Here is a 56,864-nt window from a genome sequence, read left to right as displayed (position 1 = left end):
CAATGTCAAACATGGTTTTCTCAGTGAAAGTTGAGGGAAAGTAAGAACACACATAAAGGAGAGATGCATGGGTTTCATTTGGTGCAACATGTCAATGGCTATTTTTCAGGAATGCTGGTGGACACAAAACCATGATTAAAATGTTCATCAATGACTCTATTCATAAAATTGAGATATTAAATAATCTGATAATATGTTCAAATTCAGACAATTGGACTCTATATAATGATGTTTGCATAATCAAATTAGTGTCAGTTGACTTCATGAAAGGAGAACTGGCAGAAGTCTTCCTGGTGCTCTCACTGAAGAGCCCACCCTGTGACACCAGTAGTTGCTGAAAGTGACTCAGACACTTGGAAAACTATTGTGGGGAGGACTCGTTAGCTACAAATGACAAAAGAAGGTCACGATAGGCCTAAATGTCACAGCGGCCATGATTGATGTCAGGGTTCAAGGCCTGAACAAATGGAGGTCATGAGCTGTTGGGTGGAGACTGGATCCTCCTCTTGATCACTCAAGGGCTTCAGGATTGAATCAGCTCTTATTCTCCTTTCAATCTCTCCACAATGACTGGCCTGCTTCAGATTGCTCTGGCACATCTATTCCAACCACTTCTACATCAGCTTCTAAAGAAAATACTGATAATCTTGCGCAGCCAGTGTCCCAATGTCTGTCAGTCCATTCTCTCTAGACAGAAGCCTACAGCTATGTGAGGGCACCTAACCTCAGACAGAGTTGTGCATGAGTTTACAAGTCCAAGTAAGGAGTTCAAACCCGTTCTTATCATGTGTGGTCCTGAGTTGTAGCCGTGAACTAGGAGCCAGGAGACGGATCCTCCCTGCCCACATTCACTATGGTGAACTCTGGTGTTCCAAAGCAGGCATGCCGGCTCTCTGCACACCGCTATGATGAACAGCAGTGATCCCAAGCAGGCACATAGGTGGTCTACATACCACGGGAAGTAACTATGTCAGCCTGGAGGTTTAGTGCACCCTGAAAGATCTCATTAGCAACAGTGAATGTTAGCACAAGAAGTTATTTATGTTCATAGTTATTTTTACATAAATATTATGATTAGACAGCTAATAATTTAAGAGTTTAAATATATTCCTACAAAGTACCTTTTTGTATTTGGGAGTTATTATGTTAAATATAATAATATTTTTACCAATTTTCTTGTCAATTGGAAGAAGCACTGCTGGCTATTTACAGACTACTAGATGAGGTGAAAATAAGGCTTAACATCTTTACATTTCAGAGAAAAGTAAGAAAAAGTGAAACACCCTAAAATATGGAAAGCATAGACGACATCCACATATATTAATAAATGAATTGGCATACACTTAACTTTTATTTAATTATTTTAATTTTCTTCCTGTAGCTCAAAATTGCTGTGTTCCCTAATCCTTACGATAATAATAATAAAAAATATACTCCCTTTGTTTACACAGATCAGTATCAGAAGAAAGCAGTGGCAGCAGTTTTAGTCATGGAGACAAAGTTAAATTTAAGGGATAAAGCTATGGGTAAATCATATATCACATAGAGTGCTTTTACATCACCAGCTACAGCTCGTTTCGGAAACTATTCTCCCATGCAATCATCCCAATTGTTACATGTGCATCTCACATGACGAAGCAAATGACAAGACAAGGATTCAAGCATTGATTTTCTTATATATGATTGCAGATATTGAATGCCAATTAATATCACAACCTTAGATCTGCAAAAAAAAATCATTTCTTTGTAACAAGAAATTAGCACATAGAAATTTCAGATGTTATTCTGAAACACTTCCAAAAATTCATATTTCTTGCTCCATTAGTTAAGTTACTGATAAGTGAACTCATGTATATTTTCTTCCATTATTCATTTCTTCCTTTCTAAGACTCACTTGTTATTATTATGCTTCCTTAAAAAATAAGCAAGTGGTCATGGGAAACTTAAGTCACTTTATGTTTTGTAAGATTTGGATTTGGGGTTGAAGGCAATCAGACTGCTCATTCCTTGCTAACATACCTGAGAGAACATGCGAAGTATGGAAGACTCAAAGTTGTAAGCTCCCAACTGTGGCCCTCGTGGCCATCTAGGGGGTGAACCACAATATGGAAAATCTACTTTTTTACCCCTTCCTTCTAACTCTCTGTAACTCCTCTTTTTAAAGAATTCAAAATACATATGATTGTATGGCTCTCACTGTGGAGATATTTATATCCCATGGTGCTCACTGTCAAGCTGTTTGACTTCCATGGTTCTCACAGTGGAGGTGTTTTAAAAGTATTCAACATTTTCAAAGATAAAGACAGAACTTTCTGATTTCAAAAGTAAAATAACTCCATCTTGCACAACTAAATGACACACAGAATTATCCACACATATTTCTGGATTAAAAAAATGACCCAAGTGTGTGATGAATCCCAATATATTCCATTTATTAGAAAGTAAATTTTGTAAGAGGGCTGTAAGTGTGCGTAATTCAGAGAAGGTTGCTAGGGTAGGATTGTGGAGTCCTTGGAGGCCTTCTGACCATTTAATGAGAGTGACAGATAAGACTCCAAGTAGCTGACTTACACTTCAATAGAGGATGTTGCCTTGGTGATTGTTTTTTTATAAAAGTAGCCTGTCTGTATGACAAGTGAAAACAAAAGGGTTCAATATTGCAGCAGAGAAGGAAAGTTAGCCTTCTTGAGGTGACATGCAGGAGCTTTGTCATAACACGTTGTGTGTTTTACAAATTGACCTGAATAAAGCAAGGGAAAGTGGATTCAAGAGAAGATAGTGGAGAAACAGCTGAGAAACTCCTGAACAGATGGCTGAGAGAAGACTGCATTTGTAGGAAAGATATGGGGAGGGCAGGATCAGATGGGAAGGCAAACCCAGACAAGTTTTAGAAAAATGAGGGAAGTAGAATCTGGGTGTGGACTGGGTGAGTCTATTTGGGTTAGAATTAAAGTGACAGCTAGAAACCTCAGCCTTTCTGCCAAATGGACGGTGACATCTTTTGCTAGAGGGACATGATAGAGTACAGTACACCTCGGGTTGATGTGCAGGGGCTACAGTGGTAGAAAGAGAGGAATGGGTTTGGATTCAGTAATCATGATAGGAGGGACAAGTTAGAAATGTGCAGAACGTTTTTGGAATTATGGTGTATCTACAGCAAAATTAATAGACAAATAGTAACTTCTTTTCCTCACATATTTACATTTGTAAATGTACATCATTGTTTCTTTCTCTCTCCTAAGCGGTGATCTTCTACTCAACTAGTTTAAAGACTCTATAATCAAAAACCCTGAGTTTCCACTTACAATGTTTCCTTTTCATGTGGCTATTGCAAGCTATTCATGAAAAGGAAACAATACTTCACAAATGTCCTGGAAAATAAGCATGGATCTAAGTATAACCATTTTTTAAACTAATTAACTACTACACCTATAGTTGAAGAGTAGACAACTGTTATTAAGTTTGAAGTTTGAACATTTGTAACTTTCTGTTTCCCTCACAGCCACTGAGATGTAACATCAAAAGCTACAGACAGGAGCCATGATATGACCAATAAATTCACTGCTAACAGCCTTGACTCAAGAACGGAAAATCATGCCTGTCTTGTCTTTTGTGGCTTTAATCTTTCACTTTCACCAAAACAAATAAATCCTGTGACTGAACATGAGCAAAACTATGACTGTTGATTTTTCTGTCTTAAACATTCAGTGGGAAAAAAAAAAAAGAAACGATTTGCCCCGTAAGCTGTTAAAATCACAGTAAGAACCTCAGATGTCCATGGCCATGCTAATTTCACCTGCGTTTCATGGATAGATCATAAGTCCCCCATCCTTGTATCACAGACTTTAGAACATGCAGTGGAAGTAACACAGGGTAAAGACTTTTCCAGAGCTCCCAGGGGGTTCTTGCTATCAATTCCATCTTGCAGGAATTGCTCCAAGTGTGTTCTTGGTCAAGGACATGTCCTGTATTGAGGAGGTGCATCCTCTGTCCAATGCAAACTGAGGGCTGAGGCTCTTGTGTGTCCTTTGGGCAACCCACACTTGGTGCTCCATCTCCACCAAAGCTGGGCTTTTCTGGGTAGGCTTTCCTTACTGTAATGCTTCATCTCCCACCCCTCTTGTTGAGGTGGCTGCACCTCAGTGTGCTTCACAGCATTGTACCTGGAGTCTGGCCAGGTCCTGCAGAGTCCCCATCAAAAAGGTGAGAAACTCCTGGGGCAGAGGTGGGAGGACCTCATTGCTACAGCCCATTTCTAAGAATGAGCCTTGGAAACATCCTAAGTGAAATATGTCAGTAACCAAATATCTAAAAATAGAAGTAAAAATGAATAGGTCAGACACAGTCTGATTCCCCTTTGTGTAAAGTTCCTACCCTAATTACATCACAGAGATAGAAGGAATAGAAAAATTTACAGCATTAAGTTAAACAACATGCTATTAAATGACCAATGTGTCACTGAATAAATGAAAAATAAAATTAAAAACCTTCTTGAAACAAATGATGCTACTGTGTAACCTATGTGTCCGTGAGATTAATAAAAAAATTTTTTTGAAGAAATGAAAATTAAAACAAAAATATCAAAAATCATGAGATGTAGCAAAAACAGTATTAAAATGGCTATTGTTCTTCCATTTTTCATGAAGGTTAACTTATATCAGAGAGAACATATATATTAGCATTCACTTATTTCACTGAGCATAATGTAAATTGAAGAATATCTAGAATCAACATATGGTATCTGAGCAGAGCCTGCACACATGGATATTAGGACATCATACTGAGGTTGTAGCACAGCCCTATTGATAACATCACAAGCTTCTTTACTGCCTCACAATTATGAAACAACAAAAGTTGCCATATGAAACAATGGTTTTTATGACACTGCATTGGATTACCATGTTGCAATGATCACATGAGACTTCACTAGAAATTTCAGCATCGTAATTGCTTTTCAGATCTTGTATTGACTATTGTCACAATGCTGGTTAATCTTACAATGCAGTGTGACATCAAATAGTACTTTAAAATATCACAATGGCTATTTTGTTAGATTGTAATATTATGGCATCACAGTATTTATTCACCACATCAGAATGATTTTTAAGCTATCACAAATACATCAAAATGCTTGCTTGTGACAAAACAATTGATGACGATCTCACAATGGGGTTCATGACATGACATTCTATTATGATGACAGAGTAGGTCATGACTTTCATTTATGAGTCACAATAGATAATGTAGGATGCATTTTAATGTACTCAGCTTACCTATTTTAATAGCAGATTCAGAGACTGGAGCTAGCCTGTTTTTTTTTTTTTTTTCAATTACACATGGCTGAAAGCATGGGTATGAATAGTGCACTTACTTGCTTGGCTGCACATTATCAAATTTATGCTGCTATTATTTGTTGTGAGAATGGCTCAAATATTGCCTCTGAGATTGATGAGACAATGTCATTTTGAACTCGGTGCCAACTCGAGCACTGGCTTCCCTTTCCTTGGGCTCCCAAATTTTGCACCATTCTGGTTGCCTACCATTCTGCTATAACCTCGTGAGCCCTTCCCCCACCAAATACACTGTAACGTCAGGATGCTACCTGACAATCCCACCCACCAATCCCCTGTGGCGCCTTTCCCTAGTCTCCGCCCACCTACAAACTGCGGTGACCCCAACAATCTTAGCTACCCATCCCTTGGGGTCCTCCCACACAGCCCCTACACCAAGCAATCCCACACAATCCCCCACCCCAGGCATCCTCAAGACGCACCTGGAAGGCAGAAAGTGTGCCTTCACATGTGTCCCTGCACCCTCTCTCTTGTTCCGCCTCCTCTCCTGTCCCTATCCTCCAGGAATGAAGGACCTCCTAGGTGTCTCCCTGCATCAGGGATCTTGGCTTTTTGTGGCAAACTTATCCCAAAAAAGAAAACTTAGCTGCACTTCAGGACTAACATCTGTGAAGATGACACTTGAAAAAGAACTTTTGGAAAAACGACTGGTGAAGATGTTTTCAGTAAGATCTATGTAGCAGACCCACTATCCGTTTTTCAAACAATGCACAGAAAGGGAAGCAAAGCCAGTGTGCAAAGGCAAAGATGAGAGGAGCAGTCGTTACCCTACCCAGGATGAAGCCAGCAACCACCAAGATTCTTCCTCTGCCCTCAAACTGCCACCGTGCCCATGTGTTCAACAGAAAAAAAAAAGATTATTCTAAAAATCACTACAATTTTCACGTTAAAATATTGTCAGGAAACAAGAAACATCTTTGAAAATTAGCTGTGATCTATGGATATGAATATATGAATTGGATTAACAGAAGACAACTGTTTACCAAAATTTAGTTTTTCTAAGTGCACCACAGGAGTGTAATTTAGGTCACTCTCAGTGTTTCTCATGTCATCTTGTCACCTTAATTTGTCCATGAACAGCTTTTATGTTGCTTATTTATGTTTAATAAGTATTCATGAACTCAACACTGTAAGTAGAACATTAATAATCTATATTTATCAAATTTTTCTCCATCACATTATTTTATCTTCCCCAAACTTTAAATTATGTTCTTTGTGTAAAATTAAACCAAACTAGGGGCCCAGCACGATAGGGTAGTGGTTAAAGTCCTCCCCTTGCAAGCGTCGGGATCCCATATCTGTGCCGGTTGTAATCCTGGTGACCCCACTGCCCTTCCAGCTCCCTGCATGTGGCCTGGGAAAGCAGTCGAGGACGGCCCAAAGCCTTGGGACCCTGCACCCATGTGGGAGACCCAGAAGAGCTCCTGGCTCCTGGCTCCTGGCTTCGGATTGGCTCAGCTCCAGCCGTTGCGGTTACTTGGGGAGTGAACCATCGGATGGGAGATCTTCCTCTCCGTCTCTCCTGCTCTCTGCAAGCCTGCCTTTCCAATAAAAATAAATAGATCTTTTAAAAAAAGTTAAAACGAATTAAAGAAACATATGAATATATATCTTCAAAACCAGAGTTTGATTGTAGTTGTTACAAGTCTTTATAAAACTTTTCTATGCCATATAAGAGCTTCTGAGCACTTGCTTTCCTCACTCAATGTTTCTACTGAGAATCTTTCAAGTAGTTATCATTTATTTTCACCATGATATCACATTTCATTTTGTGACCATCTCAAAATTTGCTCATTCTCCTCTGGATGTGGATTTTGAGGTAAAATTATTGCAGTTACAAACTTTTTATACCTATCACTTAGAGTCCATGATCAAGATTTTCTTTTGGATATCCACCCAAAGGTATAAAAGTGTTTAACTGAAAAAATAATGCCAAATTGTTTTTAGAAATGACTGTATTAATTTATTCCAACACAACCAGCAATACTTTGTACAAGGTGGCTTATTGCGTTTTGCCAAGTCAGTGGTTGCAGCATGAGATAGTTATTTTTTAAAAAATATTTATCTTGTTTTAAAGGCAATGATGGCAAAGAGATGGAAAGACAGAGTGGGAGATATTAAAGAAGAGAAAATTCCAATCTCTGGCTTACTCTCCAAAGGGCCGCTGTAGCCAGGACTGAGTCAGGCAAAATCTAGGAGCCAGAAACTTTACCCAGGTCTCCCAGACACGTCTTGGGCTCCAAGAACTTGGGCCAGCCTCCTCCTGTTAGCACCAGGACATGATTAAGCATCCATATGAGAACCACGCCTGGTATTTTCACCCCTGTTGCATTAATGCAGGCTCTGCAACCTGCCATCTTGGTTCTGGTTTATTTATCTGACTACTAGCTACTAATTAAACATAAGTTTATATTTACCGGGAATAAATGCTCAGGAATACAGTTACTGGGTCATAAGGTGATCACATATTAAGTTTTTAGAGAAATTGCTACAAGTATTTCAGAGTGATTCCAGCCATAGACATAAATGAATGATACATGAGTGACAGATCGCTTCTTCACCTCCCTGACACATTTGTATACTATCCCATTTAATTTCAGCCATGATGATAAGTATGTGAATGAAAGAATAAAAACTGAGTGGAAAAATAGTGCATGAATAGAGATTAGACCATTGGGACTACAAAACAAACAAACAAGAGCTTTTGTCAGTTGCTTCAAGGAAAGGGGTAAGGTAACAACAAGATATAGCATAGAGTAAAACTTTTGCTAAGGTCCACTTGTCAGTTTTATTTTTTTTTTAGATTATGTTTTCGATGTCAAAGATTCTTAGCCCCAGATTATGAATATATTTTCTAAAATTCTGTGATTTCACATCTTATAGTCCATGACTCATTTTTAAATTACTTTTTTTTGTGTATGATGTGAGTTTATGTTAACATGCAATTTTTTAATTTGGAAAGTCAGATATACAGAGAGGAGAGACAGAGAGGAGAATCTCCACCCATTGACTTACTCCCCAAACTACACAAAGACCAGAGCTGGGCTGATCTGAAGCCAGGAGCCAGGAGCCTCTTCTGGGGTGTCCCATGTGAGTGCAAGGTTCCAAGGCTTTGGGCTGTCCTCCACTGCTTTCCCGGGCCACAGCCTAGGAGCTGGACAGGAAGTGGACTGCCAGGATAAGAACCAGCACTCATATGGGATCTGGGCTCATGCAAGGTGAGGACTTTAGCCACTAGGCTACCATGCCAGGCTCCCAAGACGTACTTTTGAATCTAGTGTATGTGCAATTGTTCCACCCCTGTTTGTGAAAAAAAGAAAGAAAAGAAAAAGAAAAGGAAAAGAAAGAAAAAGGAAAGCATCACCCTTCCATTAAAGGACTATTTCTGAGCTCTGTAAACCTTTTCACCGACACCTCTGTCCATCTGCCTGCCAACATCGCAAAGCCTTCATGTTGCTGTGTAATAAGACTTGGAATTGGACCCAATGTTTTTTTCTCATGTCTCTTTCTTTTTAATTGAACTGTTTTATTTTTTAACATTTTGTGTATAACTTAGGCCAGTTTTGCATGGATATAAAACATCTTGCTGGCATTTTGATTGGCTCACGGATGTGCTGAGGGACACAGTTGGGAGGAGTCCATGTTTTTGGAGTACTTTCCTAGTCCTATCACCTACTCCTTCTTTCCTCGAAGCAAACTACAAAAGCTGTAGTTGTTCGTTTGTTTATTTTGTAGTCCCAATGGTCTAATCTCTATTCACGTACTTTTTTTCGGCTCCGTTTTTATTCTTTTGTTCAGATTGGGAAATGCGTTATTTAAACTTCAATGTTATAAATTCTTTATTTTCTTCTACTCTGCTGTAGAACATACTTACTACATTTTATATTTTGGGTACTGGAAGGTTCTAAAATATTTATTAGCTCTTATATTTCTTGAAACTTAATAGTCGCAAGGCTAATTTCAAGGCTGATTTTTTTCAAGCACTGGTATAATTGTCTGTGAAGGCGTTTTCATAATGGCTGCTTTTAACTTCTCCTTGAGCAATGTCAACACTTCTGTCAGCTCAGCGGTAGCATTGGTTATGATCATTCCTGGCCCTTGGTACAGTAAGTTATTTCTACTTGAAACCTGGGCATTCGGGCTTTATAAAACCCCGGGCACTGTGGTACCTTTGACTTTTCTGAGTCTGCTCTCACAGCTCAAGGAGGGGAAGCACTTTGTTACTTTAGAGGTAGGACAACTACGCAGGCAGTTTTCATTGAGGTTTTGCCAGTGGTGCTCTTTGTAACCACTGGGTGGAGACTGGTGTCTGCCTCCCCAGCAGGCCTGCTCTGACACATCGCAGCAGGAGTGTTACCCTATTGCTGCCAGGTGGACATGAAGTCCAATCTCTCCATATGTTCCCCACTGACATCAGTGTAGGGAATGCTGTCATCACCTAGAAAGACTGAAAGAAGTCCTTGAATTCAACCTTCTCTGACACCACTTAGAGAGATCACTGGGGAGCCCGGCTTCAGACTGAAAAGTAGGAACCTAGACTCCCTTTCAGTCTTTGCTGGGGTGCGTTGTGTTACGTTGACATGTTTTTTTTATTTATTTATTTTTCCTCTGGTTTTGGCTAAAGTAGAGAAATAGAACAGCCTTTGTCTGAATGTTTTGGGGCTTGGTAAATTGCATCTTTCCTGCTCTTTCAGTTAGAAAGATCAGGCTTTTGTTGAGGGTATTTTGGCTCTGTCCATTGGCATTTCTAGATATCCTACTGTTTGGTTCTAAATATAGGAGTTACGCAGCAAAAAGAAAACTTAGGGAACCCAACACTGTGTACTTCTGTGGTCAATCTGCACCAGAATTTTATTATACTTGTTCTATGTGTAATATTCAAGGATTCTAATTACATTTAGAAGAAAATTACATCAGCTACCACATTTTAAATAATTTCTACTTTTCAAAAAAATATAATATAGAACCTGTCTCAACTCATTCTGTGAAACCTGTATTCCCTAGGTGCTAAAACCAGGCAAAACCATTGAAGAAGAGAAACTTAGAGGCAAGTAGCTCCCGTGTTCTTAATAAAGCCCTGGAAGACCTAAGCAATGCATGGAAGTGATGACGCACTACGACCAAATGAAATTTCTCCTAGCAATGTAAAGTTGCTTGAACATCTGAACGTTCTCACAATAATACAGTGTTTCAATATAAAAAGGACAAAAGCTGCACACTCAACAGACACAGAAAAGGCATTTGACAAAATCCAACACTTTCATATAAAAAATGCCAGGAATACAAGGAACCATAAGGAGCATTGTCGCGATGGATTGAACAAATAATGAGAATATGCTTAACAGAGAAATGATTCTGGTAATCTACACTGTGGCCACCATCCACATGTGCAGGATGACATGCTTTGTCTCAAAACACACTGAGTTTTATATCCCAAAAGCATGACTTTCAAAGCTCTCCGTAAATTACTAACTTGGGTGAAATAGTCTTACAGTATTTGTGATGTCATAAAACCCATTATTTCATAAAGCAACCTTTATTATGTCGTAATTGTGAGACAATAAAAAGTCTTGTGGATCTTTGCTGAACCCCTCCACCCCAAATGGATCACTGGACTCAGAAATCACAGGGAGAAATCTCAGGATATATGGTCTGACTGCAGAGTGCATGCGTCAGAGCTGGTAAAAGAACCAGATCTGGGGGCTTGCTTCTGTGAGACTGTAACACTTGATAGTTGACATGGAGATGGGCTGCTCATGTCGGGGCCTTTCCTCTCTTGAGTAGCAACTTTCTGTCTTCTCGGTTAGGAGTTTTCTATCTTTAATAAACAGGATTCATTACAGATGAATCATCCATCAGTTGGGTGATCTTCCACCTCCTGGCATCAGCATCCCATATGGGCACCAGTTAGTGTCCCAGTTGCTTCACTCCCCCATCCAGCTCCCTGCTTGTGGCCTGGGAAAGCGGCAGAGGACGGCCCAAAGCCTTGGGACCCTGCACTCATGTGGGAGACTCAGAGGTACCTGTTGGCACCTGGCTTCAGATCAGCTCAGCTCGGGGCATTGTAGCCAATTTAGGAAGGAACCAGTATATAGAAGTTCTTTCTCTTTTTCTCTCCTTCTCTCTGCTAAATCTATCTTTCCAATAAAAATACATAAATTTTAAAAAATGCCGCTTTTGCTCACATGGGAATTCTTTCAGGCATGACAAGCACTGAGGAAATCTGTGTGTCTGTAACACCAGTTTCCCATGAGGGCTTTGCTAGTGCAATACAGGTTCAACTCCAAGACAACAATGCAACGCAGGTCAAAGTTACATTCATCCTCAGCCAGCACCAGATTACCTTGCCAATTGCGTGAACAAGCAGACTGTTCTGACTTCTGTGCCTTCAGAAATGCTTGCTTTCCCTCATTAGCAATTCTTATCTCAGGGACATCAGCTCCTGTCAGCTAGTTTATAGTGGTTAACATGGAGGTAAGCCTGGCTGTTGCATCTGCTGCCAAATGCCAAGACTGGGGGCCACAGCAGCTGCAAATACGTACAAGACCCAGGACTTGGAGCAGGCCTGGTATGGGGAACTTTGGGGACTCCCTTGCTGGGTTGCAACTTCCACTGATGAGCATGAGAGTTGGCATTGTTGGAGGTCCAGTCTGGACGTAAGCCAGGCTGGACCAGGCTGGTGCACTCACTGGTGTGCTCAAGAGCCAGAATGGATGCAGGCCAGCTGAGTTTGACATCAGCACCAGCTGACAAGTGTAGGAACTGGGTGATAGTCATGTCAGGTTGGACCACAGTATTCCCCTGGAAGGTACAATATCTGGGTCTGAGAACATGCCTGGCATGGGGAACTGGGGGTACTTCCCTGCTAGGCTGTATCTATTTACGGTGAGCATAAGAACCAGGACTGGGAATGAGCCAGGCTGGATAATGTGGCTGCACATGTCACCATACATGAAGACGGGTCTGGGGGAGGGGTGGGCTGAGCTTAGCCACAGCACCCATGGATGTGCAAAAGAGCTGGATGGGATATAGGCTGGGCCAGGCCTGGCCGCAGCTGAGGTTGTCATGTGCAACAACTGGGGCTAGATGCAAGCCTGGTGGGAGTTATTGGGGGTCACCCCAACTAGGCTGCAGGACTTACTGGCATGCATAAAGGACTAGGTCTGTGGCAGGCTGGCTGGACTGGGTCACAACAACCAAAGGTTCATGCGATATTTGAGGCTGAGTTGGAACGGATCAAGCTGCATCCACCAATACGTGCATTGGCTGCTGCAGGTGACAGAATGATTGTGATCCTGCACTGGCTGGCGTGTGCAAGAGTTAGGTCAGAAATACTCTCAGGTGAGGTTTCTAGCCGGACTCCCCAACTGGGCTGCTGGATTCAGACCTTGGCCTGGCCACAGGGAAATACACAGGATGTGTGTTCTAACCTGGCAGTGCATATATTGGGACTGAGCCTCCTAAGTTGGTGATGCCAGTGCAGTGGACAATACGTCCAGATGCACAAGAGGGACGTGACGTCCAGTTCATCTAGGTCAGCAGGGGATGCCAATTTCCTCATCAGAGGATGAAAAGCAAAGCAGGGTGGATAATTCCCCCGCCAAGCTTTGCCGCTTGTTCCTAGGTCTGTGGATGCATTAAGGCGAACTTGGTAAACCAATAGACTTTGCAGGGATTTTCTCAACCCTGAAACAACAAAACCAACAATGTCTCAGAACTATCAAAAATATTTAGAAGGGCCTGGCTCAGTGGGCTAGCTGTTAAAGTCCTAGTTTTGAACATACCAGGATACCATATGGATGCTGGTTCTAATCCCAGCAGCCCCACTCTTCACCCAGCTCCCTGCTTGTGGCCTGGGAAAGCAGTCAAAGATGGCCCAAAGCCTTGGGATCCTGCACCTGCGTGGGAGACCTGGAGGAAGTTCCTGGCTGCAGGCTTCAGATTGGCACAGCTCTGGCCATTGTGGTCACTTGGGGAGTGAATCATCAGATGGAAGATCTTCCCCCATATCTCTCCTCTTCTCTGTATATCTGACTTTCCAATAAAAACTAAATAAATCTTTTAAAAAGATACCCAGGTAACACGCTCAGAACACTCTTCCCAACCTCAGGTCTCTAAGGCTCATCAAAGGTCTCTCCCCCATCCCCAGGTGCTGCTGTAGTTTGACAGCAAGGAGCAACTCTCTCTCCTGCAAACACAGAAAAAAACCCCTGAAACCTGTGTGCCACTCACCTTCCTCTGTACCTGATTCCCCCTACCCTAATCAGAGGCCCACATGTGCAGGCGTCCCTCTCAACTATGTAAACACTATTCAAAATAATATTTTTTAAAAAAGAAAATACCCTGATGTACACGAAAGAACCTGGCTCCTCTAATCCAACAGAAGACCCCAAGTATCTCTGCAAAGCACACAAAGAAAAGCAAGTGGCACAACACTTCAGGCCAAATTCTATAGAAAGCGCCTGGGCCTGTGGACACTCCAAGGTGGACATGGACAACCAATAGGCCTCAGAACTTCACACAGAGAGAAGAATGAAGAGCCTGTGTGATAACAGGCGGAGTAAGCCACCACTTGTAAAATGAAGCCAGCAACGTCTTAGAGAAATCAACGCGATGCAGGGGACACAGCAAGCTTAGGGCCATAGACTGGAGGTCACACCTCCACTGCTCTGTCGGTCTCATCCATGTACCACTCAGGTGATGCACCCAGGACATTCTCCCGGTGAAGTCCCCTGAAGTGGCATGAAGAGACCATCTCTAATGGAGTCTGACAAGGATCAGCGTGCCTCCTCCTCCTCCCCTGCAGACACCCTTTCTCTGATCCTCTCCATCCTCACCCCCATGGCCCACCTGGATCTGAAATCCTCATCTCCTCACCTGCGTAATGAACATTTAAAATATTAAACCTAGGGGCCAGCATAATGGCCCAACTGGTTAATCCTCCACCTCTAAGCATCAACATCCCACACAGGCACTAGGTAGCGTTCCAGGTGCTCTGCTTCCTATACAGCACTTTGCTTGTGGCCTGGGAAATCAGTGGAGGGCATCCCCAAAGCCTGGCACTCCGCACTCCTGCAACTGATGCTGGCTTTGGATCAGTTCAGCTCCAGCCATTGCAGCCATCCATGGGAGTGAACCAGATGAAACACCTTTCTTTCTGTCTGCTTCTCTCTGTGAACCTGGCTTTCCAATGAAAATGAATACACCTTTTTAAAAAATTGAAATAAAAAAAGGTTAGGCTGGATGTTGACAAGGCTGGGTTAATGCTCTGGAGCTGAGATTGCCCCATCTCCTCCTCTTAGGTGAACAGGCCCTTCGCAGGGGACTGGGAGGAGGCCCTGAGATGATGGAGGACGCTGGCCAGGCAACACCTGATGTTCCCCAAAGATCTCTTGGCCAGACAGTCCCAAACAAGCCCGCGTGGGCACTTGGCTGTGATGCATACTTCCTTTGGGGACCAGCACTATTGGGAGAGGACATGGCTTGAAATAGGCTTCATGTCCAATGACTCCATATTGTGCCTTCAGACTCCAGTGGTTGTTATTCACCATTTTTTGAGACCTCATGAACAGTAGAGACTCCACCCACCATACTTCTCATCTCCACTCTGGGCAGCACGGGTCTCATCCCTTTTTCCTCCCTTCTCTGTGGGCTTCAGTGCACACCTGCACACCACAGGCAGTGTGTGAGAGCCGTCTCAAGCTCAAGTCAGATAAAAACTTAGAGCTGCTTCTGTTTTATCCTCTCATTCCAGATGGAAATCAAACCACCTGCTGTAGGCATTCTCTTGGAAAGCATCCTTAGCCATTGGGATGCCTTTGACCCCACCCCCACACCCTGAGCTTAAAGAAAAACCCCATTTTTTCCTGCACCATTGCATGACCTGCTGACAAGCTAAAGGATGAGGAACTTAGCCTTAGTGGATTTAGGTTCTTTACATCCAGACTTGTTTTGTGCTAAGCTTTCTTTGATAGATCAGGGGCCACAAGAAAAATCCCAGCCTTCTTAGAACATTTAAGGAAGACTTAAATATACCCCATTAGCTTCTGACTCTGTAGGTCAGGTGATTTTAAAAGATAGATTCTTAGTCCAGTCTGCCCTGGACATTAGGAAAAAGCCCCAGGGATCTGCAGGGGGACCAGAGATCACACTGGTCAACCTCTTGAAGGGGACCCAAAAGTAGGAGCAAGGGAATAAGAGAAGAGGTGTGTTCCTGATGATGTCTCAGTCCCAGTGAGACCCCAGGGACCTCTCACATGCTTGCAGTGAACACCAAGGACTGTCCAAAAGGACCCAAGCGTCATGTCCTGCCTGCAGAGATCACTGGAATGTGACTACCCCCAGGGGCTGTGAACTCTGGGATCAGGCATTTCTGATGGAGCTCATGCATGAGCCAAAGCGGTCGACTCTCCTCGCAGGCTTCACTGATGCATCTGATCAGCACCCAGGAGCCTCAGGTGGTCCCCCCCGTGAAAGGGAAACCTATACATTTCCCTCCGGACACAAGAAAATGACTTTCCATGTTCTTTGCTCTCCCCTTTGCCCTCTCTCCTCTCCTCATACAGTGACATTGCGGGTGTCTCAGAAGCACCCAAGTCAGGTATCTCATCCAATCTTTGAGTGGTGTCTAGAATGATGTAATAGTTACTCACTCTTTGCTGATCATATCAGAGAGCCCAGCACCATCCCTGGATTGGATGAAGACCACAGTTCTCACAGAACCAAGGGAGACTTCATGCCTCTCTCTGACATAGATAATCCAGAATTCTAGAATGTTCAGGGCTACTACTGCTCAGCCTGTCCAAGTTCATCTTAAAGACCCATGTTTTCTTCCCACCAGTCACAAAAACCTCTCTCTTTCAGCTTCTCTTTGCCACATCGATGCAGAACTTCTGCATTAAAAGGCTCACACAAAATGATTCTCTCAAGCTTGACTAACTCCTTCTAAGGCTTGTCTGGGCTTCCCAAGGTCTCTGCATTACTGTTTGTCTCAAATTTCAGCGAATGTGTATGCGTGTGTGTGTGTGGTGTGTGTGTGTGGTGTATGTGGTGTGTGGTGTGTGTGTGTGGTGTTACATCTGTAGAGTATGCGTGTAGTGTGTGTGTGTGGTGTGTATGTGGCATGTGTGATATGTTTGGTATGTGTAGGGTGTGTATAGGGTGTGTGAGCGGTGTGTAGGGCATTGTGTGATCTGTAGAGTGTGTGTTACGTGTGTGTATGGTATGTGTGTGACATGTATGGTGTGTATAGGGTGTGTGTGGTGTGTATAGGGTGTGTGTGGTGTGATATGTGTCTATGTGGTGTGTGGTGTGGTGTGTGTGTGGTGTGTGTAGGGTGTGTGTGTTTGTGGTGTGTGTGGTGTGTGTAGGGTGTGTGTGGTCTATAGAGTATGTGTGGTGGGTATGTGTTGTCTGGTGTGTGTAGGGTGTGTGTGGTGTGGTGTGGTATGTGCTGTATTAGGTTGTGTGTGGTGTATGTACGGTGTGTGTGGTGTAGTGTGGTGTGGTGTGGTGTATGTAGGTTGTGTATGTGGTCTATAGAGTACGTGTGAGATGTGGTGTATGAGTGGTCTTTTGTGTGCAGGGTGTGTGTGTGGTGTATTAGGTTGTATGTGGTGTGCAGGGTGTATGTAGGGTATGTATGTGGTATAGTGTGGTGTGTGTGGTGTGTGTGTCTGGTGTGTAGAGGTGTGTCTGGTGTGTAGGGTGTGTATGGTATAGTGTGGTGTATGTGGTGTGTGTAGGGTGTATATGTAGTGTGTGTGTGGTGTATGTAGGGTGTGTGTGATATAGTGTGTTGTGTGCAGAATGTGTGATGTGGTGTGTATGTGATGTGTGCAGAGTGTGTGGCCCCTGTCTTCACTTCCATTGCCTATTCCGAAGCCCGCGATGGAAGGATGGAGGGGAAGTCAGTGTGGCCATGGGCCAGCAGCAGACAATGGAGTGTTTTCTCTTGTGGCTGTAACAGCTTCCAGGGCAAAGCTGCTGCTTACTTCCCACTGAGGTTTATGACAAAAGAAATCAACAGACATGAGATTACTCACTTTAAATCAAACGGTTTATTTTCTTTGGTGTAAGTGGAAGTTGAAAGTCACAACTAAAGGAAAGACATACATGGTTTTTCATTCTTGAGTCAGAGCCTTCCTCCAGTCTTTCATGATGTTATTGGTTAATGACTGTGAGGGAAACAGAAATGGAGAAATGCTCAAATTTCATAATAAAAGTTGTCTACCCTGGAACTAGAGGTGTAGCAGCTAAGGAGCACAAACAACACTGATGCTGAGATTTGGGCTTGTTGGCCATGACATCTGTAAAGAATTGTTTCTTTTTCATGAGTAATTTGCAACAGCCACATGAAAAGAAAACATTGCAAATTGAAACTTAGGTGTTTTCTTTACGGAGTCTTTAAATACCTGAATAGAAGATCATTCCTTATAGAACAGAGGAAAAGAATGATGTAAACAATGAAACAGGAGAGAGTTGCTAATATTTCTCTAGTATTTTTCCTACAATTTGTCTAGGTGAGCACGCCTCCATGAACATTCTACACATTTCTAACAGGTGTCTCACACCATAAGCTTTGAATCCAAACTCATTCCTCATTCTCCTCCCGACGCTGACCTGAGGCTTATCTAACTGCATAATGTGCTTTTGGCAAAACACGCCAGTGTCCATTTTGCCACATACAGCTGTCCCTGTTATTCTACCACAAGTACACCTGTCCTGTCAGTACACTGATTCCACTGCCCTCATTTTCCTAAAACTCGTCTGGGGTTCTCTCAGCTGGCCCACCACAACTTCTCTGCAGCTGCAGACACCCCTCAGTCGTGTCTATCCATGAGTTTCTCATTTATTTCTCCAATCTTTTCTCCTTACTGAACCCACTTCCCCTGACCTGATTCCAGTGAAATTTGTAAAATGCACATGACAAAGCTCCCTCACAGCGCCTCAGGAAGATTTTAATTCCATTCCTCCTCTCCTAGAATACTGCACCCATTCCTCCATTTCTCCTGCAGTGTTACCACTGTGTTTTAAAAGACAAAAAAAAAAAAAAAAACCCCCCAAAAAAACCAAATCCACAAAAAACAAAAAAACAACTACTTCCTTATTAACACGCCCGTCAACCACTTCGGTCTTACTCTTCCATGACTCCTTTCTTTCACTCACAGTCAAGTGTCAGAAGCCCTCTGAGGCCTCCAAGATCCAGCCTGATCATCCTGTTCCAACTCTCCCAAAGCCCTCTTGCTAACTTTGCTTCAGGTAAACCAGGATTCAGTGGTGTTCATCACACATTTGTGGAATGATTTTTTTTGACCCAGAAATATGCATGGGCCATTCAGCTAGTGTTTTGCCTTTGTAAGATGAATTTCCTTAGAATGTTCTATTTTTAATTTTGAAACATCCTAGATATCTGGATTAAACACTTCCACAAAGGGACCCGTGTTATATTTTTAAAAACACTGATTTATTGATTTCTCTGAAAAGCAGAATTGAGAGCTCAAGATAAAAATATCTGCCATTCTCTGGTTCACCCCTTAGATGCTCACAAGGGTTTCAGCTAGGCCAGGATGAGCAAAGAGCCTGGAACTCCATCAGGGTCTCCCACATGGTGCAGCAACCCTCCCAGGTGTATTAGCAAGGAACTAAATCATAAATGGAGCAGCTGAGACTTGAACCAGTGTCCGTAGGGAGGTCAGCATTGCAGGGAGCAGTGTAACTTACTGAACCCAAACACTGGCCATTTAAAGGGTCCTGCAATTTTAGATGGGATGTTTGAAATTCAAAGTAAGGAACTGTGGGGCCTGGTTTGGCTCTTACCCGCTGCGCTCGGTGACACAGGAGGAAACAGACATGGATTGACTTAGCCGGCAGTGAGCATCAGCTATGTGGCATTGGGAAATAAGCAGTTGGAAGAACTCCTGATCATGTGCTCTTATTTCAAAGTTATGGTTTTTCCAAACCTCGCAGTGACACAGGTAAACTGTCAAAATACCAATATTTTACATACACAATAACGTAGTGGTTAAAGTCCTTGCCTTGAATGTGCCCAGATCCCATATGGTCACTGGTTCTAATCCCGGCGGTCCTACTTCCCATCCAGCTCCCTGCTTGTGGCCTGGGAAAGCAATCCAGGACGGCCCAAAGCCTTGGGACCCTGCACCTGCATGGGAGACCCAGAAGAACTTCCTGGCTCCTGGTTTCAGATTGGCTCAGCTCCAGCCTTTGCGGCCGCTTGAGGAGTGAACCATCAGACGGAACATCTTACCCTCTGTCTCTCCTCCTCTCTGTATATCTACCTTTCCAACAAAAATAAATAAAATTCTTTAAAATGAAATTATATATATATATAATAGAACTCCAAAGATACATATGGATTCTTTTTCTCTTCATTCCATTGTGAAGAAAGGGTGCATTTAGAATTGCCCTGTGACCCACTAAGTTCCTAGTTCATTTGAACCCCACAGATCACTCAGTTTTATTATTAGACTATATGTGTTCAAAGTGTTCTTAAACTCTGGCTGCCTTGTACTCCAGTTCCAAACCTTACAAAAATACTTAATATGTGAGAAGTTACTTAATTCTGCATGACCATTTGCTTACTTCCTAAACTAGGAGAACAATACAAAGAAATTTAAATGTTGGGACATACTATACATGAGGTCTACTTATTAGAAACAACAGAAGAAGTAGAATATATGAATTTTTGAAAATATCTCATGATAATGTTTGAAATCTCTCCTAACTTAATTCTTATATAAAATGGTCAGTTAATGAATCTCAGTTTGTACTAATTGGCATTCAATATGCAAAAAAAAATCATAAGAAATCAATACCTGAAGCTTTATCTTACTGTTTCCTGTGTTATCTGAGAATAACATATAACAGCTTGGGATGATTAATTATGTGAATACTAATTTTCTGATACTGGGTGTAGCTGCAAATCTATAAGGACTCTTTGTGTTACATGTCTTGTTCATAATTTTAAGCTTTCATTTACCTTTTACTCCATGACTCACTGCTGGTAATAATACTTTCCTCGGATACAGACCTGAAAAAACAGAGTATCTGTTAGGATTAGAAGACATAGCAGTTGAGAACTTTATCAAGAAAAGTAAAGTAAATTAATTAAATAAGGATTTTAAATGTGTGCTAATCAATCTGTTATTATGTATCAATATTTGCTTTTTGTATATCCTAGTGCTTGGCTTTTTCTTATTTTTCCCTGAATTATAGAGATGGAAATCTTTATTTCAAGTTCTCATGCAGTCCTAGCCAGCAGCCAGCCCTCCTCGTTGACATGAAAAAATGGAAAAATAAATACCATTATATTTTACATAGTAATGCCTAAATGTCAAAAAAGATACCATTTAGGAATATCTTTTCATTGTAAATTACCATCAATCTAACTACAATATTTATGTGCATAATGACGATTTGTGCTGACATCCACTGTTGCTAATGAGATCTTTCAGGGTGCACTAAACCTCCAGGCTGACATAGTTACTTCCCGTGGTGTGTAGACCACCTATGTGCCTGCTTGGGATCACTGCTTCTCACCATAGTGGTGTGTAGAGAGCCCGCATGCCTGCTTTGGAACACCAGAGTTCACCATAGTGAACGTGGGCAGGGAGGATCCGTCTCCTGGCTCCTAGTTCACGGCTACAACTCAGGACCACACATGATAAGAACGGGTTTGAACTCCTTACTTGGACTTGTAAACTCATGCAGAACTCTGTCTGAGGTTAGGTGCCCTCACATAGCTGTAGGCTTCTGTCTAGAGAGAATGGACTGACAGACATTGGGACACTGGCTGCGCACAGATTATCAGTATTTTCTTTAGAAGCTGATGTAGAAGTGGTTGGAATAGATGTGCCAGAGCAATCTGAAGCAGGCCAGTCATTGTGGAGAGATTGAAAGGAGAATAAGAGCTGATTCAATCCTGAAGCCCTTGAGTGATCAAGAGGAGGATCCAGTCTCCGCCCAACAGCTCATGACCTCCATTTGTTCAGGCCTTGAACCCTGGCATCAGTCATGGCCGCTGTGGCACTTAGGCCTATCGTGACCTTTTGTCATCTGTAGCTAACGAGTCCTCCCCACAATAGTTTTCCAAGTGTCTGAATCACTTTCAGCAACTACTGGTGTTACAAGGTGGGCTCTTCAGTGAGAGCACCAGGAAGACTTCTGCCAGTTCTCCTTTCATGAAGTCAACTGACACTAATTTGATTATGCAAACATCATTATATAGAGTCCAATTGTCTGAATTTCAACATATTATCAGATTATTTAATATCTCAATTTTATGAATAGAGTCATTGATGAACATTTTAATCATGGTTTTGTGTCCACCAGCATCCCTGAAAAATAGCCATTGACATGTTGCACCAAATGAAACCCATGTATCTCTCCTTTATGTGTGTTCTTACTCTCCCTCAACATTCACTGAGAAAACCATGTTTGACATTGTTACGTGAAATTAAAAAAAAAACCTGTGCAATACCCTAATTACTTTTTATAGACATATGAACAGTATTGTCTCCCTCATTCTGTGCCAGCTCCAATTGGTCTAGCCGCCCACATGTCTAGTCCCAGCCTTGCTTCCCTGATTGTGTGTGTCACCTGCTGAGCGCGTGGAATGGCAGGGCGGGCACCGTGGTGCTGCCTGGGAAGTGAGCAGAGCCTCCTGAGCGTTTTAGTCAGCTCGGCTTCTCCTGGAGAGGCTGCCAAGATGTCACGAGCAGCTGCAGTGGCTCCTGGGAATGGGACGTGTACCCGAGTGCCTGGACTCTGAGACGTCCTTATTGAGAAGTTATGAAAGTTATTCCTATTCTTTGAGAATCCCTATCTGCAACATTTGAATTTGATACAAATGTTTCCCACAGTGCATTTTAAAACTAAACATAAAAATGTGTTTACCTACCCTCCACTTAAAAGTTCATCTCTGTGCCAAAATTTCTTCAACGTATTCCACTTTAGAGCAATGGCAGTGATTATAACAATGAGTGGTATGTAAATGTATAAACTGATCAAAAGGCCTTTTGTTGGTGCAGAACGTTGGCTTTTAAAGGACAAAATCGTATTTCCTGAAAACATGAATATAACTGTAAACTTTTCAAAAACTATATCCAAAGTACATAAATAATTGTAATTATACACATTTGGAATTTAAATATCACACAGATGAATATTAACTTTGAAGTTAAAGGTGTTTTCCAGCCTTCTATGAGAACAGCCCAAAGTGAATTCCATATTTTTGTCATTCCAGTACACTTGTTCTAATATCATTAACAATGTTTTCCTGTCAACAATATATAACATATATCACAGAAAGTCATCTATAATTTCTTTAGGCATATTTAACCCATACTATGCCTAAAGATATTCTCTCATATCACTGTTACATACTACTATTAAGAACTTATTAGATGACCACATGTCTGGGAGACGATTTGTTTGGGTCGTATCTACTGGGGGTTCTTTGTCCTTCCTGGATTTGTGCTGGATTTATATTTCCAGTATTCTGGAAGTTCTCCTGTATTATCTCATTGAGCACTCGTTGCAAGCCTGTCTCCTTTTCCACTCCTTCGGGAAGGCCTATTATTCTAATATTTGATTTTTTGAGGTTGTCTTTCATTTCCTGTATGGACCTATTGGCTTTCTCTAGATTTGTCTCCAACTGTTTGATGAGCTGCTGCCTTTCATTCTGATTGTCTTCCAATTCTGATATTCTGTCTTCTGCTGTGTTCATTCTGTTGGTTAGGCTTTCAATTTTGTTCTCTATATCGAGGATTCCCTTTTTGACTTGATTTATTTCTGCAGTGATATGGTTTTCGAATGCCTTAGACTCTTCCCAGCGCTTTTCACTCTCTCTGACGAATTTCATCATTAGCTTCTTAAAGTCCTTATCTGATAGTTCCTCTATGTCTTCATCTTGCATCTCAGATATTGGGATTAGTTTTTGGTTGTATTGGGAGGGAGTGCTTGATCTTTCCTCTGGGTCATTGCTTTTTCTGATACTTCTCCTCATTGTGTTTTTGCTTCTTGTTGTTTTGAGGTTTTAGCGGTGATTCAGCTGAGCCGGCTCTGGTTTGGGGTCTCCGGCTGAGCCCAGCAGGGCTTACTGCCTGAGTCACCAGCTGCTTTCAGGGTCTGTAGATCACAGCCCCGAGTTGGGTCAGGAGGCTTTGTGGGCCAGCCCTAGTGCCAGGCCCCTTCCCCTGTGGCTCCCTCTCAAAGGCAGTGCCCTACAGATTCACTCTGCCGAGCCGCGCCTGGGCTTTGGGTCACAAGGCTAATACAGCGGGGGTCTCTGCCTCAGTGCTGAGCCGAGACTCTCCTTCAGGGCTTGAGGTTAGCACAGCAAGGGCTCCTGCTGCTCGGAGCCTAAAATCCCCAACACCGGCCTGTGCTGGGCTGGAAATCTCCGCGGCCCCAGTGCCAAATTCGGAAGCTCGCTGCTCCACTGAGGGCTGCAACACCACAGGCAGGTCTTCCCGAGCGGGCTCCTGCTGGGAAAACCTGTCCGGCCAGTTCAGCTGAGCCCGCTCAGGTCAATGCCCATCAGCAGACGATTGGATAAGAAAGCTATGGTTCATCTACTCCATGGAATACTACTCAGCTATTAAAAAAAACAAAATGCAGTTCTTTGTGGCCAAATGGGCCAAACTGGAAACCATAATGCTAAGGGAAATGAGCCAATCACAAAAGGTTAAATACCACATGTTTGCCTTAATTTAAGATGATATGATGTTATGTATAACAAGTTATGTTATGAATGTTATATGTTGTGTATAAACCAAAATTGAAATGTCAATGAGGGGGTCACAGAAGGTGGATAAGAAATCGCATTTACTTTTACCATATTGCTTACTCATTACTATGTCAATTAATTCCATAATGATGTAAATTTTTGCTGATGGTATGTTGGAGCTTTTAATTGATCGGGATGATACTCTGCTGGCTCTGTCTTCAGACCAGAGAGGGTATACCTAAGAAGCCGTTGAACTTGACTAGACAATAAGATGCTGGACTCTATGTTTGGTATATGCTTGCAATGGGGGAATCTCAACTGAACTTGAACTGTGGTTATGCAACAAGGTGGAGGAATCCACCATGGTGGGAGGGTTTGGGGAGGGGTGGGGAGAATCCCAGTACCTATGAAACTGTGTCACATAATACAATGTAATTAATGAATTTAAAATAAAATTAAAAAAAAAAGAACTTATTAGATAAAATTGTGTAAACATAGGTTTTTACATTTAAAAATATAAATGAATATTGAAGATTTATGTATAAAGAAATAAAAAACACAAAGATTTATTGACGACAGTACTTAGAACCAATACTTATGTTGTTGGAATTCCTGATGCAATGCAAATAGAATGATTTGGAAAAATGATCCCATCAAATAATAGCAGCCACTCCTGTATGCGAAATGCTATAGACTAACGCATGCTCAGATTCTTAACAGGCCTGGTCCAAAAAGAGTTGCATCATGGCACATGATAGTCAGACTTGTAAAGTAAAAAACACATGGAATATCCTAAACTTGTGAGAAAAGCATCCGCTCACAGTTACAGAGACTCCCATTAGACTGACAGCAGTCTCTCTCTGCCTCCATCTCCCTCTCGCCCTCTCTTCACAGAAACTGGATAGGCCGTGGAAGAATAGAGAGATACAGTCTCTGTTGTAAGAAATAAAAACGACCAATCCAGTGTACTTTATCCGGAGAAGCATTCATTCACAAATGAAGATGATAGAAAGTCCTTCCTTAAATTCAGAAATGGAAAGGATTTATTACCAACATCCCAGGATTATAAATGACATTTAAAAATGTATTCACTATAAAAACAGAGAAATTGCATCAGATCAGTATCACCAGAAGGATTAAATTATAAGCCTTTGTAGCATAAGTTTCACTTTCTTATTTGCACTAGGTCACATGCTTAGTAGCTGCATCAGACAGCAAAAAAAAAAAAAAAAAAAAAAATGTTGACCATATTCACAAGAGCACAAGGGCTGTTGACACACACTTGTCTACAAACTCACTTGTAGGGAGCCAGAACCCGTCATCAATGCTCCCCCCTGGAGAATCTGGCACTGGGTCACAGGAAGGCGGAGAATATCCAGCATCACAGTGACAGTTAAGACGATCATTGCAAACCTAAAGGAAAACCCAGGCAATAACATTTATACATCCAACGCAAAATTGAATGCACAATTATTGTTTGACTATGTAAATTATGAAAATATTTAAAAAGCATTAGAAGCAATTTTTAACTTCTTGTAAAAGATATTCTTGAGATCAAAGGTAATATAAACAGATGTGAGATGTGAAGGCGCAATTCTTGGATACAGTAATGTTCCTATCTCTTGCAGTTTTAAATACTAATGAGCAGTATTTCCCAGACAATGGAAATGGCTGATGTTTTCCAGGCACAGAGATTACAAAACTACGAAGACTGTGACGGTTCAAATTTGTTGTGAATGGTGCTTGGTGGTGGAGTTTTGACAATGGACAGTGGTATGACTTTGTGCTCCATACATGGGTTGGGACCCCTGCATCCCACAGCAGCGTGGCGAGTGTCCACCGTTGGCGCCAGCTCTCATTCTAGCGTCTTGCTGATGAAGACCTTGGGAGGCAGTGATGACGGCTCCTGCAGCTGAGTTCTAATCACCAGCATAGGAACCTGGGTTGCATTTCCCAGATGCCCAGCCCTGGTTTTTGTGGGGCGTTGAGCAATGAACTGCAGTATGGGAGCGTTCTGGTTTGTTTCTTTATTCTGTTCTCTTTTTCTCTGCTTCTCAAATAAGATACTAACACATATAAAATTCACATAGAAAGTTAGAATAAAAGTGATGAGAAGCAGAACAGAGTCTGGAAATAAATTCACAAAAAAAAGCTAAAAGGGCAAGAAAAGAAACAAAGCAAAGCAAACCAAAAATGGAGCAAAAAAGTTATGTGTGGGACAATGTCAAGGCAAGGGATGTGCACTGGCCATGTGTTCCTCATTTCCCTATGTGAAGCATAAACCAGGCCTCTATCAAAAGCTCCTGGACAAACTTTGAGCCATATTTATATTTCAAAAATACTTGGGGAATTTATAACATTTCCATAACCCAGGAAATGGCTTTATGATAGATAATAAACAGAAAGTCAAGTGGCAAATATGAGTATACATATTTCAGAATCCTATCACAAGTGACTAGGCAAATGAATTGATAGTGGGTTGAGAAAGCTAGAGGAGGTGCAAGAGACGGAAAATTTAATCTGACCATAATATGAGGAAACTGGCATTTTCTTCTATGACTGGTTCGAGTAAAAGTTAAAACATTTCCAAAAGACAGTATACCACCTACGACATCTGAAACGGTACATATATTAGCTCCAATATATTTTTGTTACTAATAAATTAGGGGTTCAGATAAATATATGAAGGTATCTGTGTAGTATTGTCTTGTTGTACTGTTATTGCCAATAATCAAGATAAAAAATAAACAGTGTGGTATGTGTTTGCAAAGAAAGAATCTTGACTTAATTTGAACTGTAATACTACAACAAGGTGGAGGAATCCACCCCAGGGAGAGGGCACGGGGAGGGGTTGGGGGAATCCCAGAGCCTATGAAACTGTGTCACATAATGCAATGTAATTAATAAAAGAAAAGAACAACAGTGTTTCAAAGGGCATCAGTAGACGACTTTATAATGTAGCATAGAAGGTCCATGCATGGGAAAAAGATGAGGCGGATCTGAAAGGACAGGTAACTCAGCATCCAGAATTATTGTATCACATGCAATATGTGTGGTATGTATATATTTTTTAAGTAGACAATCATGAGCATAACTTAAAAAGTTATATAACATGCTAATAATAAATTGCTTTACATTATATGTTTGTACACATAATCTGATGTGTGTATAAATGCTATGCATATGTGAGAAATAATGTCACGCAGAGTTTTCATTTAACTGTGATTTTTAAAAAACAAAATCCAGATTAAATATTTCTAAAACTTATCCAGGACAATGTTACTGGGTTAAAATAACTGCTGTAAAAAGAGAGCAGTTGTTACCTACCCCATGCCCTTGACACTTTACTTTTGAGTCACAGTTGGGCTTTTGTTCATAAGTGCTGATTAATACACATCTTCCACTTTGACACATCTGTGAAGCATGATAAAGAATAGCACGGCATTAAAGTCAATTATTGAAAAAGCACAATTTATTTAAGAACTATGTACAGGGATGAATTTGGAATTCATACTAATCACTCATTCTAAAAAATTAGCCTTGGAGCTAACAGCAGCAGCAGCATTGTGTGCTGTGATTTTATGAAATCTAGACTCTGAAGAAGACATGATCTGGTTTTCCTTCAGGGAGCAGAGGCATACATTTAATGCCATGAACCAGTATAGGGACTAAGGTAGTCGACAAACAATTGGGAATGAGTAGGATATAAGCCAGCAAGGTGCATTTTATAATGTAATTGTACAGAACCTGAGGAGATATTTCTAACCTTACTCTGTATCTATTGGCAATTAAGCATGGGCATTAAAACTCAGCTACGTTATTGTCAGGCAGTTTTTAATTGAAGAACTGATCTATTCCTACATCAGAAAAATGATTGCTGCATGTGGTTGTTTAATTTTCTGTTTCTTTCATGAAAATCCCGCTTGTCTTTGGTGTAATTCTGTGGCCTTTAGCACGTGATTGAGTTACTCAGAAATCACTTCATCTGTTCCTGAGCTTGCCATGATAACAAGGCCTATGTCACAGGTTAAGAGGATGGAACGAAACAACACTTGGTGATAGCTCCTTAAATGCAAGCTACAATGAATGAATTAGAATCACATCTTGATTTATAATTTACACTCTACATTGCATGCTGACATCCCTCCATTCAGATTTTAGTTTGAATTCCTTTCAGGTATCTTCCAACATGACGTGTTGGCATTCCTCTGGGTAACTGATGGAATAGCGTATATACGACACATGGATTTGGTTGAAAAGATCAGCCCAGGGAGGTGGAGAAGCAGCAGCCTCCTAAGATGCTCCCCCAATTGTCTTTCACGGATGACACCAATCTGAACAGCTATCTATCCATGCACAGTCATCCTCATAAGAGCTAAGGAAGCCAGGGAGAGGCCCTCCCTCCTGGGAGTAGCACAATGCAAGCAGATGTGCTGAAGGTGGCAGCAGCAAGAGTCAATGACATCACCTTTCTATGAGCTCTGAGCAGCACAGCACAGAAGGGAGAACTGAGCTGAGGCTTTCATACCAGTCCTCATGCCAGGCTTGTCACCATGAACCCTAGTTTTGGCAGAACTCCCACGTCAGTACCTGAAGAACGAGCCTCAGAAAGCACGCAGGGCAGGAGGCGCATGGACTGTCTCCACCAACACAGTACCAATTCAGGCGGTGACGCACAAGGAAAGTGCGTACACACAGGCGACTGGGTCTGCAGGCCAGCGTGGGGCTAAGCACTGTAACCATGGAGTGCGCGATGACTCTACACAGACTCGGACTAAGCCCACAACATCTGCCTTTAGAGGAAGTCTTAGCAAAGAGACTCAGTGGGTGGAAGAGGGGCAAGGTAAACCGCCCCAGCTGTTCTCACTCACAACACAGATACCAGAGGCACTTGCAGGCCTCAACCCAGTTCGGGGGGGCTTCTGGGGTACCACTGGAGAGTAGATCTAGTCCATGCAGCCCTCCCCCAGTCAGTCTCTGACTGCACTGAACTGTCTTGACAACCCCATCCCTGCAACCAAGTCTAGTGAAGCACCTGCTCTTACATACCCTGTTGGTTCACACAAGTGAACAACCAATAGTTTCTGCCTGCCCCCTGTGGCGTGGGCTCAGGAAGACAAACTGGGTAGTACTCCATAGCTTGCGTGATTCAGCCTGCCCTGGAAGCAGCTGTGCAGCAGAGCTCATGTAAGCTCAAAGCCAGGAAGCTGACTAGAGGCCCTTCCTTTGTGGCTGTGCCCACTGAGAGAAAGTCATTAACTGAGCATGGCCAGGCTCCCATAGCTCACATAAACATGTAACTAGGGTATTTTCCAAATATAAGACCAAAAAGCAGTTGTTCCACTTTGCTCACTCACTCTGGCTCCAGAAACAATCTGGACCGACCTCCCTAAGCAAGTTGTGTCCTGAGAAATCTATGGGAAAACTTTAAAATATAATGGATAAAACTGATCAAACAGAACAAGAAACTTTCTGAGCTTTAACACAGGATCTGTGAACCAGCTGAGTCAGAATAAAAAAAGAAAAATTTCAAAAAAGAGAAGAAAGAAAGCCTCCAAGGATCACTAGATATCTTTCATTGAGCAAATGTGTGTATTTTGCAAAAGGATGGAAAAGAAGAAAGGGAAAATACACAAAACCTTCTATATAGTTGATAAGAACTTCCTAAATTCTGGGAACTGCAGGTGCATTCAAATCCAGGAAACCCACCTCCTCAAAGACTCCTAACTGATTCCACCAAAAAGAGACCCTCTCTGAGCCACACAATCAAAAATAAGAATAAAAGAGAATTTCAGAAACAATTTTAAGATCAGTTATAAAGGAGGTATCAATAGACTAAAAATGGTGAGCTTTGTAGAGAAAGCGTTAGAGGACAGGAGAGAGATAATGGGGGCAAAACATTCAATATCCTGAAAGCAAAGTTAGTAGGCATGAGTAACAATGGCAGTACAGCCTTCCTTAGAGATGATGGAGAAATAAGACTTTCTATGACTGATCATTTTTTTTACCACCTTCAGATGAGATGTGAAGGGAAGGCTTAAGGGAGACCGCATTAGAAGCAAAAGACTGATAGCCATCACCATGAAACATACATGAACATGAGCAGAAGAGCAGACACAGGTGAACGGCAAGAAAGAGCTAGTGACCCAGTTTTCATTTTTGCTGGATTTTTTTTTCTGCTTTTGGTTTTGGTTTTCACATGTGTTAATCAGGATTACTAATCTGTAATTTATTTTTTTCTTATTGACTAGATCCTTTTTTTATAAATATCAAATTTCTTTGAAAGAATCTGTCCTCTGCTTCACTCCTCACCAGCCTCCCCACCTCCGCAGGAATCCTCCAGGTGGGTTCTGGGGGACCTGCTTCTTTCCCAGATGGCTTTTCGAGGAGCATCAGGGAAGAACACAAATGCAAGCAAGGACCATGGCATGCAATGGCTGTGTCGCTGCTGGTGGTAGTATAGTAACACTGCGTCACAGCCCTGGCCCTGCTCATTAGGCTTCGTGTGGAAGTAATAGAGTTTCGGTATTTGCTCTCTACCACTGTGCTTACGTAGGCAGAAGTGAGCTGGCTACTTGTAATTGAAATGAAGTTCAGCTCTTTTTCTTTAGTGTATGAATTTACAATAAATATTTCAGGTTATACTGTGCTAATTTTTGCTAATCAAGCATAGCTAAGGTCACTTATGTGACCTCTTTGCTTGTGCTGTGTTTCTTCTTGCTTTTTGTTACAGGATATTTTTAGATTCCATCTCCATTTTTAATTTACATCAGCATCTTTAGAAGTACATTTATGTCTAAAGAAAAGAGCACACCTACTTATAAAAGAGAGAGAAAGAAAATGTCAGAAAGCTCTGATGCAGCTTGCAAAAATTCAATGTTGGGCCAGCCATCATTCTTGGCTCACAGAATATTTTCACTGTTCTGTGTCTTATATATTGTTATCGAAGCGATATGTTTTTCATAATTAATTGGATTCATTTTGGCGGAAAAAAGATAAAATCTAGTACAGGTTGCACTGTTTTCTTTTTGCCGAGTTAGTAAAAATGCTCTTAAGTTTGCTGACTAACCCTTCTGCTGCTAGCTGTGGGAATCTGCCCCAAGACCTGTTCCTTGTTTTGCTTGGATAACACCTATAATGCCCTAATTCAAACTTTCTTTGGTGTCCGGAGTTTTACTTCAATATCTCCCAAGGCACAACGTTTATGTAGCGGTTTGTGTTTCCAAAAGGACTACTGCATTTCAGTTGCTCAGCACAATAAATATGACCCCATTTAATTATTGGAGGTAGCAACACCAACTTGGAAAATGATGATTGTTGCTTAGAGACAATTCCAAAATTAGGTATCTTACTAAACATGGTACGAGAGTAGAAGGTCATATAACTGTTACTGTGACAGTCACAAAATAAACCAACAAAAATCTTTCTTTAAAGGTATTCAGTGTGCTCAATGAATATAGCAAGCAAATTTCCTACCATGGTGAATCTTTCACAGTGAGATAAAGTTAGACTCCCATCAATCTTTCATTTTTGGTTCTCCACTTGGTTCCTTCCTCTTTCCTTTCCACCCTTCATCCCACCTCCCATATGTGACAGGTTTCAAGTTCCTCTTGTTTCAATGCCGCCTTGCTCCTAATGCATATGTTGGAAAGCAGCAGTGAGTTTTTCAAATTCTTAGATGAAATTTGAGTTCTGGCTTCAGCTTGGCCCAGCCCAAGCCAGCTGTTGCAGACATTTAGATATTTGAGCAGCAGACAGACTGGATGAATCTCATTCCTCATTTCTCATTTTCTCTCTCTCATCCACTCTCTCTCTCACATACACACACATATACACTCAAACACGAAAAAATCCACCATGTATAAACTCTAGTGAAAGTTGTGTTTACCTTTTTGTCACCGCATGTTGAACCGTCTTCTACGTAGGTATTCTCATTTTCTGGTGTTGCGTTTCTTACCGCTGCAGACACACAGATTTTGCCATCAAGTTTCATGTATTGTACATCATGAGCCACCGGGGTCGATAAGTCTGATGATGACCACAAGCAAACTAACTTTCCACAGAAGACATTACTGGCAATTTAAGGCAGAAAAGGTTATCCATTTGTCACATAAATATGCACCATGTTACTAAATAACGTTTAAAAAGAATATTAACTTAAAATGTTACTGAGATCCTGAACCCAAAACTTTTCTGAGCATGCACAGCCTTATGAAGTGCAATTTATACAATTTCTGTTAAGTGGTAGGATCATCTCACATTTGTTTTTGTGGGTATGATACACAACACAGAATAGTACCATGTGCAGGAAAACAGATTATTTTCTAAATACGTACACAAACTCGCATTTTTCCCTGCAGTTTCCAAATTTGTCATGATGAATATTGATTTCTTCTTGACACAGATAATTGCCACTCTTGGAAACTGAAAACCAGAAGTTCCAATTATTTATGTATTTAAAAAGCTTTGAGAAACTATACATATTCAAATCAACTCAGAGGTATGTAAACAGCCAAAATGACCAATGTCACGTCCTAAAAAATTTATTGTTATACTGATTCTATAGAATGGAGAAAAAGCATATTAAAATCTATTCACAATAGGGAAAATTGCACATTATTGTAGAAGTGATTGAGAAATAAGTGACTTGATCTCTTTTGTGATATTCTAGTAGTCCAGTCTTTTCCCAGCAATCATCTGAATTTTGACAAGTATTCTCTTCTGCTTGTGCTGAAGGTTATTAGATTCGTTTTGTATGACAACACAGAGATCAGTTGCTTTGACATGAAGTCTTATTTTCAAATGTGGTTATAAAAATAGCAACCATTTCTAGTATGGCTGAAGGATAGCTGACAATCTTCAGATTACTATTGTAAGAAAATGAATCCCAGTACATAGATACAATTCTTACATTCTCCAAATATTTCTAAACATTGCCTGTCTCGATCTCGACATCTTCCTTTCAAGCAGTAGGCAGTCTTATTACTACATGGTTCCAAGTCAGCGGATTTAATATCAGGTACACAAAATTCAGAAGTTCCATTGCAGAATTCTGGAAAATCGCAGAAATCACGGCTTTTCCTACACAGTCTTCCTCTACTGGCTATCTGTGAGACAAGGAAGAACAAATATTTGTGTGTTGTGGGCATGCCTTCCTCTAACATTTCAATAAAATTGGTGAAAACACTGGCCAAGAAAGGAACCCTGTACTTTTAATGAAATACTGGCAGATTATGGATTAGAAAAGCAAAAAAACTTGGAAATGAGCACTTGTGGAAAGTGCTTGTGTGAAAAATCTCAGCAAAAGACAGGACAACTGCTGTCCCAGGTTTCTTCCTGTTTGAAAGTTGATGGTTCAGTGGGATAAAGACAGACAGTGCCAGTCCTGTGGTTCATGCAAAACCCATCCACTCACATCTAGGTAGACCTGGGCTGCACAGAGGTTAGCAAGTCCTTAAGCTAGGTATCTCATGCATATTGTAGAGGCCCAGTTGCGGGCTGCTTCCTACAGTTGCCTTATAGGATGCTGGAGTCAGGAACCAGGGCTACATTTCAATCTCAATTGTTCAGGTAGAAGATTTTCACATCGTTTTATGCACCTAGTATCACTTATTTAACCATGAGACAGAGGGGAACAGGCAGATGGACATAGAGAGTTCACACTTGCTGGTTTACTCTCAAAATCTGTGTGACAACAGGGAATTGGGGAAATAGGAATTAAACTTCTGAAAAGTTCTGGTGGAAATTCACCTATTTGGAAGTGATTAGATAAAAAAAATGGAAGCCTCTTATAATTTTGACAAATACAAATGGGAACAGGTTTTAAGATATTTGAACAAGAGAAAACAAAGAATTCCATGCTGTGACTCATGGTAAAATTCATGTTAACTAATGTTAGCTTCTTCAATTGGTGGCATTGGAGCACTCCCTAGCTTGTTCTCTGAAGTATTGCCACATTCTGTCAAATGTAGTGGTCACTTTTCATTTTCACCTACACTTCAGCATGTAGTCAGAAGGCCTTGAATATTTAGAAAAGTCTCAGTAACACTGATTGGAAGACAAAGGCCAAGAAGAGAGCTTTGGTGATAGAAAAAGCAAAAAAAGCAGCAAAAAAGTCGTATTAGGAGGATGAGCTGAGGTTTGACAGCCCCATTTGATCCGCTGCGAGACAGCCTTCTGTTGCACACACAGTGGGACAACCCACGGTAGGACACTCTCAGGAACCTTTACTGGGGCAGTTCTGGCTGCTCCGTGCAATGGCCACAGGCAAGCTCCGTATGACAGCCTGGCCCAGCCCGAGTCACAACCCATTCTGAGCCATCCAACGATCCTTTCTATGCATCACTCAAATCTCGTTTCCTTTCTTGCACCACATCACTGCCCAGGAACTGCAAATTCAAAATTGTCAATATCAAATATTCAGAATAGTAAACATCACAAAATCAAAGTGTTCCAAATTTTGGGCCATTATCAGCGGAAATACTCATTGTGTCTGCAGGGTGTGTTGCCATGATGAACTTATGTCATCATAATGGTATAATAAAATGACCATGGGAGGAGCTCCTAATCCTAGTATATACCACTGCCATGGGTATTTACAGAAAGGAGCATTATTCCAGAAAAGGGAATTATTTCCAGAAAAGGATAGTGAACATGGGCAGTACTGAAGCCCTGTCTCAAAATTCCCCCACCTCTGAATATTCAACTAAGCTCCAAGTTAGGCCCACATGCCCTATGATTTTTGCTAAGATAAAAGGACATGGCATCAGTTGTTAGAGGCTTTTTGTTCACTCGGCTTTCTCTTGAATTTGCCTGCACTTGTATCTTGAGTGTGCACATTCTCTTTGCTCTAAATGTACGTTTCCCTGCGTAATATTATGTCTCCATATTGCATTTGTTTATGTTTGGAGGGAAGAACATGGAATAAATTCAACTGGGTTATCCACTGCTCACAACATGTGGCAAGCCAGCCAGGAAGGCTGAATATGAGACGGAAGCCAGTGAAAACATTGCCTAACTCTTGCTTCCCTTGTGTTTGGGAATCTTCATTGCTTTCTCTTTCTTCTTTTTGACTCACCTCTGCCCTTTGATGTTTGCACACTCCAGCTCCTATTGTAGGTTGAATATCCAAGAGTTGATACAATGCAGATCATAAACCTTTGCATCCTTGCTTGGAGAAGCTTTGTAAGACTGGGTTCAGTTATCTCTTAAGCCACTGAATGCCCTGACTGTTTCCTGCTCTCCCGCTGTAGTCCGGCCATAGACTTTCTGTCTCTGCTAGCTTCCATTCACCTACATACTTTTTAAAAAAAAATTCTTGTTTTCTGTTTTACCATTTTGTACTTATAGGACTTCCTGCCTTTCCCTCCACTTCCTCCCGTCCTCTTCTCCACTTCCCAATGTTCCCTGGGTCTTACAATAATACAGTCCTTCAGCTATAGTAGTCTCAGTTCCAATGTTAAGCTCTTTATCTGTGTATACACAATGGTAGGGAGTCTAGTATTTTGTTGTCTAGGTATATTTAACAGTTCTACTGGCAGCTTACTTTTACTATGAAATAGAGACACATACTGCAGATTTTCTTTGAGTCCTGGTACTCTGGTCTCCATTTCATTATTCATTTTCGAGATGAGCAATGTATATATTTTTACCTTATACCTTTCATTTTTTTTTGTTTTGGAATTCACCTACATATTTTAAAATTTAATCCTTTTTGTTCTTTTGGATTGATTTGCTTCATCAATTATTTTGTTATCTGTACCAATGATGTGTTTTGTTCACATGCAGTTTGTATCTTCCTGTGCATGACAAAAACATTTTGTCTCCCTCCAACTCCTGGGCACCTTTGCTTTCTCTTTAGAATGCCATTTGGTATTTGGATCTTCTGTATAGACCTACATAGAACTGATATCCCTTTTCTCATCTTGATGTCTTTAGATTCAGTGTTGTTATTCCCTATGGTAAAGCATGGATGAGAGGTTTGGAGGTGGTTTAGGACATGGTTAATGGGTATTCTAAGAATTGCTGCATTGAATACTAAAAAAACAATATTCCATCGATTGACATAGTCCACTGATGGACTATGTCAATCAGTGGACTCTGCACCAGCCTCATCATACCTGGACTGTTGCTGATGATATGTTGGAGCTTCTAATTGATCGAGGTGATGCTCTGCTGGCTCTGCCTTCAAACCTGAGAGGGCCTCCCTAAGAGGCCGTTGAACTTGAACTGGACAAGTGGGATGCTGGACTCTGTATGGTGTGAACTTTTAATTAGGGAATCTCAACGGAACTTGAGCTGTGGTTATGCATCAAGGTGAAGGAATTCACCATGGGGGAAGGGTTTGGGGTGAAGGGGGTGGGGGGAATCCCAGTACCTATGAAATTGTGTCATGTAATACAATGTACTTAATGAATAAATGAATATATATATAAAAAAAGAAAAAAAAAAACAATATTCCTGAAGTGCAATTGAGGCTGAAAGAACCTACTATGGTCATAGTAGCATCCTGGCCATGATTTGACAAGACACCTCAGAATAGTTAATCGAGCAATTACCTATTGCATTATTTAAAATAAGGGTGATACCCAATACGACCTTACAACTGGGTTTTTATGTGGGATATTATATACAATTATCTGATGTTTTCTTTGGTTCAGATATCCAATAGTAAATTTACCATGTTGTCACTTTAGTTTCTGATAGGGTGTGGCAATAAGGTTCTCATGGTGCCAGATTCCCAAAATCAAGAGCAATCAATCTTCCTAGGAGATCTGGGTTTGTTAAGAAATTGGGAAAAAAGAAATTTCTTAGCAAGTATCTAATTGCAGAAACGGATAGTCATTGTTCAAGAGGAGAACAGTCGAGAAACTGCTGTAATAGAGCTGAGTAAGATATAGCTACTACATACCAACTTGTCATTGTACAGGTCCATCCAAGATAGGTCCAAGTGGCCCTCAGAACTAACCCCCAGCAGGCACCATTTTGTGTATTGAGGAAAAGACTGTGGGTGGTGGGGTGGCTGCAAGAACAATGGTGAGCTCCACATGTGCCTAGCTGGGAGAAGACTCTCATCTGGCACAAGTCATTTCACTGGTTCCACAGGGGAAACAGTACCAACTTGGCATCCCGTTGAGTTCCACCGCAAGTAGGTCAGGATGACACCCATACCTAACAGCCAGAATGCCCAGACTGCCATCAGTGTCACGTCGGGCATCATTTTGTGTACAGAAGAAAAGGCTGTGGGGCTAAAGGGACAACAGCAAGCTGTGTACTTGCTGAGCCAGGAGAGAACTCACTTCTAACCCTATGTATCACACTGGTCTCCCAGGGAAAATAGCACAGACTAGGCATCCTACAGACTCCACCCAAAATGTGTCTGGTTGCTCTATTTTGTTAACCTCAGAGCTAACTGAGGAATACACCGAGAAAATGGGGAATAAAGAATTTTAAAAACTGGTTATAAAGCTTCTTATCAACAATGTGAAACACATTCAGGAGTTCAAGGAATTTAAAGAATTTGTTAAAAAGAAATAGTAATGAACCAAATAAAAACTGATATATTGAAAATGAAGAATAGAGCAAATAAAAAAAATTCAGTGGAAAGCCTGAATAATAGAACGAGTGAGGCAGAAGAATGTCAGAATTGGAAGACATTTTCTGCAATAATAGGGAAACAATAAAAGTTGTTTCTTTTTTTAATTTAAATTTCTATTGACTATGTGTTCAGAGCTTTACCTACCAGAGTATTAGGCCTGTGAGCACAAAAGAAGGGAAGGGACAGGGAGGATGGGGAATGCAGGCATGAGCAAGTGGGATGCGGGAAGCATCGCTCTGCTGCCACATCCATAGTGTGTAGTATGTGAACTTCATTCACTTGATCTAAGCGAAAAGAGTAAGTGGATAAGCAAATTTTAGATGTAAATGTACCATAAATCATACTGAATCTATCAAATACTAACTATAAATTTTAAAAAATTAAGAAAAAGAAAATAAGAGAAATAGGAGAAAATGTGTACCATATATTACCATTTTACAGGGATCTGCTGTTTCTACAGTTTTCAAGAAATGATTTGCTTCTCAGCCCTTTGGCTACAATCAAGTGTAAATTTCAAAAAAAAGTAAGTTTTTGTGTTTGTTGGTTATAAAAACATCACATGTCTAATTGTGTACGATGATTAATCCAGACTTGTTTTAAGTTGTTCAGTCATGAAGAGCTATATTCAGGCATAAAAAAATGCATTGAATCAAAAAGATCTAGAGTTGGTGGTATATGCAAGAAATGACTGGGTGTTCATTAGAAATTGAATATGCTGTTTAAAAAATGGAAATAAGAGGAAGGTTGAAATATACCAAAGACATCTATGTGAAATCAGTTGTGCAGAAAATACCATTTATCAGTGGAAGAGACGTTTATTTTGAAAACACTCACATATCCAAATGTTCAACATCATCTCTAGGGAAAATAGCAACATTCTCCAGAAAGCACGCTCTAGAGATTATTTACGGACATGAAATATTCCATGGCATGAAGAGCTGTATCATAAGTGCTTTCAATACAAGACAAAGTAAGACATCTGAAATATCTTTTCAAATGCTAATAGCAAGTAAATATGAACACAAGACTGTCCCTGGGAGAAAACAATGTGATATTCTGAAAGCTTACCATGCATGTTTTTGAATCACAGCATGGCCCACTGCCGCACTCAGAATAGCCAATCAGTGTACAGTCCGCAGGATTGCAGCACCTTTTGTGTGTGCATGCCTAAAAGCAGATTGTTAAAGTTAAAAACAGACCTTTGGAATCACATGAATGATTTTAGATGTTTCTAAGTGCGGTTAGGTGTCACATACAATTAGGGTTTGTGCAGGGACAGCTTTTTTGCACAATCACGGTCTCATTCTTCTGTAGAGGAACTGAAAAATGCCTATGCCCTAGTGATAGGACCACCCCAAGTGTAATGCAACATATTACTCAATGACTATGGTGATGCTGGCATGAAAAGACGTTCTGTACTGTCAGTCATGTAAATATGACACACAAAACTGGGTACAGAACACACAATGGATAATACTGGATGACAATGTTGCCAACCCCATGTATTCACTAGTGGAAAATACAGATTGAAGCACTAAGGGGACAGGTACCAGGAGGACTATTTCTCTAACAGGGGAGCTTCATATCTCTCTTGCTCTCATAATCCCTGACATAAATCAACATTGCAAGTCATTAGGGTCAGTGTTGTGGAATAGGAAGCTAAGCCACCACCTGGGATACAAGCAGCTCAGATGGGCACAGGTTCAACACACAGTTGCTCCGCTTCCCATCCAATTCCCTCATAATGCATCTGGGAAAGCAATGAAAAATGGCCCAAATATTTGGGAACCTGCACCTCTGTGGCAGACTGAGTATACTGTCAAAATTCCTGGCTTTGGATCAGAACAGCTCCAGCTATTTTGACCATTTAGGGAATGAACCAGTGGATGGAAGACACTCACTCTCTCTCATTCTGCCTTTGAAATAATGAGTAAATCTTTAAAAAGCATTGTAAAGCCTTAATGCGTTATGCCAAAATAGGGATGTGTGTGTTATATAAACTTATTTGAAAGGTAAATTTACAGTGGTAAGAAAAAAGAGACAATAAGAGCTTCTATATGCAATTCACTCATAACTCCATCTGTCTCATCCACATGGGTGTTAGGGGAAAAAATTCTTAAGCCATCTTCTGTTGCCTTCCAAGATTTCATTAACCAGAAGCTGGGATTGAAAGTGGAGCAACAAAGACTGGAGCTGGCACTGTGATGAATTCAGGATTGCAAGAGTCAGCCTCACTACTACACTGACCACAGTATATTTTCACCATATAAAAGAAGGTCTTTGTGATCGAGTTGTCAACAAGAGTTCCCATGCCCTAGGCTTTAGGAAATGACAACAGAAGACATTTATTTGAACTCTATAGGAAGGGAGAGTAAGAAATTGCATGCGCCCACACTTCACAGCTGCAGTTCTTAGATTAATGTGTGTCATCTCAAGATGGATCTCTCTCAACTCTCGGCAGGTCTCTCTCGTCACTGGAAGCCATCAAAGGCATCAACATTAAACGGATTGAGAAGTTTTCTCTTCAGAAGCAAATGACATCTTAGAAAACTAGACTTTCCACAACTCTGATGCATGACTTCTTTCCACTCTCTCTACAAAAGCTGCAAGACCTTACCTATTTCCCTGTGTTTTTGATTCATGGGTGGATAATGCAATAGTTGAGACACAAAACTCTAACTGATACCCCTCCACTGGGGTATGACTAAATGTGGGATGTTTCACATTGAATTCAAATTCATAAGTCACAGTAATAGTCCATGATTCACTTCATAACAAATATCACTGACATCCTAAGTCCACTCCCTTGTCCTTTATATGCAGTGTGATTCTCATTTTCATGAATTTTGTGTTCATTTCTAAAATATAATAACAGCTAAAAATTGCTTGTGGGTTTTTTAACTTATGCTGCAAATTGAATGAGGAAACCAGAAGAACATTATCCAACAGTTTGAAAATACATATATTTATCACCATGATCCTTTAATCTCCATAAATTTCCTACTGTGCCATGCCTCCATGACATAACCTTAGACAAATATGAGTCTCAAATATTGCTGCTCTGTTGGTGATTCCCGACACACACCATGGTCCATGGAGAAAAGTCTAATGTGCATCTGCAGTATACTTGGAGGACTTAGAAGGGCAAGTTTATCTGTGCACGAAATCATGTGCCAGTAAATGTAAAGAACCAATATGCAAGTTCTAAACCCCAACCCTCCTGTCAGTGTATATTCAGTTTGAAAAGGGCCATTTTGGGCCCGGCGGCGTGGCCTAGCGGCTAACGTCCTCACCTTGAAAGCACCGGGATCCCATATGGGCGCCGGTTCTAATCCCAGCAGCTCCACTTCCCATCCAGCTCCCTGCTTCTGGCCTGGGAAAGCAGTTGAGGACGGCCCAATGCATTGGGACCCTGCACCCGTGTGGGAGACCCGGAAGAGGTTCCTGGTTCCCGGCTTTGGATCGGTGCGCACCGGCCCGTTGCGGCTCACTTGGGGAGTGAAACATTGGATGGAAGATCTTCCTCTCTGTCGCTCCTCCTCTCTGTATATCTGGCTTTCCAATAATAATAAAAAAATCTTTTAAAAAAAAGGGGGCCACTCATCTGAATCTCCTAACAAGCCATACGAAATGAAGACACTTTTTCAATGGGTGCAACTCCTTATACATAGACATTGGGAGAGTCTTTCTTTCATAGCTCAGCAAAAATGAACATGAAGTCAGAATTGGAGATGTTTCTCCATCATTAGCTACCACCATAGCTCTACTGAATCGGCTATGGATATGGATAACTGACAAATTCTCTAACACTGGATTGGAGAGAATATTTGCACCTTTTATAGCCAAACAGAAAGGACTGTGTATAATAAGTAACATTTTTGTTGCAATGTGAAAATATCTGATATGGGAGAAACTGTACCCGTCAGCCTCAAGATGCTGAAATATTCATATGAAACTATCCATTGCACTCAGTTGGATTCTTTGGAGCTAGAGTGGTGAAGAAATAATGACAACAAAGGGAATACTGAACTAACCTGATGCCTCTGATTATGAATGCCATTCTGAGAACATTATGAGCCCGTGGTTACGGTAACACTGAGTGGCACCACTTGAAGGCTTTGGTCAGCTTTACCAAAGGGCAGGGTGATGTTGATCAGATACGGAGAGTTTTATAGTTCAGTGAATAAGTTTCTGTTAGTCATATACTTTTGTACCTGGGCAAGTAGTGACATGCAATGTAGCCCATTATGGTAACAAATTGAAGCTTAATTAAAATAAATTCTCTAACAAAGAGCCAGAGTCTCTACATCATGGTAGCTGGGATTTAGCTAACCACTGGCTAGCAAATCCTCAGACCATGACAGTCTAGTGCAACTGCTCCCAATTACCAAGTCTAGACAAAGAAAAAAAAAAAAACAGAGCTTTCAGGAATCAAGCTGTTTCTGTGTACAGATACTGCTTGTTCAATGTTGCTGGATAAATTACTCTGGGACATTCTTGGGTCAGATAAATTGTGCTAAATTGTACTTCTCTTAATAAATGGAAGATATCTAAAAGCAGCATCCTACGTAAATGATAAAGGAGCAAAATGCGTTGCAGAAAATCGCTAGATCTCGGAACAGTAGAAGAGATTTCTGAACTTGAAATGTATTAATCAAATGTATCCTCATCAACAGGTGAGACAGCAATGAAAAATTTATGATGTAAGAAACTTACACATAGGAAAAAGCAAAATGCTCACCAGGCAGAGTAAAACATTTTACAAAGTTCAAGCCATTAATAGAGCTTCCAATGGAAGTGTGCTACTTTTACTTTTTTATTTCATAAAAGCTTTATTTACTGCCTGAAAGTCAGTTACACATAGATGGGGGAGAGAGAGAGAGAGAATTTTCCACTGCTGGCATAATTAATAAACAGCTATAAGAGCTAGGGCTGGGTAAGGAGAAATTCAGGACCCACAAACAGCCTTTCTGCTACATCAGTGGCGACGGCCCAAGTACTTGCACCGAGTATTTGGGTGTGTTGCTAGGGAGCGCTACTGGAAGTGGAGCAACTAGGACTGGAATAGGTGCTCCATGGAAGGGCAGTAATCTCTGTGGGCTGCGGCATAACCAGATGCATCACAATACAGGCCCCAAGAATTCAGCCTTAAAATGATTTTTTGAATGAGAAAACGCACCTAAGAAAGTAGAGTGGGATATATTAAATATATTAATGATAGGTGGGTATGTCTAACACAAAGAGCATGATGAAATTATGAATAAGCATACATTTCACTACAAACTTCGGGAAAACTCATGACTATTATGCATAGATGTACAATTAACTTTCTAATAATCATAGGAATTCTATCTGAAACTGAAGTTAGCTATCATTACACATGCACACTTGGTAAAAATGAAAAAAAAATGGCAGTATTCGGTGGCAAAGTTTGAAAAAGATTTGATTTGTTATACAATACAAAAGTGGCAGTTTAAATTGGCAAAACCATGTTTTTTGAACGAATTTGCTGTTGCTCAGGTATTATTCACTTATTTGATGAGGCGGAAAGTCCATAACTAGATATACAGTCAAAAGTCACTGACATATATCAGAACTTAAATACAAGATCTAAGCTCTTTAGAAAGCAGAGGAAAAAATGCGTTAGTAAATATTTGAGTGCTCATAAGCAGGAAGTCCCTGCACTCCTGCATCTGCAGTCATAATGATTACTAAGTACATCTACATAAAGCACGACTTTTAACTTAATTACAAGAAGGAATACTTACAAAGTTTTTCAAGCGTATTACGGTAAACTGCTGAAATTAATAAAAACCATGTAACAACAAGTGGATGTTATGTACTGCTATGCTAGAGGACAGGATGCAAGTGTTAGGAACAGTGTGGACATGTGCATGTTAGTGTTCTATCACTTCACATGATTGTCATGAAGACAGTGAACCAAAGAACGCAATTAACCCAATAGCGTGGGACCAAGTGGGAAAAAAAGGTCACGGCAGATGCAAAGTTTTGAGACCAGGGGATGAAAAAAAAAAGAGTGACAGGGAACATCTCACAACACAGCGAACCTGTACAGGCATTCCGGAGGAATCCAGATGGTGATGGAAGTGGTGATTTTAACACTGATGCTACTTCTCTTTAGTATTAAAAAAATACACGTGAAAATCTCTTTTGATTCCACATTACATATTCCTGGGAACCACATTCTTTAAATAAATAGTTTAAATTCAATCAGTTACTATAAACTAACCTGACCTATTTGAAAAAATATTCAGCATTGTAGAGACTGTGTGCTTTCACACTACATCCATCTCTATAAGACCTCAAGAGGAAAAAACAAAACAAAACAAAATAAAGTCTCACACTGATCTTTTGGATGATCCATTAGCTCCGGGGACTAACCTTTGGAAGGCCACAGTCGCATTGCTCATTCTGTTCCAAAATGCCATTGCCACACAGTGAAGCTTTTCCTTGGTAAGTCACTTTTGGAACTTTTTGATTCTGAAGACATTCAAATGCAGGCTGTGACACCGACTTTTTAAAATCTTCCATGCTGCAACTGCTAAAAAACTTCAGACCACTGGATTTTCTAAAATTAAATTACATTCCTCAGACAAATGAAACAAACATCATCAACATTAGAGTAACACTATCCAAAGACATGTTGCAACTTTTCAATTACTTCACTTGGCTAAAAAACAAGGAAAATCAGAAGTTGCTTTGAATATGAGTGGCAAACAAATTCCACTGGCTCATATACAGTGCAATTTATTACAATACGCCTAGAAAGTAAAAGCTAAAGCTCTAGTTGAGTGCATTCTGTTATTGCAAGCAAAATTATTATTACATGAAGCCCAGACAATTACTAAGAAAATGGAATTTTTGGGGAGACTTAAAGGGAAAAAATTAAGGAATAAAGAAACGATGGCTAATTATATCAATGATAATGTGGAACCACCTGCTTTTTGGTAGGAAACGAAGCCAAAAAAATAGTCCAACATTGAGGAAAAATATATACTCTACAGTGTATTTTTATAACTTAATTTGCTCCTTGTTTTTCCACATGTTTAAGTAAACTGTTTAATGAATTCCCCATAATTGGATAATAATCTTTAACTCAAAGCAAATTTAGTTTAAAATGTTCTTTTTGGAATTGCTGTGTCAGGGGACATGACAATTTATAGCTCTAAATAGTTCTGTGTATGCTTATGTAGAAATAATTTATCCATATAAACAGATTAGTTCTTTCAAAATTAGAATATAACAATTCATTTCTGCTATGTTTTCCTCAAGTATCTTTCAAATTTCCCTAAACTTAACGGTATGACACTTTATAGCAATAAAATCCAAATGAAAATGAATGCATGAATCTAGTTACGACTCTTAGGCTGCTAGCCTAAGTTCCTTAATTCAACTTAGCTCATTGTAAAAGTTTTGAAACTGCTGGACAATTACTTTATAGAATTTCCATAAATGTATGCTTACTAAATGTGTTCACATTGTAAGACTGAAGCTAGGAGTTTTTGCAATGGTGTCACAGAATTATTCTTCTAATGCTCTTTTGGTGTTGGAAAAGTTCCACAGGATTTTAACATTTGGAATGTAATGAAAAAATCACTTTGATAGGACTGTGTCTATTAGTCTTCATCATTGCTTTCAAGTAGGAAAACACAGGTTTCTTAATCACTTCTTTGACAAAGGTAGTCTTCATTTTAAATAGTGTACATGTCCTTATTTCACAGTAGGACAGATTAGAGTGCGAGTTCAAGGCCTGGCTTTCTACTTCCAAACCAAATTCCTGCCAATTCACCTTGGGAGTAACAGCTAATGCCTCATTTGCTTCACTCTGCCAGCCACTGGGGAAGCGCACGTGTGTTGATACGGGATGCTGGTATTGATGGTGGTGGACTAACTGACTGCACTAGAATGGTCAGCTCTCTCCTTTACTCTTACACACATTTGACCTTAAACAAGACTCCACATCATTCCCTTGGTATTTCTTCTAAATTGGGGTCTGGTTTATGCTTCAGGATGGCACAAAAACAATGTTGTGACTGTTTGTACTCATTCATGGTTTGCAAGATTCTCTCTTTTCTCCCTCCTTGCTCTTCCTCTTTTTCTCTCTCTCAGATACATATGCACACATACAAATAAATCATAATTGCTATATTTGAAAGAGAGATAGAATGGATAGGGAAGTGGAGAGGGAGAGAGAGAAAGATTGAGCACTCTTCCATCCACTGGTTTACATCCCAAATAGCACTGGCAAGAGTCAGGCCCAGCCAAAACCAGAGGCCAGGAGTTTCTTCTGCATCTCCCAACAGGTACAGTAGCCCAGTTACTTGTGCCATCTTCCATTGCTTTCTGAGAAACACCAGCAGGGAAATGGAAAAGAAGTAGTGGAGATGGGGTTGGACCCAGATGAAGGGAGGGACACAGCTCTTCAACCCACTGCTTCACTCCAGAATGTTCACGATAACTGAGACTGAGACAGGGCTAACAAGGAGCCGGGGGCTTCATCTGGGTTTTACACATGGATACTGAGACCCAAGGACTTGAACCACCTCTACTTTTCCAGGCATATTAGCAGGGATCTAACTTGAAAGTTGAGCAACTGCTCTCAAATTTGCATCCATATTGGATACTAGTATCACAGGCACAGTTTTTTTTTTTTCACTATGCTACAAGGCCAGCCCCAATTTGTTTATGTTATTTCTTAACCTTATTATTTAGATCTCCTATTCTCTGATATATATATATGTGTGTGTGTACATATATATATATATATATATATGTACACACACACATACAGACTTAATAATTCTGACTCAGTCTGTTCAGATTTAACCTATACAAACTGCACCCAAGGTCCCCACATAAGTTACCCCTTTCTTAAAACATTGATGTCTTAAAATACCTGCTAGTAACTTAAGATGTCCTATGCCCCACAAAAAGTTCTTTCACAACTCCCACTCCTGTGAACCTCAATACTTTAGGTTAGTATGAAAACCATCATGTCTCAAGTAGCGTGTTTCAGGTCCCTTTGATTCATTTTGCCTTAACCTGCTAGATGAACTTGTATTATCCTCACTTCATAGCCTGGCTGGAATGGCTTTTACTCTATCTATCTTAAAACCCTTACCCTGCATCGTAAACGCAGGAGCAGACTCTTTCTTATAGTTCATGTTACTTCCTGGACCTCTATGATTCAGGCTTCTTTAGCCTTGTGGTGTTTCATGTCCTTTTCCCTGTGTCTAAAAATAAATTCTTTACAGTCCCAACCATTTTTGTGTTTTTGGTTCACTCACAAATTTCCATATTCCAGGTATGTGGGATTTGCAAATTTATATGGTAAGAGATTGCACATCAAGGGATAGTAAGCGTATTCTCAAACGGAAAAATATTTTTTTTTTCCAAAAAACAAACACCTTACATGGCATTAGGATTCATTATGCAAACAGTCCCTGGGCAGTAACAATTGGAGAGGTCATCATAGTTTAATCCCAGATTAATTCCAACAAATTGTACCACAGCAACTGAAAATGCCTCCAACGTTATCATCTTTGGATACTAAACAGAAAAAAACACAGAATCATTGCCTGCGTCACAGTCTCAATGCCTTGTTCTTAGCGGATTTGGGGATCATATTGATCAAATGCAAACTTAAGGAACAGATATATGAAAGCCAGGTATTTTCTTAAGAATCTGGAAGACTAGAAGTTAACTACACATGTTAGTATTCGTTTTGAATAACCCTATTTTTCATCCAAATACCATTAACACATTTTAAAAAATATTATATTTCACGATGTTCAAACATTTTATTAATTTAAATCCGTCAAAGACCAACAATAATTTTGACAAAATGATAATTATTTCAGTAACACTATTATATCTATCAAGCGAACATAAAAAACTATATAGATTCTGAATAGTTTAATCAGAAATCAAAAAACGAGAAGATATGTGAAAAATGTTAAGAATTATTGAATCTAGATCAATGATAAATATTCTACAAAGTGATCATTTGAATCATCAAGTAAATTTCCTTCTCACAATATATGTCTATTAAAAGAAGTTTTTTCTCCATTCACGTATCAATGAATTTTATGCCTGTCTTATAGGTTTTTATTTCCAACATAATGAAGTTAAAAAAATAGAGCATATATCCTTTTCATATTAGATTCTATTACACAATGGGATATTTATGCAGTGATTTGAAAACTTAGTCATTGACACATAGAAACAGACAACCCTCAGAAATCTTTTGATTGCATTAACCAGTATACCTGATTTACAAGAAATTTAAAGAAGTCCTTAAATTTGAAAAGAAAGTACACTAGATTAAAGTACTAAGCTATATGAAAATTACTATGCCCTCAGGGATGGGAATTGTGGCACCATAGCTAAAATAAGCATTTGAGATCCCTAATTCCAATATTGAAGTGCCTGGTTTGGTACCAGGATGCAGTGCGCACCTGGAAGGAAAGAGAAGACACCCAAGTACTTGGGTCTCTAAAATTTATGTGGCAGAACTGGATGGCATGTCTGCCTGCTGATTTGGCATTGTCTGTCCCTCAGTTCTGTAGGCATTTGGTGAGTGAAGCAGTTAATGCAAACTCTCTCTTATGTCTCCCCTTTTGTCATTCTGTCCTTCAAAATAAGCAAGTAAAATCGGAAAAAAAAAGTCATTTATAAAATTCTCTGATAAATTTAGATACAAGAGAGGACTTCTTAAACTTCATTGAAAACATAATTAAAAGATGTTTATTGTGGTGCCAAGTAATTTTGAAATTCATGCTCAGCATTTTCATAATGTATATTCTGGTACAAAAATTAACATCCATTCATAAGCAATTTATTTAAATTCTTGTATATAAGTTCACTTTCTTACAGGATGTAAAATTACTAAATCCCATGAAATGAGTATTCTGTATAAAAATATGCAATTTGTGACATCAAGAACATGAAAAAAGTTGTTTGAGACAGTGGAGGTTTTTATGTAATTTAAGTTAACTCATTTTAAAATAGGATTCAATTTTGTGAGGTTTTCTACAACTGCCTGCACAACTACATAGAAAAAGAAATGCCATGGCATACACACAGAAGAAAAATATAAGAAAAAGTATCTTGAAAAACAGATCCCCAAATCACATAAGAAACAGAAGAATGGAGCGACAACAATTTTATAATATATACACCAAGGAAAAAAAATAAGAGAAGATTCTTCCTTATCAATAATTATCTAAATGTAAAGTAAATTTGGAAATTAAAGGGATAGGAAAGCTATATGAATGTAAAAATAAGATTAAAGTATATGTTATCATAAAGTAATCCCTTTGGATCTAAAGACAAAAACTGCTTAAAAGAGTACAGGACAATAACTTTGTCATGCAAACAGTAACAGAGAGAACCACGGTAACTACAGTAGATATCAGACAAAACACATCCTAAATAAAAGTCTAAGTCACAATGAACGTTATCATATGAGGGGAAATGATATTCAATAAACTGTGTGAGCTGTTTAAATTGTGCATCAGTCTTCAGAAAATTGTAGTCATGAAGAAATCATGAAAAGACTAAAAAGAGTACTAGATGCAATAGTAGGATGAGACTTCAATTAGGACAGCTCAAAGACCAGCACATCCACATAACTTACTGAACTCTCTTATGACTTCCAGTCATCGCTTTGCTGAGCTTTTTGGTTTCCCTATGTATAGAATCATGTCATCTCTGAACAGGGATCATTTTAATTCCTCATTTTCAATTTTATTTCCTTTAATTTCTGTTTCTTTCCTAACAGCTCAAGTGAAGACTGCCAATACTATGTTGAATAGCACTGGTGAAAGTGAACATGTTTGTCTAGTTCCAGACTTTAGTGGGAAAGCTTTTATATATATATAAGATTTACTTATTTGTATTTGAAAGGCAGATATACAGAGAGGAGGAGAGATGAGAGGAAGATCTTCTGTTTGCTGATTAACCCCCTAAGTGACTGCAATGGTCAGAGCTGGGCTGATCTGAAGCCAGGAGCCAAATTTTTTTTTTTTTAGGTCTCCAAAGTGTGTGCAGGGTCCCAAGGCTTTGGGTCATCCTTACTGCTTTCCCAGGCCACAAGCAGGGAACTGGATGGGAAGAGGAGTCACTGGGACATGAACAGAGCTCATGTGGGATCCTGGCATGTGCAAGGTGAGGATGATAGCCACTAGGTTACTATGCTGAGCCCAGTGGGAAAGCTTCTAATATTTCCCCATTAAGTATGATGCTGCCTTTGAATTTTTCATATGTAACACTTATTGTGTTGTAGAATGTTCCTTCTTTGCCTATCTTAGGGGTTTTAGCATGAAGCGATGTTGGATTTTATCAAATGCCTTCTCTGCTTCTATTGAGTTTTACATATGGTTTCTATTCATCAGTTTGCCAATGTAGTGTATCACAATTATTGATTTGTACAGGTAAAAACAGATCTGAATGCCAGGAATAAATCCAACGTTCTGTCTGATGCGTTTTTGGATTCTGCTAGCTAGTGTTTTGTTGAAGTTTTTGTGCCTGGAGTGCTCTTTGTTGTAGTTCTAGTTCTGTCATTAAGGTGATTTTGGTTTTATGGAAAGTGTTTGGAAGGATTGTGGGGAGCGGGGTGCTGAAGCCTCTCCCTAGAATAGGAAAGCTGGAATAGGAGGGGCCGTCACAAGATGGCGGCTGGCCCAGGGCCAGGAGGCAGGGTTGGTCTCACCAGCAGGTAAACAGGAAGTCAAAGGGATAGGTTAATGCCCTCGCTGTGATTACTGGCCTATCACATAGCACCAAGTGGACCCACAGGAAGAAGTGGTTGGTAGAGAACGATATAAAAGTAGCTGGTAAAAGCTAGGCGGGCATGACAGATGGACGAACAGATAGACGGTGGGACAGATGGACAGACGATAGACGGATAGACGGATGGTGGATGGAAAAAGATAGGACAAGGGAGAAGAAGCACGGGTGGGAAGAAGGATGGCAGAAAGAAGGCTAAAACAGCTGGAAGTAAAAGCAGTACGGAGAAGAGGGATACAGACAGAAGCAGTAAAAGCAGTATGGAGAGACAGGGACAAGAACGGAGAAATGCAGCCGAAAGTACGGGAAGAAATATGGGAAGAAGGGTGGAGGAAACAGGGCTGGAGAAGTGGGGAGGAAAGCTTAGACTAATGGGGACAAGGGCATCGGAAATAAGGATTTAAATGCAGCCGCTTTTGGCAGTGAGGGGTCAGGTTGCGGTTCCTGCTCTTCCCAGACCCTCAGAGTAAGCCTCGTCATTTTAGTGTCACTGCTGGGTGGCGGCAAAGGATTATCTGCCTTTCTACTGTGTTAAATAGCTTGTGGAAAATCTAAGCAAGTTCTACAATGTTCTGTAGAATTTAACAGTAGAGTCATCCAGTCCTGGTCTTTTATTAAGACAGATTTAATTACAGATTCAATCTCAGTCCATGTAATAGTTCTATTTAGATTTTTAATTTCCTCATGGTTCAGTTTTGGTATACCGTGTGTCCAAGTATCTATTCTTTCCTTCTGGGTCTTCTGATCTGCTGGCAGAGAGTTGTCCGAGGCATCCCTTGTTATATTCCCTTTTTCTTCTGTGATTCTATTGATTTGTATTTTCTGCCTGCATTTTGTGATTAGCTGGGCTGGTGAGGGAATCTATTTTATTGCTTTTCTTGAAGAAACATCTTTTTGATTTATTGAACCTATATGTTGATCTTTAGTTCTCTACTTGGTTTATTTCCTTCCTAATTTTTGTTATTTCTTTTTTCTGCTAATCTTAGAATTATTTTGCTGTTGTTTTTCTAGCTCCTTTACAAGGACAGCTAGCCCATTTACCTGGTGACTTTGTTCTTGAAACAAGCATTAATTGAAATGAACTTTTCTCTTAACATTCCCTTGATTATGTCCCCAAAGTTTTCATGTCTTGTGTTGATGTCAATTTTTTTGCTTCCTCTTTGATTAAAATCTTAAGCAAAGTTCATAGAGAAAAAAATCATCTTTAGCATAATCAAGGCAATATATGACAAGCCCACAGGCAGCATCATATCAAATGGAGTAATTGTAAGAATTTACACTAAGGGAGCCTGGCATGATAGCCTAGTGGCTACGTCCTCACATTGCGTGTGCTGGGATCCCATATGGGCGCTAGTTTGTGTCCTGGTTACTCTTTTTTCCCTTCCAGCTCCCTGCTTGTGGTCTGCGAGAGCAGTGAAGGATGATCCAAAGCCTTGTGGGGTCTATGTGGGAGACCCAGAAGCTCCTGGATCCAGGCTTTGGATCAACTTATCTCCAACAACTGCACCCACTTGGGGGATGGGCCAGCAGACAGAAGATCTTACTTTCTGTGTCTCCTCTCCGTTCCAATAAAAGATGGATACAGCTTTAAGAAAAAAAAAGAATTTACACTAAGATATGAAACTAGACAAGGATGCCTACTTCTACAATTACTATTCAATACAGTTCTGAACATTTTAGCCCGAAACGAAAAGTAAATCAAAGAGTAACAAATGGGAAAAGAGGAAGACTATGCCCCTTTGCACATGATACAATTTTGCAAATGTGCGAGGGAAGGAGATTCCACTGCACTATTGTAAGACCTCTAAGAGAGCACAACAAAGTTGCATGAAATAACAACACTCTAAAATCAGAAGTCTGCATAAATCAAAAATGTCATGATTGAGAAATTACTTGCAAAATCAGTCTTATTAACAATAGCTTCAAAATATTTAAATTCCTTGGAATAAATTTAAGCATGTGACAGACCTGTAAATGAAAATTAGAGAAATAAATAGAAGACATCACAAAGTAAAAAACACCCCCGTGTTCATTGCTTATAAAAATCACTATAATAAAAATGTTCATTCCACCCAAAAAGATTTTCAGACACATTATGATCTTAATAAAAGCATCAAAGTGGTTTGTCAAAGGTCTGGAAAAAATGACTTTAAATTTCATATGGACTCGCAAAGGAGATTTGGCATATGAAACACTCCTGAATCTGAAGGTGATTTTAAGACCTATTCCAAGGCAATTCAAACCTAAACAGCTTGGTATTGACACATGATTAGATAAGAGGAGCAATGCAAGAGACTAGAAATGGCAGAAGTCAACCTATACAGGTACAACCAACAAATCTCACAACGTGCCACCATCGATCCCTAAAGAAAGGACAGTGTCTTCAACAAGTGTTGCAAAATTAGATCTCAACACACAGAAGTGAGTAACTAGACAGTTAACCTGGACACCGTACACAAAATGGACTCACACTAGATGAGGACCCTAAATCTGAGACTGGAAACTATCAGATTACTAAAAGAAAACATAGGGCAAAAACTGGTAGATGCCCCAGGGGCAGGGGTTTCCTGGGCCTACCGCACAATGGATGCCAGATCTTTGGGCCAGATTTCATGGCAGGTGTCAGGTCTGTGAACCCTGGCTATAGGGGTCCAGCAGGGCACAGGGCCTGGATTCTTGGGTGCACCCACATGATGGGTGCAAGGAGTGTGCACCTCATGCGCATGGAGTCCAATACAGCCCAGGTCATCTGATCCAGGTTCCTGAGCCCGCCTGCATGGTGGAAGATGGGTCTGTGAGCCCCAGGGGTAGGAGTTCCAGTGGGACCTGAGTTGCTGGGGCTGGGTCCTTGGGCCCATTGTCTTGGTGGGTGCTAGGTCCATGAGTCCCAGTTAAAGAATATGCTAAAGATACAAAGAAACATTTTTTTGTAGGATTACATACAAATAAGACACATGCAAAGATGCTTACAATCAGGGCCAGGGCAGTGGCGCAAAAGCCTAATACTATGCCTGCCAACAGAGCATGAATGCCAGTTCTCATTCAGACTGCACCACTTTCTGTTTGTTAACTGTGAAAAGCAGAGGAGAATGGCTCAAGCACTTAGGTCCCTGAACACACATGGGAGATCCAGAAGAAGTTCCTAGCTTCAGACTGGCTCATCTCTCAACATTACAGTCACTTGGGAAGTGAACAAGTAGATGGAAGATTTCTCTTTCTCTATTCTCTGTCAACATGCCATTCAAATAATTTTTAAAAAAACTAATTTAAAAAGATGCAAGGGTCACCATCCATAGGAGAACTGCAGATGAAAACTGTTATGTGGCTTCACGTTCTCCCAGTTAGAGTGGCTATCTTCCATAGGTCAAAACATATTGAAATTTGGTTGGAATGCAATGGAAATAATATCCTTAATCTACTATTGATGAGAATGCAAAATAGTACAATCATTATAGGAGACACCTGAGATGTATAGGAGATCATAAAACACCTTTATAATTAGACCTAGCCATGGCAGTCCAGGAAATCTACCCAAAGAATATTAAATCAGAATATGAATTACTTGTACTCCTATAATACACCAGTTTGCCTAAGAATAGGTAGAATTGGAGCCGAATTTGATGCCAACTAGCTTGTGAACTCATGAAGAAATTATAATTATATGTATACACACATAACAAAGCACTACTCACCATGTCTTTTGCAACATAATTCATGCAAGTGGAAAGTACTGCATTTTCTGAAATTATTTGGTCTCCCCCCCAAAGCAAGTATCATGTGTTTTACAGATTCGTGAAAGTTACTATGCAGAGTACAAAATGAGAATTTTGTGTTCATGAAATTGACATTTTCACATGTTGGCATTTGGTTAAGGTTTATTGCCTTTGTCTAAACTCTTGAGGAATTGTGGCTGTTCTAGTTACTAGTAGTTGAATTCATATTTAGCAGAGGATAAGCTTGTGATTATAAAGAAAAAGAGAAATATGTCATTGTAAAAATTGAAAGAAAAATATAGAAGAGAGGCTGGCAATGAGCGAGTTGGTAAGGGTAGAATGAGAATTAGTCTCTTAAAATTGTCTGTTTAAAATACATAAAATTTATTCCCTTTGTGTATATAAAACAACTTAAACAAAAAAAATTAATAAAATCCAGAAAGAAAATTTCGGACACAAGGGTTAGATAACTTAAGCAAATGAAAATACATCCAGCAAAAGAGAGAAAGAGAGAGAGAAAGAGGAGAGAGAGATTTCAAATAACACTATCCTAAGTACAGAAAAGTAACTTATGGAAGTGGAGAAGATATTTGCAAATCCAGTATCTGATAATGAGTTTATTATAGCTCCTAACACTCAAAAATAATAGAATAATCAAATAACTCAAGTTAAGAGTGAACAAAGTGCCTCAATAGACATTCCTGCAGGTATATGCACTCAAGTGGTTGATAACCATACTGAGTGACATTCAACATTGCTAATAATGATACTACAGGTCCAATTCAGTGAGACATCACCTCATTCCATCTAGTGGTTCATATTAAACAAGCAAAATGGTGAATAAAACTGAGATATTGCTGAGAATATGGAAGAATGCAAGCCACTTTTGAAATCAGTAGGTTATTCAAGACCATTAAATGATGCCAAATAAAAAATACTGCATATTTCTGCAAGCTTAATTATTATTATTTGAAATTAATGAAATCTGTGGGGCCAGCACTGAGCAGAGTGAGTAAAGCCTACGCTTTCAGCTCAGGCATCACATATGGGTGCTGGTTAAATTCTGACTGTTCCACTCCCAGACTGTCTCCCTGCATATGGCTTGTGAGGACAACAGAAATTGTGTCAAACCCCTTGGCTTCTGCACCGATGTGGAACACAGGAGGCAGCTCCTGGCTCCTGTTCTCAGAAAAGCTCAGTTCTGGCTACTGCAGCCATTTCGGTATGCCCCACCACACGTGGGATATCTCTGTCTCCTTCTCTCTGTTTTTTGTTCCCTTCCAAATAAAAATAACTAAATCTTTAAAGAGGCAACTGTACCTCAAAGAATTACTTCTGTGTTTGCTGCTACATATGTGCTACAGCCAAGATATGAAAATGTTATGATGGTGCCTTGAAATGTGAATGGAAAACAACAATGTGTTACCTGAAGTGGGAAAATATTCCATCACAGTTATCAAGGAGCTGATGTGTGATATTACAACATGGGTAAAGTTGAGGACACTGTGTTGGTGAAATAAGGCAGTTAGTCACAGACACAAATATTGTATAACTCCATTTATATGTGGACTCTGAATGCATGAAACTGAGAAAATATAAGGTAGAATTATGATTACCAGTGACAACAATGGTGGTGTTAGTGTTAAATTTCACTCTTACAAGATGGAAAGAATATGGAAATTTTTTTTCACTGTTGAGCACTTAAGATGATAAGCTGGGTTTCCTGTTATGTGCTTTTCCAGAAATACCAAACACCTTAAATTTGATAATATTTGATTATCAAGACCAAAAAGAAACATTACATCAACATTTGACAAAGTGTTATGGCAGGTACACTCTGTGTGCTTTGTTGATATCAACATTAAATGTCTAAATCTGATATGGTTATTTAATTAATGGGAATAAATGCATACCAGAACAACTCCTACAGCAAAATTTGGATCACATGCCGTTCCGTAATATGTTGTCCCCAAAAAGTCAGGTTGGTCTGCATAACTAAAGAATAGAAAATTTTTCTGTGATTTTTAGCATTGGAATTTTTTTCTGGGTATTCTTTTTTATTATTTTAATTATGTTGTATTATGTGACAGTTTCATAAGCATTGGAGTTTTAAATTAGCAATATTTAGAAACTGGATAATGCAAGAATGTTATGCTTTCTTTAAAAACATGCTCAAGAGCACCACATAAAATACTTTCAGTCATTGATTACTGGAGTCACAGCCCTCAGTCCACATAGAATTCATTTCCAAATTCTGTTTAACATTATGTGATGACGCAGAGCCCCAAGCATTGTAGTGCCTATCCTGCCCTTCCCACTACTTGAAAGATCAATGTTGTCTTCGGTGGTGGGCATGGTTCTGTACCCAGACTGTTAATTGCCACGATTTGCACATAGGGAATAAACCCTAATAATGTGCTAGGAGTATTATTGGAGGAGAGGGGCAAGAAAGGATAATACACGAAGCAGACACACTAAGAAACAAAGGATTTACAAAGTGTGGACACCCATTGAAGTCCTCATCGTTGCTCTAAAACTAGAGCCTGCTTGATTCTACTTAGATTCTGCTTGAGACAGCCATGGATAGATTGATCAATTGATTTTGTAATTCTGAAGATGGATTTCGCATTTAGTTTCAGAATGAA

General features: G+C 40.2%; 1 protein-coding gene across 1 annotated transcript; it reads right to left on the bottom strand.

Moving 5' to 3' along the window:
* Positions 1-17,391: 17,391 nt before the first annotated feature.
* Positions 17,392-56,180, bottom strand: LOC105942691 (A disintegrin and metallopeptidase domain 3-like). The gene is made up of 12 exons (XM_058669792.1): positions 56,133-56,180; positions 47,130-47,266; positions 44,099-44,285; positions 38,765-38,863; positions 33,011-33,206; positions 32,436-32,523; positions 31,988-32,171; positions 27,427-27,513; positions 25,398-25,512; positions 22,270-22,432; positions 20,350-20,400; positions 17,392-17,527 (listed from the first exon to the last, which is right to left on the bottom strand). Exons 2-12 carry the CDS (start codon positions 47,255-47,257, stop codon positions 17,521-17,523), a joined length of 1,305 nt encoding a protein of 434 aa, XP_058525775.1. The 5' UTR covers positions 47,258-47,266; positions 56,133-56,180; the 3' UTR covers positions 17,392-17,520.
* Between the last annotated feature and the right edge of the window lie 684 nt (positions 56,181-56,864).

This window comes from Ochotona princeps, chromosome 11 (genome assembly GCF_030435755.1).
Source record: "Ochotona princeps isolate mOchPri1 chromosome 11, mOchPri1.hap1, whole genome shotgun sequence".
Classification (NCBI taxonomy): Eukaryota; Metazoa; Chordata; class Mammalia; order Lagomorpha; family Ochotonidae; genus Ochotona; species Ochotona princeps.
Note: the sequence above shows the minus strand (reverse complement) of the source record. Positions and strands in the feature narration are given on the sequence as shown.

Coding starts and splice junctions, on each gene's coding strand:
- LOC105942691 (XM_058669792.1), bottom strand. CDS start 47,257: ATGATAACGTTGGAGGCATTTTCAGTTGCTGTGGTACAATTTGTTGGA. Junction 44,286..47,129: donor ATAATGAATCCTAATGCCAT/GTAAGGTGTTTG, acceptor ATTTAATTTTAG/AAAATCCAGTGGTCTGAAGT. Junction 27,514..31,987: donor CAACATGCGGTGACAAAAAG/GTAAACACAACT, acceptor CATGCTTCACAG/ATGTGTCAAAGTGGAAGATG.